We start from the raw sequence: 72,089 nt of genomic DNA on the forward strand, positions 1-72,089 counted from the left end.
GAATGAAAATACACTATAAGCTTATGTTCGAACCGAATTCGTTATAGAGCCAACATATATAATGCCGACGAGATACACTGTACAAATGTGACATTTCTTCACACTAAAATGAAAGTCACCGATTAACAGGCCACGAGTTTTCATTGTTACCTGTTTACGGATATGAATCTTACAATACATGGTTAAAAAGTTACACTAGATGGATGACACAATGTTACCCTATGTGCGATGAATGCACGATGTGCGGTTCTGTCACATATATGTATGATTCTACCGTGGTTCATACAGATTTAGAAGTGACCTATGAATAATTGTGGTATATGATTTATTTACTTTCTAAATATATATGAGAGTATATTTTAATTTCGGCAAATACTTTCAGACACCTGTAAATCTATAAACAGGCAAACAAACGAGCATCAAACATGTAAAGTTTCATATCGCACAAAGGATAAGAATATGTTTTCAATTATATCACTCATTTTCAACCATTAATAAAAAGATGAAGCGAAATTAGGTCATCGTTATTCATCCATGTTACAGGTAAGTGCGTAAGTGTGTACAACATTGTTCAGTATTGTCAGTTTGTCGTCCTTGTGTAAATAAATTACGTGTTGTCGCCGTCACGATTGGTTGCTTGTTATCTTGAGTAATCTGCTTTATGGAGCAAACATTCATATGACACGGAAAAAATGTGATGTAATGAGAATAGGATATTTTTCACCTACATCAGCAAGGAATGGTGTAGACCTTTTGTAAAAAAAGAAAAGTTTGTCTCATTCTAGAGATATATTCAGACTGATTGAGATCAGGCAGACACTATACGCGAAACAGGCAATCATTAAGAGCAAAGATTGAAGATTTGTAGAAAGGCTGAATCATTCTTTCATCTTTAGTGGTCTCTGTTGTCGTAAAATGGCTGCGTTTCGTGGTCATATGCAAGAAGGCATTCGGAATAGTGACCAATTGAGCCTGTGTATTGTGTGGGCAGCGTTATCACTGCAACACAAGTAACAAGTACGGCCATTTCATAGCAAGTTCGTTGCTAAGTTGATTGGCAATATACATATCTACACGGTTAGTGCTGGTGTTACGGATGTAACGTTGAAAATTGACCCCCGTTGAAAACGGACCCGGGATCCATTGCCGTTCCATTTTCTTGAAATTGGACCCAGGATCCACAGCGATACGGTATGTTAGGGGAGGCACTCGCTGCAGTTCAACAGTAGGGTCTAGTAGATAATTATATAGTGGTGTGCGTTTATAGGCCCTTGACAAAATAACACGAAATTAAGTCCTTGTTAAATACTGTTTATATCTGTTCCGAGGGTTCTCCAGTATACATCATTGTATATATCACTGATAACTGAATGAACTAGGGTTGCGCAGTAGTACATAGTATATCCCGGAAGGAACCAAAATTATCGGCGTGATGTCGGTTATTTATTAAATACTTATTTAGACCAATGTCACCAACTTCACGCAGGAATGTTTTGTATGTATTTCTGAAAATTCCTTTACAGATTAAGGACTTCTATAAGTGTTTTGTATATGTAACCAGATTATAACATAAAAGGTGAATTTTCATGAACGTGAGTATTCATGCTTAGAAACAGATCAAATGGCTGCAACTCATTGACGTAATGTTTCATTATAAGATCGTGAAACAACATATAGCAACATCGACAGCCTTTGGAGGTTCAGGTGAGCTTTGCTGTTACCTTCGGTGAGTCATCTGTTGAAAAAAATAGGAAGTAGAGAATTCAATATAGTTAATAAAAGGTAATAACTTTTATAAGTTTCTCATATGTTTTAGGTGGTAGGTATCTTAATGGTTGTAACCGATGTCTGTGAGTAACTAAGTTTGTGTGCGTGTTCATTCTATAATCATGTCTTAACGTTATAGCGTTTTGTTCCTTGTTGGTTATTCTTTCGTGCTATATTTGTTTTCTATAAACGTGCTTACCTCATGACTTAATGCCTGATGCTTTATTGGCTATGACATTGGTCTTATTGGCTATGACCTTGTGTATTATTGGTTGTGACCTTGTGTATTATTGGTTGTGACCTTGTGTATTATTGGTTGTGACCTTGTGTCTTATTGGTTGTGACCTTGTGTCTTATTGGCTATGACATTGTGTCTTATTGGCTATGACCTTGGTCTTATTGGCTATGACCTTGGTCTTATTGGCTATGACCTTGTGTATTATTGGTTGTGACCTTGTGTATTATTGGTTGTGACCTTGTGTATTATTGGTTGTGACCTTGTGTCTTATTGGTTGTGGCTATGACATTGTGTCTTATTGGCTATGACCTTGTGTCTTATTGGCTATGACATTGTGTCTTATTGGCTATGACCTTGGTCTTATTGGCTATGACCTTGGTCTTATTGGCTATGACCTTGTGTATTATTGGTTATGATCTTGTGTCTGATTGACTATTACCTTGTGTCTGATTGGCTATGACCTTGGTCTTATTGGTTATAACCTTGTGTCTTAATGGCTATGACCTTGTGTCTTATTGGCTATGACCTTGGTCTTATTGGCTATGACCTTGGTCTTATTGGGTATGATCTTGTGTCTGATTGACGATTACTTTGTGTCTGATTGGCTATTACCTTGTGTCTGATTGGTTATGACCTTGTGTCGTATTGGCTATGACCTTGTGTTTTATTGGTTACGACTAAAATTTTGTCTTATTGATAATGATTTCGTGTCGTCTGATTGGTTATGGTATTGTGATCGACTAATTGTTATCACTTTGTGCTGGAAATGTCTTTGTATATTACATGTTATGACTTTATCTTATTGGCCATGGAGTGTGTTCCCTGTGGATTAACACTTTGTGTGTTCCTTATTAACTGAGATGTGGTGTGTTCCTTATTCATTAAGAATTCGTGTGTGCCTTACAACCTGTGATTTATATTTGCCTGTTGCTATCGGCAACCTGATATAATATTTTTGATATTAGTGTATAAGTCACTCATAGTGATAAGTCTTGCGGAAGGGTATCTTTTGATATTTTATGTAGAGTGATATTTGATTTCGATTTTTGTGACTGAACCTTTTAAAAGTGTAACTTACCTGTTCCTTTTACTTTCAATTTCAGTTTTCGTTGTTTAAGTAAGTCGAAATCGATGGTTTTGAGAACTTCGTCATTCTTTTTGACTTGGATTGTGTATTTCCCCTTGAAGTACCTCCTGTTCTTGTAGGTTTTTAACTTTGCTGACCAGTTAGTTCTCCAGGCGGTGTTAACAAGATCCATGTACTTTTGGCCTGCTTTATTCACCTAAATAGAAATCGTAATTACCAAACATTTCAACGTCATTTCTTCTATTTGAATATCACAACAATAATAGTTTCACAGCAATTAAGAACATGAACTATGTACAAGGTACACGTGAACGTAACATTTCTGTTTGACACGTTTCTTCGTTACAACGCTGTAGTGGAACGTAATTTCTGATAGTTCATATAGTTCAAAAGTGCCTTAAAAGTTTGGAGGTTACAGTTCGAGCCCAATAAAGGAAACCCTGATCTTTTCTCTCCTGGTCAGGAAGACTTGTTGTTAAACAGTCTGTTGTAAATGGTTATTTATGATCTTTCTGTATTTTGTCCAACTGTAGTAGTAGGTGCGACAACTTGTGTCGTATTCGTTGCGGGATAGAGCTTAAAATACAACAAATACTTTGCCATTTGTGATATCAAAAGTTTGGTGTTTGTGTTGGATTATATTAATGATTCCATAGTGCTTATACAATGGATATCGTACAAAATCTATTAAATTCTATGACTAGGGCACTTCCCCATCTGACCTAGATCTATCTGGTTGCAAAGGACCTAACGCATCAAAAACGATTCCTAGAATGACGAAACAGCTATATACAACTCAGAAATTTAGATAATTAGTTATTTATAGTGTATGTACATTGTAATTATATATAGGTATTAAATATATTATATATCACTTAAACGTCTTAAGTAGAACCATTTGAAGTTAACATGAAACCGTATATATATCATGACATGGCTGAATAATGAATGATATGAAGTAACGATACATACATGTATGTGAATATATCAATAAATAATTAACAGATGCGTGTCTTCCACAATAGTATATGTTGTATTGAAAATATCCATTATCACTGGAACTGACCGACCGATCTATCAATCCTTCACCAAGCGACATTCGGACACATCAGAACCATAATCCAAAAAACACTTTGATAAAATTTGGGCAAAATTAAACAAAAGAACGATTTATACGGGGACTCGTTAGATAGTACAAAGAGAATAAGATCAGGTATTTCGGAAGAGTAAGCGTCTTCTGCTTTATGGACGATACCCGCCATTTGAATCTTTGTCAATCAAAATAAGTCATTACGCGATCGAAAAACAACTTTCAATGCAAAAGGTATTACAAATAGGTAAATATATATCTTTTTACAGGCAGGACACATTTTCCGATCATGGGACGACGAGGTGAAGACTAATGTCAATAGATATGAAGTCATAAATAAATAAATAGAATCGATCATACGATGGAGAAGGGTGGTGAATTATGGTAATTTGTGTTTTCTTGTTGATGTTAATTACAGACCTAGTTTATACATTTGATAATAGGAGATTGTACAAAACATACAAGTTGATATATGAAACACCTTTCCATGCAATTTTAGAGTTAGATACAACAGATCCAAATAATGAAACACACGGCATCATACAATTTCTTCGTAAATTTAGCTCCCCCTTACATACTTACAGCAACCGTTGGTTCCGTGCCACCGTTGGTTGGCCATTTGAGGGAAGCACCCCAGAATCCCCAGAGAATCACGCCTGCCACACTCCTGTGACTGAAGTACATTGTGAGCACATCCTCCAGGGCTTCCGCCTTTGCCGTAAAGTTTGACCCCTGAATGGACATCTCTGTTACCCATATAGGGAGACCAGCCTCGGCCACCTTGTCCAACCGATACTGTGTCGAGAATTAGTTATATCGGGGATATTAGAATAAATTTTAAAACGTATTCTGAGAAAAACATCATGAATAAAAGCTTCCATATATGTTTAACATTAATATTTGTTGTACCTTGAGTTGCGTCATATCTATATCGGTAGATCCAAAATGGCTCTGAACTCCGATACCATGAATAGGTACTTGGTTGTCTATAAAACTCCTGGCCTGGTCCTTTAAGGCCTGGAGAAGGAAATAAATGTTGGTACAAAAAGATGTTGCGGACATATTTCCGTATTGAAATATTTTATTGAATTATTTGTTATTAAATTTATCTGAATCAATGGTAGTGAACTATAGACATAGGCTATGCAATCCCTCTTCCCTGAAATACATAATTTCAAACATCACTCCAAAATCATTCGAATATTAGTTATGATAAAATTTGTTTTTAAATGTCTTTGAATTATTATATGAATTTAAAAATACAAAGTGTTATCATTATGATTTGTGTGTGTGCTTGTATGTATATACGAGTTCATTAATAAATAAACAATTAAAATTACACACCTTAAAAGTATGTGATTTAAATATCAGTTAATATTCACAAATTAGTGTGAAACTTACAATGTATGTATAGTTTACCGTTTTGGATGATGCATAATATATCACTATGTATCTGCCTTCACCGAAGATTGTTGTACTTTAGTATCGATTGTAGAAAAGTCAACAAAGGACAAGTTAAAACCATCTTTCCTTCTAGGACTCGTTAGAGATGCTATAGGCCTAAATTGATAGAACCTAGAAGGCGACTGTGTAAAAGCCAAATTGGTCATAATGAATGTAAAAAAAGTAGTTGAGGAGGTGTACCAGTCTCAAATTTAGTACTTTACTGTGTTGAATGCAAATGATTTCAAAACAATGTGAAGTAAATACGTATTTTCTGAAATTCATTCCCTTAATTTTGCTGATGTTCTTAAACCCAAAGACTACAGTAAACATTGATGATGACAAATGCATATACAGCGAAAATTAATGGAGATTTCCTTACTGACCCAAGATAATCATTCAAATTAATGTTCTGCGTATTTAATATTTAATAGAAACAGATTTAGCAATAAAGAAATTCCTGATAATGGCTGTGTTTAGTCTTAAGAATTATCCCTGTTACCACGATGTTAATATAAAGATATTACATTGTAGATATTCACCGGATATGTCTGTATTCCAATGAATAAGTGTCTTTTATCACTTAAAGTCTTTGGGTTTAAGAACAAAATAAAATGAAATACAATTTATAAAATGACGTATACAAAACATGTAGTGAATGAGACACACTTTATCCTATACAATGGCTTTAATTATTCTTAATTGCTTACCTTCATAAATTTACCTACATAAACAGCTGTTTTCTACTCTGATAAATGGATCAATCTTAATGGGTAGATCTTTCCTATTGTAATGCTTGATTGACTTATTCCTTATGTCTATATGAGTTACAGTCAAGGATAAAATAGAAGCCATCTTGGATGAAGTGTTTCGTAATGAACATAATACAAAATATGTACAATCTTACCGTTGTGTATCTACCTTGATTGACGACACCAAAGTCGTTGAGAAAGAGCTCTGTGTTTGGTTCGGCTGCGTTCATATCCCGGAACATATCCATGGTGATGTTTATATTTCCCGTCGTCCTCTCGTAGAAGTCATCGTGAAGATTCTCATTGTTTACATCCCAATGCGCAAGTCTGAAGGAATACTCAAACATTTGTCTTGGTGGAAACTATACAGTAAACAACCTGTTGGTTAAATTATAAACAAACAGTGCTATCTTTATAAATAATTATCAGTCCCAGCTCAATGGAAATCCAAATAGAAAAGCATTATCATGGCAGATTATTAGTCGTGGAGGTAAGATTTGCAAACATCACAGGTTCAAACATAATTACCTCCCTTTGGTGAGAGTTACAGCCTCACTAATTCTGCCATTAATTTTGGACAACATCTCTGCAGGATCTGTTATACTCTGCACCCAGTCAGGAACCCATTGTTCAACGCTCCAGAACACGTTATGTCCACGAATCGACATCCTAAGAAAACAATACCAGATGTCTCCAAACTGTATACAAGTGTTAAGATTATGTATTTGAAACAGTACTGACAAGGTTTCGGGAGCTTTACTGTTGTATAATTCAATCAATAAAATATAACATCAAATGAAACGACAACAAACTTCTATCAATATAACCCTGTAAACGATACCCAAATACCTTAATTGTTTCCGACCAAATCAGGGGTTATCATGAAAGGTCATTTCAGACCTGATGAAAATAGGTCAAGGAGAAGTCCTACTGTTACTGTATACAGTGAATACATCATACCCGTGATCCTACTGTATACAGTGAATACATCATACCCGTGATCCTACTGTATACAGTGAATACATCATAGTGAATACATACATCATATACTGTTACCAGTGAATACATCATACGTGATCCTACTGTATACAGTGAATACATCATACCCGTGATCATACTGTTACTGTATACAGTGAATACATCATACCCGTGATCCTACTGTATACAGTGAATACATCATACCCGTGATCCTACTGTATACAGTGAATACATCATACCCGTGATCCTACTGTTACTGTATACAGTGAATACTGTTACTGTATACAGTGAATACATCATACCCGTGATCCTACTGTATACAGTGAATACATCATACCCGTGATCCTACTGTTATACAGTGAATACATCATACCCGTGATCCTACTGTTACTGTATACAGTGAATACATCATACCCGTGATCCTACTGTACACAGTGAATACATCATACCCGTGATCCTACTGTTACTGTATACAGTGAATACATCATACCCGTGATCCTACTGTTACTGTATACAGTGAATACATCATACCCGTGATCCTACTGATACTCTATACAGTGAATACATCATACCCGTGATCCTACTGTATACAGTGAATACATCATACCCGTGATCCTACTACTGTACACAGTGAATACGTGATCCTACTGTATACAGTGAATACATCATACCCGTGATCCTACTGTTACTGTATACAGTGAATACATCATACCCGTGATCCTACTGTATACAGTGAATACATCATACCCGTGATCCTACTGTTACTGTATACAGTGAATACATCATACCCGTGATCCTACTGTATACAGTGAATACATCATACCCGTGATCCTACTGTATACAGTGAATACATCATACCCGTGATCCTACTGTATACAGTGAATACATCATATTGTATACAGTGAATACATCATACCCGTGATCCTACTGTATACAGTGAATACATCATACCCGTGATCCAGTGAATACATCATACCCGTGTTACTGTATACAGTGAATACATCATACCCGTGATCCTACTGTTACTGTATACAGTGAATACATCATACCCGTGATCCTACTGTATACAGTGAATACATCATACCCGTGATCCTATTGTATACAGTGAATACATCATACCCGTGATCCTACTGTTACTGTACACAGTGAATACATCATACCCGTGATCCTACTGTATACAGTGAATACATCATACCCGTGATCCTACTGTATACAGTGAATACATCATACCCGTGATCCTACTGTTACTGTATACAGTGAATACATCATACCCGTGATCCTACTGTTACTGTATACAGTGAATACATCATACCCGTGATCCTACTGTACACAGTGAATACATCATACCCGTGATCCTACTGTTACTGTATACAGTGAATACATCATATACTGTTACTGTATACAGTGAATACCTACCCGTGATCCTACTGTATACAGTGAATACATCATACCCGTGATCCTACTGTTACTGTATACAGTGAATACATCATACCCGTGATCCTACTGTACAAAGTGAATACACCATACCCGTTATCCTACTGTTACTGTATACAGTGAATACATCATACCCGTGATCCTATTGTATACAGTGAATACATCATACCCGTGATCCTACTGTATACAGTGAATACATCATACCCGTGATCCTGTTACTGTATACAGTGAATACACATACAGTGAATACATCATACCAGTACATACCCGTGATTACTGTATACAGTGAATACATCATACCCGTGATCCTACTGTATACAGTGAATACATCATACCCGTGATCCTATTGTATACAGTGAATACATCATACCCGTGATCCTACTGTTACTGTATACAGTGAATACATCATACCCGTGATCCTACTGTTACTGTATACAGTGAATACATCATACCCGTGATCCTACTGTATACAGTGAATACATCATACCCGTGATCCTACTGTTATCATACTGTTACTGTATACAGTGAATACATCATACCCGTGATCCTACTGTTATATACAGTGAATACATCATACCCGTGATCCTACTGTATACAGTGAATACATCATACCCGTGATCCTACTGTTACTGTATACAGTGAATACATCATACCCGTGATCCTATTGTATACAGTGAATACATCATACCCGTGATCCTACTGTATACAGTGAATACATCATACCCGTGATCCTACTGTTACTGTATACAGTGAATACATCATCCCCGTGATCCTACTGTACACAGTGAATACATCATACCCGTGATCCTACTGTTACTGTATACAGTGAATACATCATACCCGTGATCCTACTGTTACTGTATACAGTGAATACATCATACCCGTGATCCTACTGTTACTGTACACAGTGAATACATCATACCCGTGATCCTACTGTATACAGTGAATACATCATACCCGTGATCCTATTGTATACAGTGAATACATCATACCCGTGATCCTACTGTTACTGTATACAGTGAATACATCATACCCGTGATCCTACTGTTACTGTATAATATAACATACCCGTGATCCTACTGTTACTGTATAATATAACATACCCGTGATCCAGCAGGTCGTTGAGTGTGGCGTTTGCGTCGTCAAATCTTAAGTTATCCTGTTGATATTTCAAAGTTTTTTAAACCTTCATGTACAATTATGAATTTGACACGGATTTCAATTTCAATTGCATTTAAATATATATAGGAAAACTTCATTCTTATCTGATAACTTCACTGGTCGTATTCTTCCTCTACTTTTTCAGGAGTCTCACTGTAAATCTTTCGTTTGTTCATAATTTGTCCTAGTTTTACTTTGGATTATGGTTTTGTTGACGTGTTTTTTCTGTTGCATTTTACTTATTTTGACTTGAAAACCTATTTGTTAAGAAAGTTTTTGTTCAAGATTTTCTGTAAGATATGACATTCCAGACAGCATCAACACGCGTAAAATCTCGGAAATGTTTTAAAAATAACACAAGCTACTCTAATAATGGTTTAAATTATGATCATCTTTACTTGTTTCTATTCTATCTGTCAAAATCTCAATTAACTTTATATAAGTAAAACCTCACGTTACCTCGGTCCATCTCATACCCCTCCACTTAAGAGCGTTTATCAGGACACCCCACTCCGGTCTGAGAGTATTATGCACGAAATCTTTGAAGACTGAGTAGCTGGAGTTGGTCCACAGCTTTGCCTGGAGTGCTGTACCGTGTCCAAATTCACTCCGTTTTTGCTCAACCGTAAAACAGAACGTTACTATCATATCAGTTGATACTTTCGATAGAAGAACAGCTTAATACAACAAAATAATGACAGGATTATTGCGTTGTAATACAAAGCTGCACAATAAAATGTAAGGGAATCAACATTATATAATTTGTACATGATAGATGACACGAAAACCTGTCTAACATGAACTCTTGATAAATGATAAACATCAGGTTTCCAAGGTGATTTCTAAACTACGACGTGTGACTACAAACAATAAACAATAGGTCTCTAACGGGAAATCTAGACTTTGATGTGAAAATATTACATGGTGTCAAACTTACCTCTATCGTAAATTGTTTAAGCTTGATCCCCTTGACTTTTCGCACACTTAAGATATAATCAGAATAAGATACATAAATGACACAGAGACACACAATTTACATGCGCTGTAACATAAATCATTGTTCTGGATAGTATGTGAATTATGATTACATATACGTGTCTAATGTTAAAATAATTATTTTTTGATCAGTTCACATCATAACCATATCGATATGAAAATGTTCAATATTCCAGTAAATTATTGACATTTTAAAAGGACCACTACTTCAACATATGTTTACAAGTTCTTTAAGTTACAAGAATAGTAGAAATGCTGATTGAAATATATCTGGTAGTAATTAAGAAATGAGACCAGGAAAAATAGTTTTGTGACACTATGATAGAGGTGGAAGACATTTAATTAAGTGACAAGTGTGTAAATAAAAGATGTTAGACTCACATGATATTTAATGTAACCATACGGTTCAAATCAATGTCCGATTCAGCATTAGACTTCCAGTTTGGGTCCGGCACAAGTTCAAGGAGACTTGCGTCATCGAAGAAATAATTCACATCTTTTTCCTCAATCTGGATATAAATTTTGATTTCTTTAACATCTGAAAAAAAAAGATGAATTACAAATATCGAAAGTATAAGTTAATCATTTTATTTAAAATGACAGTTCATTCAGGTAAATTTTCTACTCTGTTTCGACAATTGTGTTGTTATACCATAAACACGCGAACGGGAGTAATTTGCAGACGAGTTTTCGTTGTATACTATTAAAAAAACAGTTTCGTTGAAGTAAAATATCGTGCTTCATCATGAATGAATAGCAATAAGTTTTATCACTCATCTACAGGGTTCTCTGAGAAATGTTTACTTAACGAACAATCCAGGTACCTACTTTCCGGGAGTTTGAAGTCCCCGCCCACTTCATGCCAGGACCCTGGTCGCAGACGAGGATGAATGCTAAGATTGGAGTAACTTTTGCTACCTGTAAACGTGAGACGAGTTGGAAACAAGTTCTTATAACATCAGTATGAAATCATAAGAATCTTTCTATTTTCCAATCCACAGAAGTTTCCAATACTGAATGCTTTGAAGGGATGCGCTGTTATTTAATGTTTTCCCGCTGTTAAATGAATATTTCAGATTTAGAAATTGGCATCCTGATGATATATACAATTTGTAAACTGATATTTACAATTACGATTAAGTCAAGTATTGTTAACAGCACGTACCGTCGAGTGTTTCTACCCGTAACTTCACAAATACATCATGATACAGGAAGCCAGCCGCAAGGTTCTCCAACTTAATGTATCCAACGAAAGCATACAGTTTACCGGAAGTGACGTCAGGTGTTTGGATGAAATAGCCAAGTCCTGCCCAGTTATTGGACCTAAGGAAAGAGAGATAATAACGACATAATCGAATCCTTTAGTTTAATGACGAATCATATGCAGACGCCATGGAGACTTACAAGTATCAGAAATACTGAAATGTTTCACTTAGTTAAATGTTTGTAGTGATGTTGATCAGAAATAAAAAAAAAAAAAAAAAACAAGCTGACGGAACCTTATTCAACTAAAAAACAATGATATTTATGAGCAAAAGAAAGGAGCTCTTGAAAAAAAATCAATGAGCGGTCGACATCCAGCACAAAAATCATGATACTGTAAACAAGCCCTGTAATCGAATCATCAGTGAGGTAGAGAAAGCGATGTTGTTGTTTTATACACAAGATATGTCTCAGTGTCAAGATAGAATTGATGACACCCAAAACAGAACATGAAATAAAGGATTAAAAAAACTACTAAGTAAACAAAGAAAACGAGACATGCAGAATCACAAGAGAATAACAGATTCTAAGCAATAAAAGATGTCATTATGACGATCCATTTATATCCACAACATGTCCACGTTTATTGTATTCTGTAATATATATATATACATGGTATTGTTTAATATATATTCACATTTCCGGTGTGTACCCTCTATATAAACCTACCAACGAAATTGACGTTTACACTTCGGTAAACCTTACGCGTCTGAATACATTGGCCTTCAGTGACTTTACAGCGAGCACACTTGGTGTGATGCCAATAAACACCGGACGGCTATGAATGAAAATGATAACCTACAGACAACTTCTTTTGTGTGTGAAAATACATTACACAACATGAAAGAATTACTTACAAGTTGTTGTTTTTTTATGTTTGTAATTCAAATAAATGATGCTATATTGTGGAACTGTATCTGCTTACGTCTTGTGTATGACAATTGTTCCCGCCAAATTGCAGTCAGCTGTTCGGCTATTCCATCAGATGTCGGGTATTCTCGCCTAAGTGTGTAATGTCCAAACAATTGAAACCGGAATTTTTAATGCGGTATTCTCAAAGAGGAAACCAAAAAAATGTAAATATTTAAGAAATAATTAAAATTTTTTGTTGTTTACTGGTGTGTACACTGCATTTTTTAAACAGATATTTTCTAACGCGCGTCATTGAAAATATATGTTTAAAAAATGCAGTGTACACACCAGTAAACAGCAAAAAATTAAAATTATTTCTTAAATACATGGTATTATATAATATATATACGGCATTATATAATATATACACGTTATTGTATAATATATACACAGTATTGTATAATGTATGTATAATATATATAATTATATACACGGTATTGTATAATATATACACGGTATAATATATACACGGTATTGTATATATATACACGGTATTGTATAATATATACACGGTATTGTATAATATATACACGGTATTGTATAATATATACACAGTATTGTATAATGTATAATATATACACGGTATTGTATAATATATACACGGTATTGTATAATATATACACGGTATTGTATAATATATACACGTATTGTATATATATGTATAATATAATATATACACGGTATTGTATAATATATACACGGTATTGTATAATATATACGGTATTGTATAATATATACACGGTATTGTATAATATATACACGGTATTGTAATATATAATGTATAATATATACACGGTATTGTATAATATATATAATGTATAATATATACACGGTATAATGTATAATATATACACGGTATTGTATAATATATACACGGTATATAATGTTATAATATATACACGGTATTGTATAATATATACACGGTATTGTATAATATATACACAGTATTGTATAATATATATTGTATTGTATAATATATACACGGTATTGTATAATATATACACGGTATTGTATAATATATACACGTATTGTATAATATATATTGTATAATATATACACGGTATTGTACAATATATACACGGTATTGTATAATATATACACGGTATTGTATAATATATACACGGTATTGTATAATATATACACGGTATTGTATAATATATACACGGTATTGTATAATATATACACAGTATTGTATAATATATACACAGTATTGTATAATATATACGGTATTGTATAATATATTGTATAATATATACACGGTATTGTATAATGTGTTATAATATATACACGGTATTGTATAATATATACACGGTATTGTATAATATATACACGGTATTGTATAATATATACACGGTATTGTATAATGTGTTATAATATATACACGGTATTGTATAATATATACACGGTATTGTATAATGTATAATATATACACGGTATTGTATAATATATACACGGTATTGTATAATATAATATATACACGGTATTGTATAATATATACACGTATTGTATAATATATACACGGTATTGTATAATATATGTATAATATATACACGGTATTGTATAATGTATACATGTATACACGGTATTGTATAATATATACACGGTATTGTATAATATATACACGGTATTGTATAATATATACACAGTTGTATAATATATACACAGTATTGGTATATACACGGTATTGTATAATATATACATGTATAATATATACACGGTATTGTATAATGTATATAATATATATACGGTATTGTATAATATATACACGGTATTGTATAATATATACACGGTATTGTATAATATATACACGTTATTGTATAATGTACAATATATACACAGTAATGTATAATATATACGGTATTGTATAATATATACACGGTATTGTAATATATAATATTGTATAATATATACACGGTATTGTATTGTTATAATATACAATATATACACGGTATTGTATAATATATACACAGTATTGTATAATATATACACGGTATTGTATAATGTGTTATAATATATACACGGTATTGTATAATATATACACGGTATTGTATAATATATACACGGTATTGTATAATGTATACACGGTATTGTACAATGTATACACGGTATTGTATAATGTATACACGGTAGTACATTGTATAATATATACACGGTATTGTATAATATATACACGGTATTGTATAATGTATACACGGTATTGTACAATGTATACACGGTATTGTATAATGTATACACAGTATTGTATAATATATACACGGTATTGTATAATATATACACGGTAGTGTATATAATGTATACACGGTATTGTATAATGTATACACGGTATTGTATAATGTGTTATAATATATACACATTATTGTATAATGTATACACGGTAGTGTATAATATATACACGTTATTGTATAATATATACACGGTAGTGTATAATGTATACACGGTATTGTATAATGTATACACGGTATTGTATAATATATACACGGTATTGTATGATATATACACGGTATTGTATAATATATACACGTTATTGTATAATGTATACACGGTATTGTATAATATATACACGGTAGCGTATAATGTATACACGGTATTGTATAATGTATACACGGTATTAATAAATACACGGTAGTGTATAATGTATACACGGTATTGTATAATGTATACACGGTAGTGTATAATATATACACGGTATTGTATAATGTATACACGGTTTTGTATAATGTATACACGGTATTGTATAATATATACATGATAATGTGTAATGTATACGAAGTATTGTCATGTCGGACAATTGGCTAATCCTAAGATATCTATCATTAAAATACAAAATACCTTGAGGTGATGAGAACACTCTGCGCTCCTCCACGTTTCTCTGTCGTACTAATGGCCCAGGAACATCCCGATTTACTCCAGTAGGTACCTAGGGTAGCCGACTCAAAGTCACCATTCCCCAGTAAATTAGTCCCCGCGACAACCAATACACAAGTCCCCACCAGGAGCAGGTGAACAATTAGAGACGCCATCATTCTATCTCTGTTGTAATTAAACATGTATATTTTCTTTTGTTTTACTCCAACATTCCCACTGCTAGTATTTGCTGTCTGATTGGTTGAGAACTAAAATGGCGAGTTATATCACCTTAAGAGATCTCTCCTTCAGAGGTCACGTCTAGACATCATGTCCACAGCTTTTAAGAAACTTTATACTAAACACGTCATCAGTTTATACTGTTGCATGTTACTTTGTTAGTTACAAGTTTAAACAGATAAAATAATAGTTGAATAGTCAGTACGACGCCTACGACATCTTACAGAAGTCAGTCACCATTCGGAAAGTCACTTAGGGTGGTCAAAGCCACTCTCAGTACATGTGTACTTAACTGCACTTTCCATTAGCATTTCCATTTACTAACCTCACACACACCTAAGGCGATATGAACGTTCAACAGGCCATGTGGGGTGGGTGTACTTATAAATAAGGCAGGATCAGAAGTCTACTTTAATGAACACTTCGGTATTTATTATCTATTGTGATTTTCTTTTCTTATATATATTCAATATAGCTAGTGTGTATGTAATGACAATTCTAGTTATGTACGCTCATTTACTATTAAGATAGCTACCTGTTTCTTCAATAATTCGACAATTGTGGGGAGATATATTTGTGTTTCGTTTTACGATATAAAGCTGGACATGTTGGATGCCCGTTAGTTTGCCTGTTGGTTCTGTTGTTATGTACACCTGGCTCTCATTTGAGAACGTGACATTAAGTACTTGGATTGACCAAGATTTACATGGCGGATGTCGTAGATGTAGCCAAATAAGCTTACTATTCTGGCACACCTGGTCTTATTCTCATTGTACTTTTTTAGGAGTCTCCTTGTAAATCTTTCTTTTGTTCATATTTTGCCGTAGTTTTCAAGAATTTGAGTTTGGATTATAATTATGTTGACATGTTGGTATTTTCCTATTGTTATGGTTACATCGGAAGATAAGAGGTTCTGGTCAATACATATCCTGCGCCATGATGTCAAAGAAGGCATGTAGTGTCAAATTTAGAATTACAGATATAGCCGTCAACTCAAAAAAAACATAGTCCAAAATTGTCATCTTAATGTTCTTCATCCGTGTATTTTTGTAAAATCCTTTGTGGATGCGAGGGACAAATTCTGAGGTTAGATTTAAATTCTCGCTGTATGACGTAAACTTGCATGCCACGCTTGTCCGCGCTCAATCAGAATAACAAGGTTCAGGAGATAATTTGCATTTTTCTTAGCCCTCTAGTATTAAAAGCGACAAATATTGTAGAGTAATGTGGTAAACTCAAAACTATTTTGATCGCCAGTCACTGGCACTTTCTCTACACTTGGTAATGCTAATTCACTCTCTTATTCATAAATGATCATTATTGATAATCAACAGTTAACTTTGGTTGAAAAAAATGTTCTAGAGATATTTTACAATGATCGTTTAGATGTCTCTAAAACAGTATTATCATTTTCTAACTCTTCAATTTCTTGAAATATGATAATTTTGCGCGAGCCTTTAAATGGCAGTTTTACCGGTTCTCAAATATTCTTAAATGTTCACTTTATATACTTCAGATAATGAACTAAATAATTTGATCAAAATATTTGGTGCAATGAAAAGCGAAATAGTCTTTTTTTTTTCTTTTTTTTTTTTTTTTTGAAACCATTCTTATTTGAGAAACTTTTGAAAACTGTCATTTATCCAAGTTTCAAATTGTTATTTTTTATCAAAAACATTTTTAAATGTTTTCATTTATTTTTGACCTGAAAACTTGAAGCAGAATATACTTATTCAAAATTGACACCCTCTGACTACGTACACTTTTTTAACATATTTTTATGGGAAATACTGTCTACTGTCAGCGCCCAACAAAATTTACTTAAATTGAAAAAAATAATCTTTTGGCTATCAAATAACACCTTTACCGGTTCTCGATTTTCCTGAAAATTTCAACAAGTGTTCTTAACATAATGGGCCAAAAATGTATAAAGATTTATGGTATAATCAAACTGGAAGTAATTGATTAGTTTTTTTTTTAATTGTCTTAGCTGAAAAAAAAATGTAAAATAAAAATAAATAAATAAATAAAAGAAAGAAAAAACATACTTTTTTCAATTTTGAAACTGTATGATTTTTTTATTTTGCAATATTTTGATACATATTAACCATCATATTGTCACACTGATCCTTGTTAATCAACTAGTACATCAACTGGTAATGTACGCTGTGGTTTTAATACTTTTCCAGTTGACAAAAACTGAATCCTGTCATATTCTTACGGTTACGACACTAAATGGGTCGTAGCACAGGCACTATGGACCTTTTGAAGGTTTTAATCCTATGTTATGGAAAGTCACTCAAGGTGCTACAAATAACTACTTTTATCTAACTTGGTTCGTGGGCAAAATTTCATCCTTCATGAAAGAGATCCTTTATAATTTAACTTTCTATGGGAAATGCGGGGTTGAAGCAATGTGGAATATTTTACATATCTTTGCGTGAAGCACAACTTTTATTCAATACATCATACTACATTCAGGAAGTGTAAACGACTTAATAGAATATAGATTCAAATGACAAATATCCACGTCTTTTTCTGGAAATGATCATCACATCTATTTATATTATTTTACAGAGAAAAAAAACACAATCTCACTTCGATCACATCTATTACAAAATCCGATTACTTTTTTGAAGATAAACGTTCTTCTATCAAAGGAACACAACTATATTCTCAAACTTTGCCTGTGACCTACATATTACTTAGCCTCGATGTGACCGTTGGCGAATCAGCTGTAAAAAGAGAGTAAATGTACAATGACTGATTGTCGGGAAAGGGTTTTAATTCCTGGTCTTAATTATCTGCAGAAATAATTTCTAATGATTTTTTGTATTATTTTTCAGGTTCTCCTTACAGTTTGACTCTAAGTATCAAATATTCATGTGTTCTGTTTTGAAATTGATCAGTTTTATACTGCACTCTATGTGCACCTTGTTTATGGTAAATAATATTGATATAGATCTGTGTATCTACTTATCAATTATATAACTCAAACAGAACTGTTTACAAGCTTACGTATATGTTTTGAACAATTGCATATCTGATAAATGTTACGTTTAAGTCTCACATGTCCTATGTTTATGTGTATATTGAGTGTCAATATGAAACAGATAATACGTACTTGTTCCTTTGATTTTCAATTTCAGCTTCCGGTTCCTCAATAAAGAGAAGTTAATGGTTTTCAAGGTCACCCCATCCTTTTTTACTTTAATGCAGTAGTCTCCCTTAAAATATCTCCGGTTCTTGTACGTTTTCAACTTCGCGGTCCAGTTGGTTCTCCATGCGGTGTTAACTAGATCGACGTACTTTTGGCCGGCTTCGTTCAACTAAGAAATATCAGGAAAATTGACAACATTCAGTATACCTGTGATCAGTTAAAACAGACGAAGGCAAACTTCCTATGGCTATCCTTCATAGACATCATTAATCGAACTGGAAAAATGGTAATTGACATTTCCGAACACCTTGAGTAATATTACTTACAACAATTGGTATCGTATCTGTAGTCAGAGTATCATCTGGCCACTGGATAGATGGACCCCAGAATCCCCAAATGAGGATGCCAGCCACCTTCTCGTGGCTGAAATACATTGTCAAGGCATCCTCCATGGCCAAAGCCTTTGCGGTGTTGTTGGTGCCCCGGATAGACATCTCCGTCACCCAGATTGGAGGACTAGCTTCGGCAACTTTGTCCAGTCGGTACTACGATTAGAATCAAATTAATGTATACATAAGGACTAACATTATCTATTGGTCTACTGGTAATATATATAGGAAAATGTTTTGATCCTGACTGTGCTAATCCTAAACCTATAGACCCGAGGCATCCCTAGGGCGCGACGTTGAAGAATCTTTCCCCGTAGATTCGTTTATTAGGTTCATTAGATTTTGATAACATGTCAGTATTACCTCGTTGTTATTGTCACAGTGTTGATACCATCAGTACTGACGGACATCATATCTGATTCCATTCAAAACGTGATCAAGGTATCTAGATTATACAGGGGCAAAATAAAAATATTTACCACGATGAAAGTAAAGAGTTTCTAGTGATGAAGAACCGGCAAAATTTGAACGTTAAATCAATACGTTTAATTAACAAGAATAGTATTCAGATCTGACAGTCTATAATATCAAGTTTGATATTTGTATATGTTATTCCTGGGCAGTTGTATGTTACTTTGGATGTCCAACTTACTTTGAGTTGAGTCATATCTACATCAGTAGACGGGAAATGGCTTTGAACCCCAATACCATGGATTGGTACCTGGTTGTCCACAAAACTCTTGGCTTGGTTAGTTAGAGCCTGCAATGGGAAAATGTGATAACAGGAACAGCTGTATGTTGAGGCCTTACTAGCTCAGGTACCTGGGAATAACATTAACATAGTTAATGATATCATGGATAGTCTACATATAACAGATAATACGCCAGTCTAACTTTGATGTCCTGACATGATATCATCTACTTCAGTGGGTTAATGGACTAATTAAAAAATAAAAAAAATGACAATTACTTTAAAATAGAAAATATCTGACGAAAGTTTTTTTCGAAGTTCTGATTCGTAATATAAAGACGCCAAGTCCATATTTGAAGAGAATTTCAAAGTTTACACAAAATTTACAACAATTTCTTGTTTACTTAGACAGACTTTAACAGACTTAATGAAACATAAGGAAGCTTTTAGGGGGTACCGTTGTGTAAACACCCTTGTTGAACACAGCAAAGTCATTGAGAAAAAGTCCGGTATTTTGATCTTTCGCAAACATTTCTCGGAACATGTCCATCGTGATATCAACATTTCCGGTTTTACGCTCGTAGAAGTCGTCATGTAGGGCTTCATTGTTGACATCCCAGTTTGCAATTCTGCAAATAAATAGAGGTCGTATGGGTACGTCAACAAAACAATCGAACCGTAAAATCTGGCACCTTCTAGTGACGTGGCACCTTCTAGTGACGTTTTCTAACATATCCTGTGCTGTAGTTCACGTCCGATAAATACTTCCTGTAACATACTAACATCCTCAGAGAGTTTGCTTTTATAATGGTTCAAATCAACACATCTTAAGTCATGCTCTACATTTATCAAGACATTTTACCAATAACAATAAAAGGCTAATGGAATAGATCAGAAATAATTTAGATATTACAGAATTCGGATACTGTAAAATCATTGTCTTTCGTGGTGTTTTTGTCTTCATTCATCGGTTACTTTACCCGTGAATTTTTATGTCCACCAAATAATAAACAGATAAAACTGACATGGATTTTAATACTAACGGATTTTAGTAAGATTTGCACGAAATTAAGTGCAAACAAAAATGCACATTTGGTAAAACTAAAACTTTGGACCCGACGAAAATATTTGTCTACACAGTAAGCAAGTCTAATGTTTCTTTGAGCACTTTTGGGTATATAGAAGAATTATATATCCGATCATCAATATTTTATCGGATTTGTCTAGTAATTTTATCATATCCAATCTAACTGATACACCATCTTACACTTCTATCAGAGAACCGGCGAGAGACAAAGCGATATCTCCATCAATTAACGTCAATGAGAGCACTTTTAACGAGTGATTTGTCACAAACGAGAGTTTATCTTCCTTGTTAAAAATTAGTTTAGACATGATCTAATGCTGACACCTGTGTCAAATCAAGTTACATCATTAAAGTTTCTATTTCACTATAAACACTATTCAACTTTTCTTGCATTTTTTACAAAATTATCGTCGCTTTTTCGGATTCGTGATCGCTGTTAACAAGCCAGTTTGATTGTAATTCCTCTATATAACACACAGGCACCGTCTTGGATTCGCATTCATTGTAATTTCTTATTCATTTTAACGAAATAAAATATTTATCGGTTCTTGCATTACCTCCCTTTGGTGAGTGTAACCACTTCGCTGATCCTTTCTTTGATCTTGGTCAACATCTCTGCAGGATCTGTAATACCTCGTACCCAGTCAGGAACCCATTCTTCGACACCCCAGAACACGTTATGTCCTCGTACAGACAGTCTGAAATGAAAACACTTATTTTATAGTATTTATGAAACCTAAGCGAGCATTGTAAATAAAAAACGCTACTTAATTGTTTGCTATGTTCGATGTCAATCCAAAAACCGTATCAAGATAGCGGTCCAAATTAACCAATCAAATTGTACAATTGTATTTTACTGTCAATAAGACATTCTGTTTTCATTTTTTCTGCTTTTCTTGATTATTAACGTGACATTACGGTAAAACAGTTTTTCCTGTTGTGTTTATCAGTATTGCCTATATATAATAAGCATCACCTGATAAACAAGCTAGATGGTTTCTAAGCACATAAAGATGTTAATAGATAATAATGGAAGGACGATCTCTCGCCGTTGATCAACAGTTTGTACATGTATTTTTGTGTTATATATATAAACCCACAGCACAATACATCAATAAACAGTAGTGGCTTCCCATGTGAATCTGTCACGGTTGTAAAATACTACAATGTCAGCCACAAAGCGAAGGGTAGCCAAATGGGCAGAAGAAGTCCGAAAATTTCATCGGAGAAGCCTACCATGGCAGATGGGAAATTATCAATGATGATTAGTGTATTTTGCAGGTTTGACTGACGGAGTGACCTTGTGGATAAGGTCAAAGCTTGGCTTGCTTACAATACGTGTATGACTGTAGGGAAACTTTTACAGAAACGAGACTTTCATTTTTTTTTTTTTTTTTTATTCTGAATTTAATTTGGGTTATTGAACAACATCTCCTGTCAACAACACATCCGGCTGTCGTAAAACAGGTGTTTGCGTACTATGTCTTTACATTTCATGCCACCATCTCGTGTGTTCGTGAGTACAAATGAAAAGCCACGTTTTCAAAACTATAAGATAATGTTTTCATCTCTAAAATTAAATTGGATTTCCCGAATAAACTGAATCGTCAACCTGGACGTTAAAAATTGATTGTGAATATCGCGACAGCATAGAAACGTAACTGGAAGTGTATAACACACACACAATTAATAAAAATAGCTTTTTTACCGTGATGTGAATAAATGTTGTTTTATACAAAACTTACCCGTTATCCAGCAAGTCATTGATAGTCGCATTGGCATCGTCAAACCGTAATTTATTCTGTTGGGAGAAACAATAAAGAAATACGTCATTTAGATTCTGTAAATATATTTCAAGTTTGGTAAATAAGCATCGATTATATAACAAATGTAGACGTGTAATGATTACTGTATTAGTATGATTAGAAGGAAAGTGTAACAGACATGTCTTCTGAATCTAAAGTCGAACTCAAAGTAAATAAGAATAGGGTAAAATATGAAAGAGAGTACATTGAGATACCTGAAATAAAACATGGAAAATAAGACCAGGTGTTTTGAAAAGGCGAGCGTCTTCTGCTTCATCAATGACATCCTATTTTGAACTTGATCAATTTAAACAAGTAAAGCTACGTTCTCAACGTTTTACTGCGCCAGTACCATGTACCAACAAGCATATCAATTAGCATTAAACAGGTGCAAATATTTACATCTTTTAGGATGAAACTGTAATCGTCAGTACTATATACCAAGTTAAACCACAGATATAAGGAGAGTTAGAACACGAATATACTGATGTAGTACATCTTATGTTTTCCATATTCCATTGCTGCAATGTTTGCCTTCTATGGAAAATCCTGAAGCAATGGCTGTGACGGTGCCTCTACATTTGACATATGGTGAGATGTTAAGTTCAGCTGTTTTCTGGTGAAATATATTTCTGATGTGTCAACATGCATCATTCCCCTAATCAACTAGATTAATAGTACCAATTAGTCGATCATATACATATGTATGTCATGACCATATGGTGACTGTAACCATTCAGGATGTCATCGATACAATAGGTGTAACGAGCCATTTGTAAACACTGGTATTCGTTATTTAACACATGCTATATAAGTTTACTATAGAAGTTTTACCTCGGTCCAACGCATGCCCTTCCATTTGAGAGCATTAGCAAGCACAGCCCATTCTGGTTTGAGAGTGTTGTACACGAAGTCATTGTAGAATGCATAGCTTGAGTTGGTCCACAACTTAGCTTTCACCGCTGTGCCGTGTCCAAACTCGCTTTTTTTCTGTTCAACCTTAAAAGATAAAGTTGGTTGATCTTAAGTCTGTTTCCGTTATTCAATAAACATGTCTCCTCTGATAATACATGATTATGAAATGATTACACTGTGAGGAATCTCCCGGGCCCCAACCCTTGAGACCCTATTGCTGGGATAATAAAATTTTTATTTTTACAAGAAAAAAAAATCTTCTATTTAGCTCGATCGGTTGAGCGTCGGACTAGTAAGCCAACGGTCCCGGGTTCGAATCCTAGCAGAAAAAATTAATTAGATAATGACACGACTGTTATTACATGTACAATTAAACACATTTTAGAGGGGTTTCCGGTGTGATGTGTGAATGGTAGACACGTATTCCGGGTAGTCAGGTAAATCGTGATTCATCCGTTGATTATCGGGGCCTTATAATCTGAATTTGTTGTTTTTGACTTTATTATGAACTAATGTCCTATATGTAATTGTCATTTTATAAACATTTTGCACCTCTAAGGTGTTTTGGTATCGCCGAGATGGCACCCTCGGACGGTACGGCGGTCGGTAAAAATGGTAATGGCGGTCGTGCAAAATTTGAAGAGAAAAGGTCGTTTCTGAAGGACAACACTGTTATCGTTGACGTGAAAGATAATTCTCTTGTGAAGGCTAGTAGCCTTATTAAAGAAATTAGTGAACTGTGTGGCGAGGAAACTATTTTGGCATGTGTTCCTAAATCAGGAAATCTGTATGAGGTGACACTGGACGGACGTGCCCCTATTAACATTCTGGTTGGAGGGGTGTCAGTCGAAGGGAATATGTTTGAATGTTGGGAAGCTGAACAAAAATTTGTGCTTGTCAGCTTTTTACATTTGGCTGCGTACATTTCAGATGATGAAATTATATCGAAACTGGGAAATTTGCAGGTTGAGCTTGTTTCTCCAATTAAAAGGAGATATTACCCCGGTACCAAAATAGCAGATGGAACTCGCTATGTAAAGGTAAAACTTCCGCCGAAAATAACATCGTTGCCATACAGCATGAAATTTGGAACTGGCTACTATCGAGTTATACATGATAACCAATCCAAAGTTTGTTCATTGTGTTATTCGGAGGAACATGTGTTTAAAGAATGTCCTTTGTTCGTTTGTTATAAATGTGGTGGCCAGGGGCATTATGCACGCGCGTGCCGTACACCTCAGTGTCTCAAATGTGGGTCACGAGCCGGGTGTGAATGTATCGAGGAACCTAGAGCGCGTGTTATGTCGCTGTGTGAGGAATGCGGGCAGTTTGGCTGCGCGTGCAACGATATACAGAACAGGTGTACTGACTGTGACAAGGTTGAATGTGTATGTAGTACCCCGATTGTACTGGAGCGTGAGAACGGTGACAACAACCAAGAGGCCCAAGGTAAATGTAGCTACAACGCTAGTGTTAATGTGTCGGGTGAAGGAACAACGGCCGTAACTGATGACGCTGGAGCTGTATGGGATGAAAATATGGAGGAGTATGTTGATGAGGATGGAGCTGAGGATGAGGTGGATATTTCTGTAGACAGTGATGGTTCGGTATCGCAAGAAGGATGTTTAAAAGGAAGGTTGTGGAGTAATGGTGAAGACTTGGAGGAGGAGAAAAGTGAGGATGGCGACAAACTGGATAGAGCGTGTGACTTTTTTAAAAATAAACCTGGGTATGCTAATAAAAGGAGGGGAAAAGAAAAGAGTAGCAAGGAAATTAAAAAATTGAAAAAGGTTGTTGTTGTTTTGAATAAAACATGATTATTTTACTGCTTTTTGGCATGATCAATATTGTTTCTTTTAATGCCAATGGCTTAAAGGATGTTGATAAATTGAAGTGAGTTTTTGAGCATTTTCAAGAATGTCGGTCTGATTTAATTTTTGTACAAGAAACTTTTTGGAGTGATGAGTATGTTGGTCAAATTAACCATTTATGGAATGGGGTTATTGTTAACAATAATTCTAATGATAATAGAAAAGGGGTTGCCTTTCTTGTATCTAATTGTTTTAAAGATAAGATTATTGATTCTGACGGCTATAACTGTCGTGTTTTACGGTTGAAAATTAAGATTGAGGATGAAGTATGGAACTTTGTCAATGTGTATACGCCTAATATAATAAATGAAAGGAAATTGTTCTTTGATAATCTAAAAGGATGGTTAACTAATTATTCTGAAAATTTAGTTGTTGGTGGTGATTTCAACACTACTTTCTCTGATCTTGATCGTACTGGTGCAACTAGACATCAGGTAAATTCAAGTTTAGCTTCCTTAAAGTCATTAATGTTTCATCTTAATTTATATGATGTATGGAGAAGTAGGAACAAAGAAGCTGCTGTTTTTTCTCGCAAACAAGTCCGGGATGGGTCGCTGTCCCAAAGTAGAATTGATTATTCTTTGGTGTGTAAAGATGTAAGTAACTATATTCAAAACATATACTACAATGATACACATTTTAGTGATCATGGTTTTGTAAAAATGAAAATTGATAGTGTAAATATTGAGAAGGGACCTGGTATTTGGATTTTGAATAACTGTTTTTTAATGGAGGAAGATTACAACAATAGAATAAGGTCTATTATAACGGAGGCCAAAGAGTGCCCTTTGTATGAAAGTGAACCAAGTGTTTGGTGGGATAATTTGAAATACGCTATCAAAAATTTTTCAATGGTTTATGGCAAAGATCGTTATAAAAAACGTATGTCTGAATTCTATAAAATACAGAACAAGCTGCGGATATTTTCTGCTAAAATTTCGGCTGGACAGCCATTCAATAGTAACGTGTATGAGGAATTGAAACAAGAGCTCGAGAAATATGAAAAGGTGAAATGTAATGGTGCTGTATTGAGGGCTAAGGCCAAATGGGCTGTAGAAAGTGACAAGAATTCAAGCTCCTGTTTACGCCTTGAAAAGTTCAGGCAAGACAGTAATTCCATTAAAGTATTAAATGATAGTCAAGGTAATGAATTGAAAAGCTTTGATGAAATTTCAAAGGAAATATTCGATTTCTATAATTCGCTGTATAATTGTGCTGATGTAGAAAATGCAGATATTGATCGATTACTAAGTTATGTTCATGCTAAGGTAGGAAAAGAAGATAAGATTATATGTGATGCTCCTATTAGTATGGAAGAGGTTAAATGTGCACTTTTTGGTATGGCAAAGAATAAAAGTCCGGGACTTGACGGATTAACAGTCGAATTTTATTGCCATTTCTTTGATATTCTTCATAATATATTTTGTCGAGTCATTGAGAGTGTGAGGAAAGAAAAAGAATTGTCTAGGACGATGCGTCAAGGAGTTATTAATTTAGTTTATAAAAAGAAGGGAGATAAAATGTTTTTAAAAAACTGGAGACCAATAAGTCTCCTCAATGTTGATTATAAAATTATTGCGCGTATTATGTCATATCGTCTAAAACATGTTTTGCCTTCTATAATTTCGCCTGCTCAAACTTGTTGTGTTATAGGTAGAGATATATCTGACACAATTTACAGTGTCCGTGATATTGTTGATTTGGTTGATAAAGAACAGATTGAGGGTTATGTTTTAAAAATTGACCAACAAAAAGCTTTCGATCGGGTAAATCATGCATATCTTTTTAAAACACTTGAGAAATTTGGTTTTGGTGAGGAATTTATTAATTGGATTAAAGTTTTTTATACGAATATATCTAGCTCTGTAAAATTTAATGGAAACCTTACTAAGTTTTTCAAGATTACGAATTCTATAAGGCAAGGGTGTCCGATAAGCGCTATGTTGTATGTTATTGCAGCTGAGCCTTTGGGTCAAATGATACTTCAGTGTAATGATATTTCTGGTATTAAAATTCCGCTTACTTCTGAGGAAATCAAGCTATTTCAACACGCGGATGATACGACTCTTACACTCTCCAATAAATATTCAGTCCGTAAAGTTTTTGATCTGTTGGAAGTATATAGTAATGGATCTGGGCAAAAATTAATAAGGAAAAATCATAATTGTTATATTGTGGAACTGGTTCCTTTTCTGAAAACGAAATGAATGAGTTAGGGGTAAAATTGTGCAAAGAAGTTATATGTGTTCTTGGTGTGTATATAGGTGAAAACGACAAAGTATGTAATGAATTAAATTGGAATGTAAAGGTAAAGTCAATGAAGTCTATATTGAATATGTGGTTACAAAGAAAGTTAACCATGCAAGGCAGAGCAACTGTTGTTGAAAGTTTGTTACTGTCAAGGTGTTGGTATACATTGATGTCCCAGACTATACCTGATGATACTATTAATGAAGTTAAAAATATGTGTGTTAAGTTTTTATGGATGGTGCTCATCTGATTAAATATGACACGGTAATTGGTAAAAAACAAGATGGTGGCTTAAATATGCCTGATATTATCTTAAAGCGCCAATCATTTCGGTTGAAGTTTTTAATGAGATGGCTTGATTCGGAATGTAAGGCGATATGGAAGAGTACATGTTTGTATTTTTTCAATTCTATAGAAGGAATGAATTTGGGCTTTGGAACCATATATTGTGATTTTAGGGATAAGCAATTGAAAAGCTTACCTTGTGTATATCGAGAAATGTTGATGGCGTGGTCAGAATTTCGAAAATGCTATCATGTTAAATTTGATAATAATCGCCCATCATTTGTTTATGAGCAGCCATTGTTCTTTAATCCTAATATTACAAATGGTGAAAAAACGGTATTTTCTCCTGCATTTGCTAAGGCTGGAATAACTAAAGTCAAAGATTTGACATATGAAGTCTTGCCTAATTTTCTTCCCTTCCGCGCAATTGTAGATATTATTCATGAAATTGATCCTGACATATCAACCCGTGTAATCTTATCAAATTATAATCTCGTTATGAAAGCTATTTCGCGAGAGTATAAAGTTATTGTTTTATCTAATGTTTATACACCTGCTAGGGCGCAAAGTGCTATCGGAGCCTTTGTTGAAATACCAACTAAAACTGGTGGTAGACGTAAAATTGTTCCTATAAATACTCGAGACTTTTATAACCTTTTTATTAAATCGAAATTTAAGTGTCCAACATCAACAGAATTTTGGTCAGAATTTTGCCCCAATGTGGCGTTAAAAGACGTTTTTTTCAATTATGTATATGCCATGCTTCCCACCAGATTGTATAGAACTGCATTTCAAAGTTGCCCATAATTCTATTTTTTCAATGGATAAATTATTGAAAATTGGTAAAGTTACAAGTGATGTTTGTCCTGTGTGTAATGTAGATACTGAAACGCTTCAGCATTTATTTCTTAACTGTCGAGACCTTGGTGAATTATTTATTTTTCTTGAAGGAGTTCTTGTTAAATTATTATCTTGTGCTGATCCGTCAGATACCAGAGATATATCAGTTAACACAGTTTTATTGTTAGGATTTACTAGAAAAATTAAAAAATGTAATTGTTATTTCATTAATTTCTTTTTCGGCATTGTTCGGTTTTGCATATTTAAAAGGCGGAATTTATACAATAATAATCTGCGCAATGTTGATATTTTAAAGTTTGTAAAATATACTATTACAAGATATTTTGAGTATGCAAAATTTTACTATCAGCGTAAAGATCGTAGAAAGCTACTTATGAAATATTTCCTTTCGGATAATCCCTCAATCAAAGGTGATCAAAGCTTTATTTACATTGTATCAGATTTATCACGTTTTTTACTCCGTATTTAGTATAATGTGTCATTGGTGAATGTTATGCAATATGTGGTTTGTGTATGTTTTACTGTAATGTAAATGTTTAGCGTGTGTATGTAATTAGTGAAGTTGATTTTAATAAAAGATAAAAAAAAAAAAAAAAAGCGTCGGACTAGTAAGCCAGCGGTCCCGGGTTCGAATCCTAGCAGAAACAATTAATTAGATAATGACACGACTGTTATTACATGTACAATTAAACACATTTTAGTTGTTGATTATGGTGTACCTATTAAGTCGTCTCTTACTTAACAGACCTTTTGCTGTGGTGAATCACCGTAAGTAAGGGCACTTACCTCTATCGTGAAAGCCTTCAGCTTTATTCCCTTGACTTTTCTCACTCTAAAAGCAGTAAACAAATATGTCATTAATGATTTAGGAAGATTTATTTTCACTTGATCGTGATAAGACATTTGATCTAAGCTATAATGAGGTATATTAGATAATACGAATTTTAATCTAATATTCATTTAAAATACTGATTTCTTATCTATGTTCTGAAAAGAGCGTATAACTGATTCCGTTTACAATCATATGACTGAATCATCAGAATGACCTTGACTCCATTCAAATGTCGGGCCAGGAGAGGGTTTGGAGGAGGGAGATTAACGTTGGATATCAATATAATAGAAATATCGTCATTGATCATGCAATTGAAAGGTCAAGATTATGTTGAATATCAGATAATAAAAGTGAAAAAGGCCTCAATTCGATAATCAAAAAGATGTCTGGAATATGTAACAATAATAATCTTACATAATATTTAATGTGGCTTTCCGAAAGAGGTCAATGTTGGATTCTGCCTTTAACCTCCAATTTGGGTCCGGAACGAGCTCCACGAGACTTCCATCATCAAAGAAATAATTCACATCCGATTCTTCAATTTGAATGTATATTTTGATCTCTTTAACATCTGAAGACGGAGAAAAATCAATAGCAGCTGTGCACGAATAATTGAGAAAATATGGCACTTGATGTAAATTGACAAAAAAAAAACCATTGATTTATCTCCCTTGTAAGAAACACGATATTCTTACTTTGAGACGTTTTCAATCTTTCACTACATCATACGTCTTTCCGGTAAATAATTTAGTTCCTTATGAGATATGTGTTTCGATGTGATCGGCGTTTGTTTGTAAGTATGCTTGTTAGTTGTCATGAAGCTAGATATTACTTGATGACGTAACATTACTTACTTAGATTGACAATTATTAACATGACGGTTGTTGTCCGTATAAATCTTTCTTTTGCTCATATTATCATTTTTCAGTTTGACTTTTCAATGTGGGTATTTACTAGTTGTTTCTCTATCCTACATGTATACAACCACGTCCTTATTATCTATAAATGTTTAACCACCCGAACATCTCTCCACCTACAGGCGATGACCACATGTTTATTTTCTGAGAGTTTTAGGTCCATGTCCCCTCCTTGCCTACGAGGTTCGAACGGACTAGTGTATTTCGGGAGTTAAAAGTTCCCGCAAACTTCCCACTCTACGAAACACCATTAATTGCTGATTTCAGGGGGTTTGAAGTCCCTGCTCATCTTCCACTCTTCGAGAGACGAACACTTAGTTACGTCCTGGAGTTTTGAAATCAAGCATCTGAGTACCTATCATCTTTCTGTAGGAGAGTCATACCCGTACTTACTTTCCGGGAGTTTGAAGTCCCCGCCCACTTCTTGCCAGGATCCTGGTCGAAGACGAGGATGTATGGCTATGTTGGTGTAACTTTTACTACCTGTCAATAATTCAAATTATCTTCAAATTAAACATCTTTATGATATCTAATCAAACCGATGAAGAATTGATTTACGTTAATTATCAATGACCAGAACACTTCCTAAGAAAAAAATTCTTAACACTCAGAGAATTTCTGTTTAGAAAAGAATTTTCTTGACAATAATGAAAATAATATAATTGCTTTGATGTTATAGAACACATTCATATGATATTAAATCCGTGTGATAATTATTAGTCCTCTAGAACAAACCATGTGATGGACGGCCAGTGAAAGAATATTTAGAACAACTTAGACTAAGAACCAGCAAGTATAGGAACTGGAAGTGATGACAGTGTATATAGATCGTCACCTAGGAATGGGAAAAGATTGAGTACTAAGGGAAATACCATACCAGCCTGTAGCTGACTAATAATTAAATATTTATCGACATTTCGCATTATGATTATTTTGTACGACAGTGACCGGTCGTAACTTGTATTTTCTGTAAATACGCCATTTCTCTGAACGGTTCATGAATGTAATTTCAAATATGCAAAGACACATCAAAATGTTACACAAAGTTGATAAAAACATTTTCGGGACGAAATGGCTATTTAATCTGATTCCCCGATAAGTGTAAATAAATCTTATTTGAAAGTTTTATGAACTTTGATGGTTTATCAGTTGATATGATCTCACCGAGATCTTCAGTCAAAAGTTCACGTACCGTCAAGTGTTTCTACCCGTAACTTCACAAATACATCATGATACAAGAAGCCAGCCGCAAGGTTCTCCAACTTAATATATCCGACAAAAGCATACAGTTTACCGGAAGTGACGTCAGGTGGCGAGATTAGGTAGCCGAGTCCGGCCCAACTAGCTGATCTTAAAATAAAATAAAAAAGACGAAAAATATCGTAATGATTTCATTGACAAATATTATACTTGTTAGCACGATAAGGGCGTGTTTGATCTCATTAGTAACATTGACGTGACATTTACTTACTTGCATTGACTAAACTTTACATGGTGAATATGTAGGTAAAGTCTTTGTCGATATAAAAGAATAAAACAGTTTGGTTTTTAAACATGTTTTAATCCACATCCGAGCACGAGTATTCATTTTATTTGATACTTTCCAATTGTATATATTTTCAGTAAAATTATCACACTTAGAACGATGTAGACTGCTTAAAATAGGGAAATAAACAAAACATCGATATGTGTACCGTATTTGACATATAGTTTTACATAAATGTATACAGTAATCGCATTGAAAACACGAAGTTCATTTACTCTTACCAGTTAAATCAAATGATGACTAGCAAGATGTAGCTCACATTCACAGTGAAGTTCAAATGACACTGAATGATTGTAAATTTACTACGTCATGGATGTCCTAAAAGGACATTACAATAAAATATCTGATGTGAACTCTACAAATGAACCATTCAATGGATTTCCCTTAAAAACATTACAAAAAAAATATCCGAACTGCATGAACTCCACAAATTATCTATTCAATGGACGTCCCTTAAAACATTACAAAAACATCCGAAGTCCACAGATAAAACATTTTATTGATTTCCTTCAAGAACATTACAAAGCAAAACGAGAACTGTGATTTATCTGGATATAAATAAAAACCAACATCGTGTTTATTCAGGCCAGAGAATATATATATATCCTAGATCAACCTATATCATGACTAGTGTTGGCACCTGTTACAAAACATCATCAATATTCAATGCGAGACCTTTGTATCAGTTTGAATCATGTTTTGTTTTTTACTGACCAGTAACCTGTGAATATTTGCTGCATAAAAAACTACAAAATGAAAATGATAAAGAGTGACATTCTCCAAAACTTTATAGAGATTCAATACACATTTTTTAATCATACCTTTCAATGCGTTATTCTCTCCGAAAACAGCTTGCGTTGATACCATTCGATTAGGACAAAGAAATTTAATGAAATACAAAATTATTCCGTTTTTTCTCCTACATTGCTATTCCGACTCTAATTAAGATGCATTTACAAATAATGGTTATCTAGCACATCTTTTCATTGGATGATTTTCATGATGTAATCCCCGATGTACTGATGATTTCTTGTCCAAATATAGCGGTCATCTTTCCGATCAAGGCAAATTTTCGACATCGACATTTGAGAAATTTATAATAATATTATAATGATATGCGAAAATGTTTTATCGAACTGAGAAGTGAAGAAAATGATAATGGTAATCTTTGTGAAATATTTCAATCAACCTTTTCTCCACTTCAAGTGAGTTTGTCGGTAATTTCAGAATGAACACGATAACCGTTATAGAAGGTAATATTCTCCATTCAGGGATCCACTTCAATTAATGATACTTCAACTAAATGAAATCATATCCCTTGGTATTGTTTTCTACCTTCACGTGATAATTATATCAAGAATGATACATAAATCCCAATCACCATTTAAAAGAATCATACTGACAACTTGGGATTAGTTTCCCCTAACGATCTCTTGTCGATGCCTCTCCCTTATGTCTGTGGTTTTATCGATATCCTATAGTGAATAAATACCTTCTGGGAAAGACATGACGAAATTGGGTATGTACACAAGGATCAATATATACAACATTGTATACAGATAATCTACACACAGAAACACTTTTAATTTTTTTCAAATGCTTCGACCTACATCCTGACCCAAATCTATCGACAACATCTACATCATAAATTGAATTGGAGCTGAACGTGGATAATATGATTGTTTTTATGGATATACGTGAGATTAGATCATGGATTTTGTCGTTCGAACACTCGACTGTATCTCCTGTTAAAACCTAGATTCAGGATATCCAGTATATGCATAACAACAAACAGACTATCCTCTAATCAGCGAATACTGCTGACGAGTTATAAAGTTGATATCATTATATTTGCAGATCAGATTTTGACAACAACGCGCACTTTACGCAGTCTCGTTTAAACATTTTATTGCCGTTAAGCAAAAGGATGGGGCACAAGTTACAATAACATTGTTAACGCTCTTTCCTTTAGAAGAAAAACAATTGCATATGTACATTACAAGATGGCTCAAAAATTATATACATATTTTAATTAAGGGAAAGAGAGAGAGACAGGCTTAATCGAATTTCATGGCTAAATAAATACATAGTAGTTATGAGTGACACAATGTCATGTATCAGACATTCAAGTTGCCTGTTTTTTGTTTATTTATTTTTTCTGTCATAGTTTTTTATCATTTTTTTGTCCAAGTAACAAACGCTGGAGTAAACCGCCGAACCCTTATATTGATTAAAGTTTGTATATTTATAACATCTGAAGACTAGAATGAAGACGACGAATCATGTCACACTTAGAATTACCTTCCCGTGATGTGAACACTCTGCGCTCCTCCACGTTTCTCCGTCGTACTAATGGCCCAGGAACATCCCGATTTACTCCAGTAGGTACCTAGGGTAGCCGACTCAAAATCACTGTTCCCCAGTAAATTAGTCCCCGCGACAACCAATACACAAGTCTCCACCAGGAGCAGGTGAACAATTAGAGACGCCATCATTCTATCTCTATTGTAATTAAACATGTATATTTCCTTTTATTTGACCTCAACATTCCTACGGCTAGGATCTGTTGTTTGATTGGTCAACATTTAGTATGGTAAGTTATCGCCCGAAGAGGTCGTTCTGGCTAACTTTGGGCCTTAACGTGATGTGTATACACTGAACAAATTAATTGAATTCGATGTTTCTCTCGAGGGTAAATGTTTAATTACCTGATATACCATAAAGGCGTCGTCATACAAAATCAGCTATTAAATATAATACCAGGATAGATGTTCTTTGTGATGCAATGTTGTAAAACTGAGAAACCTCACTTGAGTATAATGTCACTTGTAAATGAAGTTGAACAAAAGATGAAACCGACCAGTTATCAAAATCTTTATCTGAAATTTAAGTCGATAAAATGAAGATTTACATGGACACCAATGAAAAACAAAGTACAAAGAAAATAAGACCATATATTCTGGATGAGTAAGCGTCTTCTGCTTCATCGACGACTCCCGTCATATAAATATTGGTCAACCCAAGAACGCTATTCAGTTCTCAAAGGATAACAACGAAACCATTAGTAATTATACTAACGAGCATCGCAGTCCTCTACTTAAGTACCACACAAGGAAATCATGGCGTGGACGATAAAGTTTTTCAATCGTAAGAACCGTGTGTCGTTAGTTTACATGTCGGCATGGATATTGAGAACAAATCTGAAATATCGAATCAATTACAACATGTAAACATGAATATTGCTATCCAGAAATGGAAAATTCATAATAAAACCTAAATCATTCTGCTTATCATACAGCTTGGTGGAAATCTATCCCTGTAGCGATTTTGCAGTAGGACAAGATGGAGATATTATAGAAGTGTCTGTCGTTTCCTTAATTTCCAATTCGGATGGTACTTAATGTACTGATTAAAACATGGTTAACAAATATCTTGTTATTTAGAGACGAGGCACCATTAACAATGATTTCAGGAAATATGGAGGGTATTTACTGATTAAAAGAATATTCCTCAATATTTATGTTGAATTTGATTCGTACCGCTCATTATCCATATTTCCTGAAGATTGTGAAAATAACCCAGCTGTTTGTATCTAAAGATAACATGAATTTATCGGTACATGCAGTACATCACAGACAGTTAGATGAGACGTACGAAACTGTGACATCCCGACAATAACATCTTACTTACACTAAGAGTAAGAGGTATAAATGTATATGATATCAGTGACACATAATATATCAAAAAATGTGTAAAGATGACTTAGAATCACACGGTTGTGTCAGCATCATTATTACCATTTCAAATTCTTTCGTCTTGTGGCATTAGATCGTTATACCAATTCCGATCTGATTGTCATTTATTGCATTATTAGTTAAGAGAAGTATTTATATGTGCATTCCACATCTATACATTTTAATCTAAATGACATAACACAAACATGTTTATACATTCGTAGCTGAAACATAAACACAAAACACATTGAGATTACATCATCTGTAAACACATCATGTTCTCTACGTGGTGTATTTTTCTTATTGTGGAATTAGATAAGAATTTTATTCCTTTCAAGCATAAGTATAAATCTTATATTCACTAATACGATATAGAAAAAGTGTTTTTGATGGTTATACAACAACAAGTCCATTATAACGACAAAGACGATAATGATCAGAAATATGAATACATTCTAGATATGACCAGTCCTGGGGTACATTCCTCCGGGTGCTAACATCACAAAACACCAATCAGCCCTGACAAACACATCATAGGTTTACTGGCAATAAGTATTCGATTTTGCGCACTTCCGACTTTGCGACGAAAAGAATACTATTTAAAGACATGCAGCCTGGCAGGTTCTAGTTGATATAGAGATTGATTACGAAGAATGTTGGTGACAATATTGATCATTACTTTTAGAGTTGATCTCTTAACTGTCTCCTGTACACTGACCTATTGGCTTCAAGAAATGGAGATCTGGAGGACAACCCTATTACCTTCTGGATATCCCTCGGAAGTACAATGGATTCAAGTACTGTTCATGTGCACAGCGGAGCACCTACATCAGCAAGAGGTTAGTGATATCTACTCTGGTAATTTAGATAAAAATATTTGAATCATCATAATTATCGATAGTAAATGCAGCTCTAACAGGTAAAGATAATTTCAAAAGTCATTGAAAAAGTAAATGAAATAATACTTATTTTTGATAAAACCTGCTTTGATTATATTGATCCAAAATGGCATGAAATTAAATGTTTATTGATGGTCGTTTCCATCAATAATTGTAGAATGAGCAGTATTGCATAATTACAGGATAGAGGTATCAAAAATCTGAAAAAAGCTCGAACATCATAAAAATCTGGAAATATAACAACATGCTCCGAAAAGTGTACAAAAGACACACAAGTGAAAGGCACATTTCAACACACATTTTTATACAGTAAAGTCTGATGTATCAAACTTCATCTTACAGCTGTTCGCCCTTCTAAGACTCGTCAGTGATGTTAGGGCCTTAAATTTGAAAGTTTTGGGGCAAATGAGGAAAATCCAAAATGATGGGAAGAATGTCAAAGTATAGATCGGGGTGTGCACTAGCATCATAATTAAAGAATTTTGCAATTTTCATACAGCCGATAAGAATGGCAGATGCATATGTATGAATTAATTAATATGCTGGTGATGGCAATTCGTGGGGACTACAACTCGTGGAGGAATAGATTTTCTTATTTTTTTCTTACCTTTGATTAATAAATTAATCCAACGTATGTATACATCTTTATCAATTAATGTAAGCTTACATAGAGTGCTTTATGACATTTTGATGACATTTCTTTTTTGAATTTTTGTCGTCTGTAAGGTAAATTCTGTTGAGCATAACTATGAAAGTTTTGAGTGATTTCAACAAAATTCTATAAAGCATAATATATAAATGCACAATCCATTTGAAAAAAACGCGCTGACAACTTAGGATAAGTAAATTGTCGAAGCCACTTTACGATGTTAGTTTATCAAACTCATTAACTGAAGAAACACACTGTCATTCAGAGACAGACAGACGAATTTCTACACTAGGGAACAATATACACAACAATGTAGATAGATAATCCACACAGAAAGGTATTTCAAGCCTTTTCATATGCCTCAGTCATGACCCGACTCTTGAGCTGAAAGTGAGTAGGTTCACTTTTAGATTAAATAATTTTAGAAGTGGTATAGTATGCTGCTTGTTATTATTGAAGCGAAAATGAATCATGAAATAATTTCCAGCATATACTTAAAAAATAACCCATTATTATACCCACGACAATGCCATGTATTTAGACTAGGTCTGGTGCTGAAATATTTAAATAATGCTAAGCATGAACATTTTTCATTCACAGCTAATGTAAATTCCTAGACGTAAGAATTAACTGTAAGAAGTATTTGTATAGAACATCTACGTAATCTGCTTCTAAATCTGTATTGGTGTGTTTTATGGGCATTGTATCATTTATACAATTTATAGTTTCCTGAAATTAAAGAGAATAGTATGAAGGAATTAAATGGAAAGGAAATCCATTTATTTTAATTTCCTGCCATTTTCTAACTTTTCCTACTCATATTTCACTTTCCTCTTCATCCATTGAACTCAACTTTTCCATTATAAACTCTTAATAGGCTAGTCTTGAAGTTATACATTTCTTCCATTTCACTCGAACAAACGCGCATACATCACATAATACTCACAAGAGGTTAATGCAGTATGAATAGATAGATACAATTAATGGAATGGTAATTGTAAAACGAAACATCATTAAATTGTGGGCGTCGTCACCTTTTTATCATGTTATATTTATATATTTTATAAGTCTAATGTGTCTAGATTTATTCCGACAGTCAAACGACGATACTTGTATTAAAATATTCATTTTCAACAACAGATTTCCGCCTCATGTAACTGATTCAATCCAAACTTTTATCAGTAATGATACTGATCATTATCTTCGTCGACACCTTAGACTCATTGACGTACCCCTAGCAAGACCTCGTCTATATGAAACCAGATTTCCCCCAAATCATCATGTCTGAATTGAATAATCCATCTTGTCAGTTTTCCCGCAATGACATTCTTTAATGATATAAGAACTATATTTGACACAGTTAATGATGTTCATTAACATTACACTGACATTAATTAACGATAATTCTATGCCAACTGAGAGACTGTGCTAGTAATCTGAATTAGGATTTATTAACTTCTCACCTCATCTGTTGCCCTGCCTGTGGTCATCCTGTATAGAGTTGCACTCACTTCCTCCCCTATTATCCTCTTTTCACTTTTCAAACACAACTCCTCCTTTACTCCCTCTCTACTCTAAATGATTCTTTATCTTCATACTACAACATTTCATAAAGGTCCTTATATATTTGATGCAGATATGAAAACAACAGTTTTTATATTAATGCAGGGGTTCATTACCGATACCGTAGGTATCTTTTAAATTCATCTCATTTTTAATTCATTCAATTTGTCTCGGAATTGAGTCTTCTTGTTAACTTAATGTACCAGAACCAGGATTATGAAAATATATTGACATTTTAAGTATGTGTTTCGCTCCACTTAAGGGGAAATTTGAATTTCTTCTTGACACAATTATAAAATATTTGTTTTACTCAATAATGATCACTAATGCTAATGTTTTCTTTTCATTCACCTCTTTATCTTAAACTATATACTAGATTCTAATGTTCGTGGCTCAGTATTCTGAAATGATATATTATAAATTGATTATTTGATTGATATGTCTGTATTCTTGTTGGTGTTTAATTATATAGAGGGTTTTTTTTATAGGATATTCTATTGCCCAATTCCTTTTGTCATCAAGGTAGTGACAATAAAATATTCTGAAATAAAAGTATATTTCAAAATATTGATCAGTTTGATATTTTATTAAAATACATTAAAATACAAACGAAAAATAAATGAATGTAAATTATACCTGCGTGTCTGAAATACAACAAGGTATTGGTCAGATTTTTACAAACAGCACGATGGATTTGACTTTGGATAAGATGTACGCTTTCGTTGGTCATGTATGGCTAGAGACCATTCCTTCCACGGCACTATATGTGGAGATTCAGGTGGTAATGGAGCAGACATTTGTTGACGGTAAACATTTTAACTATAAATAATAATTTGACTGGATTCTTGGAGTCATAATTTTCAATATTTTCAAGGACCGACATTAACAGCATTTGTTGAAACCTGTTGATTATAAGCTTGTAACTATGAACGTCGTTATTTATACACGGTATGATATCAATATCTTTATCAGCGGTAAAGGAGATTGGCTGAACATTTGTTAACGTTATACCTTTTTTCAGAACATTGGAAGATAATGAATTGATATCAATGGATCGACACGTTAAGCAGATTGACACGTGAATATTGTATGCTTCATCATAAAACTGTTTTTTCGTGCGTCAAGGACCTTAAGTGATGAAACCGTAAAGACGACATTGGACAAAGGAAATCCGAGATTCAATGTCTGTGCAAAAACAACATGAAAAATTGAATGTAATCGAAATTCAACTTCTTCAATAATACTAGGACAAAACACGAACAAAGATTTACACGGCGACTCTTAATACGTCCCCTGTGACTGCACGGTTTTACTCGGTAGAGTTTATATAAAAACGGATTTCCATTGTTTTTATCTTCTTTGTAACAACTTGTTCAGGTTAAAGGACAGTTCGGCCAAGGAACGTCAATAAACACCAGCCTGTGGAATAGCCTCAGCTACTCTTACTACAAGGAGTTTGTTTATAATAATTTGAAAGCTGAGTGGGTCACAGTGGAAAATGGTCTAAGCTGGAAAAATATGGAAGCTGAAGAGGTATTTAATCCATTTTTACGTCATGGGCAGAACTGGATGATTTGGATCCATATTTTTTCTTTCTATCTGTCTTAAACTTATGTGCTGAAATGCACAGAATATTAAAATTATCCCCTTTTTTACGTTTTTTTAATTGATTCTTTGCTTTTTCCCAGGGCACAATTGTTTTCGATAAAGTGGACATCGCGCTTACAGAACTGGAAAACAAAGGGTAAGACTATACTAACAATACATTGCGTTCAGTTGGTATTCACAATATCATTGTCAACACGACTCTTCCAAAACCATGAAAAACAAGATACAATTTGTTTGTTCTACGTTATATGCTGAATAGGGAATCGGAACTTGCAACCTTTTATGAATTTCGAAAACGAGAAATAACCATCCTAAATAACAATAAGTAAAAAGACAGAAGAAATTTGATGTATTCCATTGAACATTTGTAGTTGCGCTTGCTATATTTTGGTTATAATTTGAGACATAATGTAAAAAATTCCATACTCCATCACAGGAACTTGTACTTTAATGCAAAAGGGTATTGTTACATATATATATATACATAGAATCTAGTAAGTAATATCGATGGTATGGTCGAATATTCGTGCTGGACCCTAACAAACAAATGTTCGTTGGATGCGTATTACTGGAATAGATGTCTGTTCAATGAAGTAATAGCAACAGTACGAAACCCAAGTTGTCGTAAGGAAGATGGTGATTACCATCTGACATACAACTTCTGATGGTATTTTGTCCTCTAAAAGGTCCGCTATAAAGGATGATTCTAATATATTCTAATCTATATATATATGAAAAAACGATATCAGTCCATTTGTCTACTACTGATAACGTTAAATTGATTTTATATTACCCAACTCGACATTAAAACATTTTACAAAAACTGGTTATAACGTTTTTGATTCGTAGATAACTGCCGTTCGTGTTGACTAAACTTAGTGTTTTGTTATGTAGTCTAGTTTAAAGCCTACTTTTATTGCTTCGTCACGGCTCATATATAAACGTATTATAAATCAACCAAGTAATGCTTAGGAATTAATACATACTAAACAAAAAAATCCATTATTTGGCAATTAAATATAGAAATAATGTTGTGTACTGCTTAATAAGATAATGGTTAGATTAACAGCGTGACAGGATTGAGGACATCTTAACCAGAACAATTCAAATAGCAGTAAATATTGTCAACATCTCTCCTCGAACTCTAGGAGTTCATTCAGATGTTTCTCCATCGATGGTGTCTCTAAAGTTGACGCCGACGTTGACACATACCATTCAGTTGTTTTAATTTTGAGGTTTTAACTAACCACACACTTTCGATGCAAGTCATTGTTTTGTCATACAGAACATCAAAATCAATGTAATTTTTATTTATTAAAGATTATTATTAAGATTAAAATTCATTTACCTAAAATGTTGGTGATTTTAAGAGACAATTATGATGTCTACAGAAAAAAACCAAGATAGACTGATTTCATGAATGAACTAATAAGTCGCCAAGTAATAGTGAAATTGTTAAGGATTTCAAGACCAGCCAATATGATGTCTATTGCTATATTATATATTCTACCTTCTCATCTGCATGGATACCTAACACTGTTTAATGTATCCAAACCCCAAATAAAAAATCATGATGAATCAAAATTGAATTTTCAATCGATCTTTGCAAAAAAAATATGGTAAAAAGAAATATTTACATAGATACAATAAGGAGATGACCAGGTGTGCAGGATTGGTAAGTGTCTTCAATTACATTGACGAAATCGGCCTGGTAAATCTTGGTCACTAGAAGTAAGTTATGCCACTTTTCTAAATATGAACAAGGTTTCCTCAGCCAAACATACAGATACTAACGAACATTAAACATGTAGAACTTCATATCGCCAAAGGAAATAGATTTAACACATTTCGCATTGTAAAAATTAATGACATGACCATAGGGACATCGAACATTACCAAAGGTACATCAAACAATACCATAAGGACATCAAACATTACTTTAGGGACATCAAACATTACCATAAGGACATCAAGCATTACCTTAAGGGCATCACACATTACCATAAGGACATCATATATTACCTTAAGGGCATCAAACATTACCATAAGGACATCAAACATTACCATCAGAAAATCAAAGATAACCATAAGGACATCAAACATTGCCGTAAGGACATCAAACATTACCATAAAGACATCAAACATTACCATAAGGACATCAAACATTACCATAAGGACATCAAACATTTATCAAACATTAAGGACATCAACCATAAGGACATCAAACATTATCTTAAGGGCATCAAATATTACCATAAGTACATCAAACATTATGATAATGACATCAAACGTTACCATAAGTACATCAAACATTATGATAATGACATCAAACATTACCATAAGGACATCAAATATAACCATAAGGGAATCAAACTACAACTTGTGGGAAACATATGGGAAAATTTATAGTAATAATCAATGGAATATAACAATCTGCTTAAAATATTTTCTTGTATTTTTCAGAATAAGAGTAAGTGGAAACAACATGATTTCGTCAGTAAAACAAGACAAGCACACATGAATACAGAACACTATGAACGGACCAACTGTGGAAGAAAAACTTAGCAATCGAATCGAAAAAACATGCAGTTCAAAATGGATAGGTGAATAAGAAATAAAACAAACACAACGTTATTGTTAAATCCTAATGATTTTGCAATTACACATTACAGTCTCTTTAACAACATTTTAGTTTGCTTAGATGACTTTTTAAAATGAACTTCAGATCGGACTTCGATGTACTTGGAAAATTTGTTTGGTAACGCACATTATGATGAAACTTGCCCTCCAAGTTTAAGATTTTCACTCTAACTATAGAAAGAAATATTGAATAGTTTACGGAAACGATTACTGTCAGTGAGAAAGAAGTTCTGTCTATGTATGAACAACATGCCATTTAACTGTCGTAAAGAAAGGGAAGTATCTTACATTTCCTTGTTCCGTTTATTTAATCAATCTTTGTCAGGATCGACCAATAGAATGTACTAAGCGAAGAACTAAACAACGACTTTCTAAACACTATCACCAACGATGCCAATCTGATTAGAAAGCTGTTTTGGAAAATGCACTCTGAGGACGACTCGCCAGCTCGCTTCGTCAATGAATTAGATGTTTTGACTGCAACACGGTTTACAACGGTATGTGTGGTTTATTCACATACAAACCGAATAGTGTTTCTATATCATGTATGATAGTATAATGCACTACTAAATTATTAAAATGTCTGAAAGCTAGGCAATATTTTGGATTGTACAATGCCACAGACAAAATGATCTGTTATAATGATATTACGTAAAAATCATAACCACGTGGTTGTTACGTCGAATGGACCAAGCTTCTAATAATGGATGATTTCTCATGTTTTAATGTACACAATTTGCCTTGATTTGTATCATTCTCAACCAATGATATTTACATAGTAGATTAGTCTAAAGGATGGAATAACTGGAAAGGGTATATAAATTCTTAATACAAAATAAGAAGAATACATTTTATAAAGCTTTAGAAATGAAATTATATAACTATTCAAGGGAGGTAACTTACAATTGATTACAAACATCAGCTGAAATATTCCTACAACTCAAAACTCACACGGTCAATTTCTGAAACAAAGCACATTATAAATGAACCAACTATGTACATAAACACAAGACAACTGGCTAATTAGCTAAGTGTTCAAAATTGGCACATTTTTATGATTCAGTCTTTTATGAACATAATTATATGTACAGTACCAAATTATTTTTACTTACAATTTTATTAAAAGATCAAGTAATATTTTATAAACAATCAAAAGACTTCAATACATATATCGATGTACACGTTGTTCATTGAAGTGATATTACTTTCAATGAAGGAACGAGCAAAGACTCTGAAAGATGTTGGTGTACCAATCTCTGGGATTGGAGTCCAGGGTCATTTTAGTTCGGCTAGTGTCATTGATTTCACTCAAATAAAGGTTTGTTGGCTTTGATTTTTTATTTATTTGTTTAGAATGTCAAGATAAATATTTGATTTCATACAGCAAATTTTTTTAAGTCGAAGTTTACTTTAGATAAAAAGGGTGTGGCAAAAACAAAAAAGACAATACCAACAAGTCAACAGAATCATAATCCAAACTCAGATGCAATAAAAATAGGACAAATAAGACGGAAAGAGATATATGCGCGGGAACTACGCGTCTTTATCACTTACACATGTAAAACATCGTTCGATGCAAATAAGTACCGTCACGTTCCCAAAATGAGAACGCGGTTAACGACGAAACCAACAAGTTAAACACTAATAAGCATCACATACGTCCAGCTGATTATCTCACAAGGTAATAGTGTATCTCCCGATTACATCATTATGATGACTACAAAACTTTGTATTTCATTTATTCATGTCGTTTATATTTCATATTTAGATGTATATCTGATTTTACTGCGAGTTTATCATGACTGGTAAGTTGGAGTAACGAGTTAAAATATGAACCTTTTAAAATTTAAATATGATTTTTCCTTATAGTATCGCCTTGATAAGCTTAGTGAGGCGTAACTCCCGATATGGATTATCCATTACCGAGACAAACGATACAGCAAAGGCTGTTGCCTTAGAGGAAGCTCTTACGATGTTCTTTAGTCATGAGAAGGTCAAGGGAGTCATTCTGTGGGGATTTTGGACAGGAGCAATTAGCAATAGCAACAACGCTTTGGCCACTGGATCTAATTCAATAAGTGTAAGTATGTGATGGCTAGCTCACCTTCATTTTATATAATTCTGATTATGCGCAGTGTTATCCTATAAAATAATTGATTTTAAAAACATATATATTTTATGTGTAAAAAGTCTAAAACAAGGTTTGAATCCTGCAAATTAGACCAATTATTTGACCTTCAGGCTTCCATAGGTTACAAATCATTCACCTTTTAGGCTTCCATTGGTTACAAGTCATTTGGCCTTAAGGCTTCCATAGGTTACAAATCATGCGATCATTGAGGCTTCCATTGGTTACAAATCATTTGGCCTTAAGGCTTCCATAGGTTACACATCATGCGATCTTTGAGGCTTCCATAGGTTACAAATCATTCGACCTTTTGGCTTCCATTGGTTACATATCATTCGACCTTCAGGCTTCCATAGGTCACAAATCATTCGACCGTTAGGCTTCCATAGGTTAGAAATCATTTGATCTTTGAGGCTTCCATTTGTTATAAATCATTCAACTTTTAGACTTCCATAGATTACAAATCATTCGACCGTTAGGCTTCCATAAGTTACACATCATTCGATCTTTGAGGCTTCAATAGGCTAGTCATTACTAGGATCATAATCAAAGTAGTCAATGTGTAAATACAAATAATGTAGGAACATCTTTGTCTACGGAATGAGGCGTTGATCAAAACGGATAAAAATGGCATGCAATAACTCTTGATGTCAACATTTAGGTAAATCATTTTTTGCACAATACAGAAATGAAATCATACAAAAGATATACAAACTTTTATTTACCAAAATACAATTTGAGAGTTGACAACTGTGGCATCTGCCCTTCAGGTCTCGTGGAATTAGGACCATATCATTAACCTTTGTCGCCTCTGCTTCCCGCCAAACTTTAATGGCATGTATTTCAATGGATTACGTCGAATGTTTTTTTTATTATTAAAAATCGAATATAATGACCACGTTCTATATATTGCAATCAATGTTTAAGAACTGAATTATACCACATTTTCAAATGTATTTCCTTTAAATGTAAATACTAAAAACTACATCAGTGACGAATTTATGCGAGAGAGCAATAAAGCTTAACAAATTATTAAAAAACTGAATTTGAATGAATGAAAATATGAATGTATCTTTTAAAATTGTTTCAGGATCGAAAATGTTAAAGTAATATTTAGAATAATATTTCTGGAAAAAAGATAATCATAACATTTTTGTAAAAATATAATCCTTTTTATCTTGACGTATGTTTAACAGCTATTATCAGCTGTCTTGTTTCCTTAGTTGAATGCCGCAGGTGAAAAGTACGCGGACCTCGTCAATATGAAATGAAGTACCAACTGGTCCAAGCCTCTGGTGTCTAGTTCAGAAATCCTGTTTCAAGGGAGACTACTCTATGTTTGTGAAGGAAAATGGTGTGGCTGTGGCAACTCAAAACTTACAGGTAACGCAGGATGGAACAGTCGCGATAACAGTTACATCGTCAGGTAAATGGACATCAGTCATTAGTTACGCACGTGCTGTTACAACTCAGTTACCTTTGTATTTATTTGGTTCTTGATATTCATTTATCTTTTGAGATTCATGATGTACTGAATTTATGTCTAACAAAACTATATTCATAATTGATTAATAACTTTTTCTTCGGATCAATAATATCAATCCAATAGAAGTTCCTCCAACACAACTAGTAGAGGATTTGCGGGTGACGTTTCGATAGCTATGCGATCACTCATCAGAAAAAATAGCTAGTGCGGATCATACTAGCTCTGACGCACAGCTTTTCAGAGGGCTGGTCAAGGAAGTCCTCTGGATACGCCGCAGCGGACCAGTACTAAACAGGGACGAGTGGGACCACAGACTCTCGCTCATCTTAAAATCAACCAAATTGATGACAGCACATTGTTACCATCTAATTCATGTTTAGGTCTATAATCTCTTTACTGTCTCGTCACTCTATTTTCTACCTTGGTTTAAATATTATGGTAGTAGAGCCGAAAAAGTTGGTAGATTCCTTTCCATCTCGTACACTACGCAAGTCAGTGCTCGATCACTCCACACTGGTCGTTTGACTGATGAAGGTGATCGTGTAGTCATTGAAACGTCACAATCTAATCTTCTACTGGTTGTGTTATAAGATGAAGGTGACCGTGTAGTCATCGAAACGTCACATTCTAATCTTCTACTGGTTGTGTTATACGATGAAGGCGCAACCATATTTTTATACTTTCATTGAGAACACTTCGACATCCTGTTCTCCGCCATCAGTGATGATCCTGTTGATAATGATTATCTACATAATGTACATGCAATAATGACATCTACGTGTACCCGTATTTGATGTAGAGACAGACAGAATTATATACAATAAAGATATCGCCCTACACGTGATGTAGAGACAGACAGAATTATATACAATAAAGATATCGACCTGCACGTGATGTAGACACAGACGTAATTATATACAATAAAGATATCGACCTGCACGTGATGTAGACACAAACGTAATTATACACAATAAAGATATCGCCCTACACGTGATGTAAACACAGACATAATTATATACAATAAAGATATCGACCTACACGTGAAGTAGAGACAGACATAATTATATACAATAAAGATATCGACCTACACGTGAAGTAGAGACAGACATAATTATATACAATAAAGATATCGCCCTACACGTGATGTAGAGACAGACATAATTATATACAATAAAGATATCGACCTACACGTGAAGTAGAGACAGACAGAATTAGATACAATAAAGATATCGACCTACACGTGATGTAGAGACAGACAGAATTATATACAATAAAGATATCGACCTACACGTGATGTAAACACAGACATAATTATATACAATTAAGATATCGACCTGCACGTGATGTAGACACTGACAGATATATACAATAAAGATATCGTCCTACACGTGATGTAGAGACAGACATAATAATATGCAATAAAGATATCGACCTGCACGTGATGTAGAGACAGACATAATTATATACAATAAAGATATCGACCTGCACGTGATGTAGAGACAGACATAATTGTATACAATAAAGATATCGACCTACACGTTAAGTAGAGACAGACAGAATTATATGCAATAAAGATATCGACTTACACGTGAAGTAGAGACAGACAGAATTATATACAATAAAGATATCGACCTACACGTGATGTAAACACAGACATAATTATATACAATTAAGATATCGCCCTACACGTGAAGTAGAGACAGACAGAATTATATGCAATAAAGATATCGACCTACACGTGATGTAGAGACAGACATAATTATATACAATTAAGATATCGCCCTACACGTGATGTAGATACTAACAGATATATACAATAAAGATATCGTCCTACACGTGAAGTAGAGACAGACATAATTATATACAATAAAGATATCGACCTGCACGTGATGTAGAGACAGACATAATTATATACAATTAAGATATCGCCCTACACGTGATGTAGAGACAGACAGAATTATATACATAAAGATATCGCCCTACACGTGATGTAAACACAGACATAATTAGATACAATAAAGATATCGTCCTACACGTGATGTAGCGGAGACAGAATTAAATACAATAAAGATATCGTCCTACACGTGATGTAGAGACAGACAGAATTATATACAATAAAGATATCGTCCTACACGTGATGTAGCGGAGACAGAATTATATACAATAAAGATATCGCCCTACACGTGATGTAGAGACAGACATAATTATATACAATAAAGATATCGCCCTACACGTGAAGTAGAGACAGACAGAATTATATACATAAAGATATCGCCCTACACGTGATGTAGACACAGACATAATTATATACAATAAAGATATCGCCCTACACGTGATGTAGAGACAGACAGAATTATATACAATAAAGATATCGACCTGCACGTGATGTAGAGACAGACATAATTATATACAATTAAGATATCGACCTACACGTGATGTAGACACTAACAGATATATACAATAAAGATATCGACCTGCACGTGATGTAGAGACAGACATAATTATATACAATAAAGATATCGACCTGCACGTGATGTAGACACTGACATAATTATATACAATAAAGATATCGCCCTACACGTGATGTAGACACTGACATAATTACATACAATAAAGGTATCGTCCTACACGTGATGTAGAGACAGACAGAATTATATACAATAAAGATATCGACCTACACGTGATGTAGACACTGACATAGTTATATACATTAAAGATATCGCTCTACACGTGAAGTAGAGACAGACACAATTATATACAATAAATATATCGACCTACACGTGATGTAGAGACAGACATAATTATATACAATAAAGATATCGCCCTACATGTGATGTAGACACAAACAGTGTATACTGACAATGATGATGTTAACAAATAAAAACAAATAGAATTATATTTTAATATATCTGAGCAAATTTCAGACCATCAGGTCACCTATGGGAGAGGCAGAACACAGAGAAAATAATTTCAGACCATCAGGTCACCTATGGGAGAGGCAGAACACAGAGAAAATAATTTCAGACCATCAGGTCACCTATGGGAGAGGCAGAACACAGAGAAAATAATTTCAGACCATCAGGTCACCTATGGGAGAGGCAGAACACAGAGAAAATAATTTCAGACCATCAGGTCACCTATGGGAGAGGCAGAACACAGAGAAAATAATTTCAGACCATCAGGTCACCTATGGGAGAGGCAGAACACAGAGAAAATAATTTCAGACCATCAGGTCACCTATGGGAGAGGCAGAACACAGAGAAAACAATTTCAGACCATCAGGTCACCTATGGGAGAGGCAGAACACAGAGAAAATAATTTCAGACCATCAGGTCACCTATGGGAGAGGCAGAACACAGAGAAAATAATTTCAGACCATCAGGTCACCTATGGGAGAGGCAGAACACAGAGAAACAAATTTCAGACCATCAGGTCACCTATGGGAGAGGCAGAACACAGAGAAAATAATTTCAGACCATCAGGTCACCTATGGGAGAGGCAGAACACAGAGAAAATAATTTCAGACCATCAGGTCACCTATGGGAGAGGCAGAACACAGAGAAAATAATTTCAGACCATCAGGTCACCTATGGGAGAGGCAGAACACAGAGAAAATAATTTCAGACCATCAGGTCACCTATGGGAGAGGCAGAACACAGAGAAAATAATTTCAGACCATCAGGTCACCTATGGGAGAGGCAGAACACAGAGAAAATAATTTCAGACCATCAGGTCACCTATGGGAGAGGCAGAACACAGAGAAAATAATTTCAGACCATCAGGTCACCTATGGGAGAGGCAGAACACAGAGAAAATAATTTCAGACCATCAGGTCACCTATGGGAGAGGCAGAACACAGAGAAAATAATTTCATAAAAAGTCCAGCTGTCTAGTAGTGTTGGTGATTTCGATATAATAACAAGAAGTATTTCTCTTTTCATTTCTATGAATACTATAAAATGAAATATATATTTTTACTTTGATGTATTTGTCAACTCCATTCGTTTTTTCTCTAAGATATGTATTACATTTAAATAGTGAAAACTATGTAAACTATAGTGCTCCTTTTTAGAATGTTTATAGAGATTTTCATTTTTTAAGTCCTGCAAGTGGGGAACTTATCGTGTTTACTCCGTTTTTTTCTCATTATTATTATAAGTTAACTGGTAGTAAGCATTTATGTATAACCATATATCATTGGAGTCATCTGACACATCACACAGTGGTAGGACTGAAACATTTCATAAAAATAAAAATGGATAATACTATGTGGTAGGACGCGATAATACGTACATGATTTATATATTCATCTGTCCATATATTAAAATATCAGAGAAAAACAAAATGAAAAATGTTCCAGCTGAGCGTCGAACCTTGAAGTCATAACCGGTCATATCGTTTAAACTATTTCATGTTCGATACCTCTATGTGAATTGTGCCTCCATTTGGCGATCTGTTGCCAAATAACTATTGCACATGGACGCCACCATCTTGTGTATGAATGACCTAGGCCGCAAGCTACGATGCAGACGACATTTTGACATGATTTCGAACTAAAATAGTATTATCTCAAATATGTGATAAATATAAAAAAAAACAAACAGTAAAAACTCTATATTAAATTTATGATTAAAGAGTTTATATTTTGAGCATGATCTCTGAGAAGCTTTGCAATATTGACTCTTTCAAAGGCACATCGGATGCTGACCGATTTTGTAAACATGTTGGCGTTGAATGGATTGATGGGTGTCTTACTTTTACTAATATTTCGGCAAGTAAACCTTGCACCTTGTCCCGTGTAGATAGCTCGTCTTACTTAGTCATGATGTTCTCAGATCACCTGTTTTCATTCACTACGGTCATTAACATAAAATTTAGTATCTTTCTTCTTATTATTCTTCCGCCGTTTTTGTCCGCGGCTATTCTCAGAAATTACCCAATGGATTCTCATCAAAAATGATCACTATGCTGTGTAGTTGTGCACCTAACTTCAATGATTGCCGGTGAAGGACGAGGAATGGTTGGAGATTGGGATGACTTCCGCTGTTGCTCGTAATTGCATTTCTAATAATTATTTTCATTGTTGCGTCGCGCTCTGTCCGACACAATTCTCGAAAACCGAAGGAGCGCTGATAACTGTACTTAGTTGTGCGTTCGTCTGTTCTTTTTTCGACCGAACATCATATAATGCAAGAGGCTCTGACTGGTTAAAATATAACAGGTTATAACTCAACAACCGTTGGTCAGATTGAAACGAAATTTGGTGTTGATAGTGATAATCTTGTCAACATATATTTGAGACATTTTGCCTTAGATCCAAGATGGTCGCTGCAGCAACTGAAATTTAAATGCCCAATTTTGATGAAAATTAAGACATAGTTGTGATGTAATATAAAGTACACAAAGGTATTTTTGATCGAACAATAAACATGGCCGCCACAAGCGTTTAAACTTTGAAAGTTCAATAATGTTCATTATGTATGCAAAAGGCTCTCCCTTGTCTATGTTGGTAGAGTCTGCTGACTGGCCATGGTTTACCTGAGTCAAGGATGACTGCATCTCTGCTCTAGAGTATGTATACTAGAGGTCTACTAGTGAAGATAGGTTTAGCAGTTGAGCAGAATTGAGCTAGTTTCTTCTTCTAAGTTAGCATTGCTTTTGCGATAGCAGGGATAGTGTGAATAACGGTATCTGTTACAACTTGTTGTTAATGCTCATTATAGGTGTTTATGAGGTATAACTGAATGCTGTAAAAGAACATACCGCTTTGTTATGATAACATGTAATATCAAACATAGTTTGTTTTGATTTGCTACATGTATACATATCATATCTAACTATATCTTATTATATACTTAACACTTTAACCGTTTCCTTTCCGATCAATAAAATATATATTTAATCAAACAACTTCTGTTTGAGTTTTAATATAAAAGCTTATGCTTTTTGAAATAACAAAACGATCATGTCTATGAGATACAAAATCAAACGACGGTAGAAATGGACATCAACAAAAAAAGAGGGAGATAGAAAGCCAACATACTAATACATCTATCACTCGAAAAGTTACAAATTGTTTTTGCCAAGACGTTTACGACTACGATAATTTATAATTTAACTGAGAATGGCCAGGCAAGTTCGTTCTGTGATAGAAGCAATAAGTTCCTTTCAAAACAAAATCAGTATTAAATACAATATGGAAATATTTCAGCTGCATCTATCCACTGTTTCGTACTTCTACTACTCGTCAGTGATGCTATATCACACCGCTGTTTCATCCCCTCTCTCTCTCTCTCTCTCTCTCTCTCTCTCTCTCTCTCTCTCTCTCTCTCTCTCTCTCTCTCTCTCTCTCTCTCTCTCTCTCTACAAGATATCTTTGTGAGCGTATTATATTTTATCTAGTCTTGATAGCTAGTTTCAGTTCAGAAGGAACTATATAAGATATTGAATCTAGAAACTCCAGTCTTAAACACATGTTATACTTCGGTAAGATATATCATATCACGTTAACCACCATTTCTTTTCGGCACAAAACACATATATTGGATGTTTACAGGTATTTCATACATACAATTTCAACAAGAGGTCATTTGATATTGCCTCAGGGGTTCGCGTGATCAGTTCATGTGCGTCATTAACCTTATCACAGGTCAAGGGTCCCCTCAAGCTTGAATGTAGTCTAAGCATGCTGTATGGAATTATGTACTGAATCAACGTACCCTCAAGACGAAGTCTTGCGATGACAATAGTCTTATTCAAGCGACGTATTTCAACCCTTTATATGAATCGCGTAACTGTCATACTCACATTCACAGTTGTTTGTTGCACCAAACAAGACGGATGACTTCATCAATTTCCCAGTTCCTCCTGTTGGGGACTTTTGTATTGGATGTGGCTGGTACTAACTTACTGGGGAATGGTGACTTTGAGTCGGCTACCCTAGGTACCCACTGGAGTAAATCGGGATGTTCCTGGGCCATTAGTACGACGGAGAAACGTGGAGGAGCGCAGAGTGTTCACATCACCTCAAGGTATTTTGTATTTTAATGATAGATATCGTTTACAGTAGAACAATGATATAAATTTATAAGTAAAATATGTTTAGCGATACAGATGTAACAATTCCTCCTAACAATAAGTAACACTGATTAAAGTAATTAACAACTATGTCTGTACTTTTTTCTTCATTTCTGGGATAAGAGCGGCGAAATGGGCTGGTCTTGGATACATTTTAAGTGATGGTATTGCCTCAGGGTTAATTTATGTCTTTTCGGGATACATCAAATTGGAGAACCTGGCTCCAGGGTTCTCAAGCCACACTGTTCAAGTGATTGTGAGACAAACGTTTAATAACGGTAAGTATTAAAAACTAGATTTACATCAATGATAGATACTGATCTGCGCCAAAAAAAAAAAAAACGGCTGTCGCAGTATCCGAAGGTAGTTCATAGTGCTAAAAGTGCGAAAAAATAGGACTTTCTCCATGGACATTACTTATAAAGAACATGTTATAAATTCATATGATTGACATTTGAAACATATCACACGCTTCAACACTCTACTTTAATAAAATATTTTATTTGTATCTTTAGACACATCGAAGTATCACAGTTTGAGTATGCAACCCAGTGTCGTGCCTGGATCCTGGGTAGAAATAGGAGGGGACTTCAAACTTCCTAGCGGTAAGTTAAGTCGTGTTGGGATCCTGGGTAGAAATAGGAGGGGACTTCAAACTTCATAGCGGTAAGTTCAGCCGTGCCGGGATCCTGGGTAGAAATAGGAGGGGACTTCAAACTTCCTAGCGGTAAGTTCAGCCGTGCCGGGATCCTGGGTAGAAAAAGGAGGGGACTTCAAACTTCATAGCGGTAAGTTAAGTCGTGTCGGAATCCTGGTTAGAATAGGAGGGGACTTCAAACTTCCTAGCGGTAAGTTAAGTCGTGTCGGGATCCTGGGTAGAAATAGTAGGGGACTTCAAACTTCCTAGCGGTAAGTTAAGTCGTGTCGGGATCCTGGGTAGAAATAGTAGGGGACTTCAAACTTCCTAGCGGTAAGTTAAGTCGTGTCGGGATCCTGGGTAGAAATAGTAGGGGACTTCAAACTTCCTAGCGGTAAGTTAAGTCGTGTCGGGATCCTGGGTAGAAATAGTAGGGGACTTCAAACTTCATAGCGGTAAGTTAAGCCGTGCCGGGATCCTGGGTAGAAATAGGAGGGGACTTCAAACTTCATAGCGGTAAGTTAAGCCGTGCCGGGATCCTGGGTAGAAATAGGAGGGGACTTCAAACTTCATAGCGGTAAGTTCAGCCGTGCCGGGATCCTGGGTAGAAATAGGAGGGGACTTCAAACTTCATAGCGGTAAGTTCAGCCGTGCCGGGATCCTGGGTAGAAAAAGGAGGGGACTTCAAACTTCATAGCGGTAAGTTCAGCCGTGCCGGGATCCTGGGTAGAAAAAGGAGGGGACTTCAAACTTCATAGCGGTAAGTTCAGCCGTGCCGGGATCCTCGGAAGGAATAGAAGGGGACTTCAAACATCCTAGCGGTAAGTTCTGCCGTGTCGGGATCCTGGGTAGAAATAGGAGGGGACTTCAAACTTCCTAACGGTAAGTTCAACCGTGTCGGGATCCTGGTTAGAAATAGGAGGGGACTTCAAACTTCCTAGCGGTAAGTTCAGCCGTGTCGGGATCCTGGGTAGAAATAGGAGGGGACTTCAAACTTCCTAGCGGTAAGTTCAGCCGTGTCGGGATCCTGGTTAGAAATAGGAGGGGACTTCAAACTTCCTAACGGTAAGTTCAGCCGTGTTGGGATCCTGGTTAGAAATAGGAGGGGACTTCAAACTTCCTAACGGTAAGTTCAGCCGTGTCGGGATCCTGGTTAGAAATAGGAGGGGACTTCAATCTTCCTAGCGGTAAGTTCAGGCGTGTCGGGATCCTGGTTAGAAATAGGAGGGGACTTCAAACTTCCTAACGGTAAGTTCAGCCGTGTTGGGATCCTGGGTAGAAATAGGAGGGGACTTCAAACTTCCTAGCGGTAAGTTCAGCCGTGTTGGGATCCTGGTTAGAAATAGGAGGGGACTTCAATCTTCCTAACGGTAAGTTCAGCCGTGTTGGGATCCTGGTTAGAAATAGGAGGGGACTTCAAACTTCCTGGCGGTAAGTTCAGCCGTGTCGGGATCCTGGTTAGAAATAGGAGGGGACTTCAAACTTCCTAACGGTAAGTTCAGCCGTGTTGGGATCCTGGTTAGAAATAGGAGGGGACTTCAAACTTCCTAACGGTAAGTTAAGTCGTGTCGGGATCCTGGTTAGAATAGGAGGGGACTTCAAACTTCCTAGCGGTAAGTTAAGTCGTGTCGGGATCCTGGGTAGAAATAGTAGGGGACTTCAAACTTCCTAGCGGTAAGTTCAGCCGTGTTGGGATCCTGGTTAGAAATAGGAGGGGACTTCAAACTTCCTAACGGTAAGTTAAGTCGTGTCGGGATCCTGGTTAGAATAGGAGGGGACTTCAAACTTCCTAGCGGTAAGTTAAGTCGTGTCGGGATCCTGGTTAGAAATAGTAGGGGACTTCAAACTTCCTAGCGGTAAGTTAAGTCGTGTCGGGATCCTGGGTAGAAATAGTAGGGGACTTCAAACTTCATAGCGGTAAGTTCAGCCGTGCCGGGATCCTGGGTAGAAATAGGAGGGGACTTCAAACTTCATAGCGGTAAGTTCAGCCGTGCCGGGATCCTGGGTAGAAATAGGAGGGGACTTCAAACTTCCTAGCGGTAAGTTCAGCCGTGCCGGGATCCTGGGTAGAAATAGGAGGGGACTTCAAACTTCCTAACGGTAAGTTAAGTCGTGTCGGGATCCTGGTTAGAATAGGAGGGGACTTCAAACTTCCTAGCGGTAAGTTAAGTCGTGTCGGGATCCTGGGTAGAAATAGTAGGGGACTTCAAACTTCCTAGCGGTAAGTTCAGCCGTGTTGGGATCCTGGTTAGAAATAGGAGGGGACTTCAAACTTCCTAACGGTAAGTTAAGTCGTGTCGGGATCCTGGTTAGAATAGGAGGGGACTTCAAACTTCCTAGCGGTAAGTTAAGTCGTGTCGGGATCCTGGTTAGAAATAGTAGGGGACTTCAAACTTCCTAGCGGTAAGTTAAGTCGTGTCGGGATCCTGGGTAGAAATAGTAGGGGACTTCAAACTTCATAGCGGTAAGTTCAGCCGTGCCGGGATCCTGGGTAGAAATAGGAGGGGACTTCAAACTTCATAGCGGTAAGTTCAGCCGTGCCGGGATCCTGGGTAGAAATAGGAGGGGACTTCAAACTTCATAGCGGTAAGTTCAGCCGTGCCGGGATCCTGGGTAGAAAAAGGAGGGGACTTCAAACTTCATAGCGGTAAGTTCAGCCGTGCCGGGATCCTGGGTAGAAAAAGGAGGGGACTTCAAACTTCCTAACGGTAAGTTCAACCGTGTCGGGATCCTGGGTAGAAATAGGAGGGGACTTCAAACTTCCTAGCGGTAAGTTCAGCCGTGTCGGGATCCTGGGTAGAAATAGGAGGGGACTTCAATCTTCCTAGCGGTAAGTTCAGCCGTGTTGGGATCCTGGTTAGAAATAGGAGGGGACTTCAAACTTCATAGCGGTTAGGTTTATTCTTTCATTAATATTTTAGATCTAAAAGAAATAAGGATATATGTGCAGATAGAAGAAAGTGGGGTCAACTACTTCTTTGATGATGGAAGCCTTGAAGAGCTAACACCAGATCCCAACTGGAAAACAACGGTCAGCAACACCATTGATAACAATCGAAAGGTCAAAATGGATATTTTGTAAGTCATTATAGATCTGGCACCAATCACAGGGGAAAATGTTGAGAATTGTCGTTACACAAGTTAATGTGACATTTGGATACAAATTAGAACAAGAAACAGCTAAATAATGAATCCATACATGTAAATATCAAGTACTAGGTAAAGCAGTGGACTAACCCTAAATTTCAATGACTTTCATGCTTTTCAACATGGAATGAAAGAATATTAAACCGGTATGATGGTATCATAACTATAGTGCAGGAAGGTTACAGAGAATCCCCAACCTATCCTGAAGCTATCTCAATCTGCGAGCATATTTTTCCTCGTGTTATTCTATATTCTAATTATATTACAATTAAATTATATTTACGCCAAATATTGATTTTGTGATAAAGTTTTTGTTTGTAACAATCTAATTTACTCTCCGAATTCACATAAAATTATTGAATTAATCATTAAAGAAGTCTTCACTTTAGGACCCGTAACCCCGGAGGCATTTCTCTTCAGGATTTCACTATAGAGGTACGTTCGTGAACTTACAAAGACAGGGGTTATGTCTTAGGTCCATTATCTGAAGGTTGATTAATAATGTAGGTCAGCTATCGCTTATAACATATCAACAATGTACAGGTTTATATATGTTTCTTGAAGTGCGTGTGTCATAACCAATTATCAATACCCAGTGCTTACATTTGTAAATCATTGAATATTTCTATGGTAGGTTGAACAAAAACGAAGTGAGTTTGGACATGGCACTGCAGTCAAAGCTAGCCTGTGGACAGACGCATCTTACCAATTTTATCGAGACTTTGTAAACAACACATTGAAATCGGAATGGGCTGTCATAGAGAATGCCCTAAAGTGGAGGGGCATGGAGTGGACAAAGGTGAATATATCACGTGTCTTCATTGTTGCTGTACGTCGTTCAGATATACATATATCGAAAGTAAAAGTAGTTTCATGTTCCTAATCACCAACTGCATGCTGAATATCGATATTTGCAAATATTGGTTCGGTAGGGTTTTTTTTTTGAGGGCATTTGTAAATATTTCTTTATTACGGGAGTAAAACAAGAGCAACAAATTCAAACTCATTTGTCATTATTCAAAGAAACTTTCAATGACACAATATTGACGTACGTGACGTATAAATACATATGTGGGCATATGTCATACTATGACAGGGGCAGATAATTCATTATTTCAGGTATCATTAAAAACAAGTCACAAAATGTTTAATTAATGCACGTCGTTGTTTACGCCAACATCACGTATTTATAGAATGTAATTTAATATTACTGATGTACATGATTTACATGTATTGTGTATTGGTTCTTAAATGTTTTGACTATTTACAGGGAAATTTAAAATTCGACGAAGCGAATGCTACTATAGATGATCTGCTAAGTAATGGGTAAGTGGCCAATTTTAATTTTTGCTTTGCCATACAAGACGAGCTTGAGTTTCATTCCGACTGAAATGGTCCTTTTGACATATTTTAGAAAGTGTTCGCGAATGTCAATGCAGCAAAAGCATACAATGTTTTGTTAAAGAAGGTTGCAAATAACACAAAATGTTTCTTTACTGCAGATTTTTAGTTCGTGGTCACAACATGTTTTGGGCTGTGGAGAAAAGGGTGCCGAACTGGGTACAGGGTATTACAGACATAGATGTAATGCAGAAAACCATAGACGACCGAATCTCTCAAACTATCAACCTAACTAAAGGAAGGTACTTACAAAACTACAGTGGTAAAAGACTACATAATCGTTGTTAATATATTTCTTTATTTCACGCTTGGAATTCGTCAGGATTCTGTGTACAAATATCATGATCATGTTGTATAAAGTGCATTACTTGATATGTGACAATGAAACCCTCATATCTGACTCTAATATTATGATATATATATATATCATTTGTTCAATTTCAAATTGTTCTTATCCATATTTTAGACTTGTCCACTGGGATGTAAACAACGAAGCCCTTCACGGCGACTTTTTCGAGAGGAAGACCGAAAGCTTAGACATCACCATGGATATGTTCCGGAAGATGCACAAGGCGGAACCGGACACAAAGCTCTTTCTCAACGACTTTGCCGTGGTCAACAAAGCGGCGTATACAACGGTAGGATAAACAGGCTTGTTTATTGTGATTTTCTCAATACCTGTTCCATACATTTTAGCTCACCACACCAACGCTTCCTCCCAATACCATCATTTAAGTGAAATAATGATTATTCATTGTCAATAAAAGATAAAATCACATCTTTTAGACTGAAAGTTACTTACTGGAAAAGCTGGGGAAATAACAGTCATGTATATGATTTATGTTAGAATAAAATGTGGGTGATCTGATGCCAAGGGCAAATATTGTACATTACATATGTGAACAGGCACCAAAATAACGTCGTATCATTGCCTTGCTTTATAGAATGGATCTATACTCCTGTGAATGATTATCTAATAACATTTTATCCCCTGCACAACAACGGTGGCGGGCGGCGGTGGAGTGGGGGGAGGGGTATTCAAATGGATCCCGTCCGTCCCGATGCTGTTTTTCGCATATCTTTTGAAGGACTGGTCGAATTTTTATGAAACTTGGTCGGTGCACTTGTTACCTTAATCCCTCACCCCAGTTTGTTTAACGGCGAATGCCGCACATATCTAATTAGGCTGCTGTGACCTGATTGGCCGATTTCTTTAATCACTATGGGAAATCTTTTTTACATTATCCTACGGTGGAATGATGATAAGATTTTTTAGGAAACTGGCTTATCTCTTGTTGCTGAGGTTTCTGTGACCTGATCGGCTGATATATTTTAGCATCCTTACTGAATGTTTTCCGCATGTTATCTTTTGAAGGAATAAATGGATTTTGAGGAGACTTGCTTGGTAAACTCATTACATACTCTTCTCAGTCAAGTTCGATCAACCGTAAATTCCATGCATATCTAATCATAGTGTTCTTACCCGACTTGCTGATTTCTTGAAACAGTCTTGAGGGTAGCTTAACACACTTCTGGCATATGATTTTTTATGAAACTTGCTTAGCAGACTATGTACCTTAACCACTCTCTTAAGTTTGTTTATCAGCTGATTCCACCAATATCTAATGAGGCAGCTGTGACATGAATAACGGATTGTTTTTCACCGAATAACTTCTGAAATAATAATAATAGGCTATACACATATCTCTTACTGATTCGAAAGTTTAGACGCCACAAAACCATGGAGGAATAAGTTAATAATGATAAGAAACAGAACAATAAAAAAGATCCATGATAGTGATGACCAATGATGATGAATCTCCAAAACATTTTTTAGAAGTCTAATGTTCAAAGTGATGCTGCACTCACACTGGTTGTGATTTGTTTTACTGATAGTAACTTTCTTGCAATTTTACATATCTGACGATTGGATGCTGTATTGTATTTTTTTTAATGTGTATAAACCATTTCCGTCTCTTGTCATACTTGAGCGGTAATAGAATCATTTATTGGTCCAGCATCACTGAAATTAAGTGACAAATATGTTATAATTACCATTGGGTTAAAGAAGGGAATATGAAGGTATGATAAGCTGATTTTACTATTCACAGTATTATGCTACTACATTGTTATTATATTGGTCACTTCCAACAGAACTTCAAACTTAACATAAACAGTAAATGGTTTCAATTCTACAGTTTTCCATGTTTCTCCCTTTAACTGTATATGTTTTACAAATGAACATGGGCGGGGCATCTTGATGAATATGTCCTTGTTTTATTTCCTCTTTTGATTTTAATATTTGATATAACCATAAGCCTGTTATGATTTTCGTCATCGTAACCCAATTTCCCTTTTCTAAGCATGATAATAATCATTAATCAAAGTGAACCAACGTGTTTTATCTTTCCTTTTCTGTTTTTGATGGCATCTATCTTGTATCCTGTATCAGAAATATAACCTCAATGTTTGGGTTTTCTCAAATTAGAAAATAACATTTTTTTCCATCATGCTTTCTGTAAGAGTTATCTACATTGCAGTCCTTGTGAAGACATATCAGTGTAATTTGTCGTACTAAAAGAATTTTCATCATGAAGGCTATAACCAATCAGGCGAAGAGATTCCTGGACGCCCAAGTGCCACTCCATGGAATTGGGGTACAGAGCCACCTACCGTCAAGCGACATCGACATCACACAACTCAAGGTGGGCTGATTGGTATTAAGGAAGATTTAAATCTGACTCCTGAATGGATATCCACCCCAAAACTCCGTTCTATGTATCTATTGTTCAGATATAAGATTGAAATTGATCATCTATATGTAAATACCTAATATTCTATTATACTATGCAGTTTTACCAAACACTTAAACCGATAAGGTTGTAGTTTCACGGAAGTTATGGAATTGATTGCGTTTATTTCAAGGTAGGTAACTATCTAACGCCTTTTCTATCTATCCTCGAAAATAGCTAAAAATGCACCTTTCTGAATAATGATCTTTGCATTATTTTGATCGACATTGATTAAAACCAGAGCATTGTCATGAACATGTGTTCCATGTATTAAATTCACTATACTTATTTCTTCAGTATCGCTTGGATAAGATTGCAGAAGCAGGTCTTCCTATCTGGGTCACGGAGATGTCTGTTACAGACGCTAACGATACCGCTAAAGCCCAGGCGATCGAAGTTGCTCTTAGTCTTTACTTCAGCCACAAGATGGTGAAGGGTGTGTTGCTGTGGGGTTTCTGGTCAGGGGCTATTTACAACGTCGACAATTCCTTGGCAACAGGCGAAAATTCTATAACGGTAAGGTTGTCAACGTTATACTGACAACGAGGAACTCTATAACTGTAAGATTTTTCAACTGTACACTTTCAACGGTCTCAACGGTGTCCTGGTGAGGATATCACTGTTACACTAGCTTCTGGCGAAATCTCTAACAGACGAAAATTTATATCGGTAATGTTCTCAACAATATTCTAGCAACACGCCAAAATTTCTATAACAGCAAAGATTTTTAACAGTATACGGCAGAATTGTCACAATCAACTGACATGGAGCGAAATTGTCATTCAAAAGTAATGTTACAGACGTGCGAATTAAAAGTTAGCAACAATCAACCAAGATTTTTACGGTAACGCATGAAATACTACATCAGCAAGATTCTCAAAAATGCGCTTGAAACGGGCTAAAGCTCAATGCAGTTCGATTACACTGGCAACAGGCGAAACATTTATCACAGTAACTTTACCAAAATAACTTGGTAATGTGGAAATTATTTTTCAGTAACGGATGAACACTTTATAACAGTAAGGGTTTCTTTCATGGCAACCGTACACAGTTAAGTAAGGCGGGAGTTATAGACAGGAACTCATTTAAGTGTCCACGGGTTATAACTCCATAACTCCATTCTTCAAGGTCTGATATCTTAAACGGGTAGATCATCATTTATAATCACGCATAAAACAGTAACCAAATAATGTTATTGTAAGTAACAGTGATACTGGTGGAAAACTGGTGGAAACTTATTCTACTGCGATTGGTGTTAAACTGGTCTTTTCTAGTATCATAAGCCTTACACAAAATGTATACCACGTAGTCAGTCCTGTAACATGTGCATTTAAAGGTTTATCAGATATTCAATATTGACGTCGACTTTCGAGGTTCGACAATGACATATTGATATTAAATATTCAATTATATACTTAAAAAACATGATAGTATGATACACTGTGTAAATGTTCGACATTTGTCTTCAAATCATTTCAATTAAATGTTTTTCAGTCTGTAGAATTAGACATATGATAGAAATGAATTGCTATGCTGAAAAATATTTATCAATATAATTAATTCATCGCTATCAAAATATCATCGTTGTAGCTGAACAAGGCCGGAGAGAAGTACGTAGACCTTGTGAACAACGTTTGGAGAACTAACTGGACAGCTGAGTTGAAAACCTACAAGAACCAGATGTATTTCAAGGGAGACTACATCATCACAGTAAAGAAAAGTGGACAAACCCTGAAGACTGTTGAACTAAACCTTACATCTTATACAAAGCTGATAATACGAGTTAAAGGAAAATGTATGTACTATGTTTACAGTGTACAACCACATGCATCCGACCTACACACATACTCAAATGAAACCAGATGTATATGGTTATCTGTAGAACATATACATACACACTATCACATATACCTCTCACACATTCCATTCAAATATTAATCTCACGCGTTATAAGCACGCCTAAAATACAAGTCTGACATGGTATACAACCATGATAATAACACAATTTAGGATATATGTTTAATTTTTTTATGAAACATTTCGTCTTTTGAAAAAAATATTATACTTCTGGCCGACAGATAATGTAACTTCCACACAATAAGGATTATGTAGAAGAAACACAAGTGAATTTCGTTTTTTAATACAGATTTACATTAGAGTCAAATTTAAAACATGTCTTCTTTGTTACAGCTGCGTCACCTAAAATAAAAATAAGGATCCGCTGAGGAATCACTGACCACTGCCGCAATGTGACAACTAGATACTTAATAAACTGCCGCAATGTGACAACTAGATACTTAATCAACTGCCGCAATGTGACAACTAGATACTTAATCAACTGTCGCAATGTGACAACTAGATACTTAATCAACTGCCGCAATGTGACAACTAGATACTTAATAAACTGCCGCAATGTGACAACTAAATACTTAATAAACTGTCGCAATGTGACAACTAGATACTTAATAAACTGCCGCAATGTGACAACTAGATACTTTATCAATGCCGCAATGTGACAACTAGATACTTAATCAACTGCCGCAATGTGACAACTAGATACTTAATAAACTGCCGCAATGTGACAACTAGATACTTTATCAATGCCGCAATGTGACAACTAGATACTTTATCAGCTGCCGCAATGTGACAACAAGATATTTAATAAACTGCCGCAATGTGACAACTAGATACTTTATCAATGCCGCAATGTGACAACTAAATACTTAATCAACTGCCGCAATGTGACAACTAAATACTTAATCAACTGCCGCAATGTGACTTAATCAACTGCCGCAATGTGACAATCAACTTAGCAATAAACTGCCGCAATGTGACAACTAGATACTTAATCAACTGCCGCAATGTGACAACTAGATACTTAATCAACTGCCGCAATGTGACAACTAGATACTTAATCAACTGCCGCAATGTGACAACTAGATACTTAATCAACTGCCGCAATGTGACAACTAGATACTTTATCAGCTGCCGCAATGTGACAACAAGATATTTAATAAACTGCCGCAATGTGACAACTAGATACTTTATCAATGCCGCAATGTGACAACTAAATACTTAATCAACTGCCGCAATGTGACAACTAAATACTTAATCAACTGCCGCAATGTGACAACTAGATACTTAATAAACTGCCGCAATGTGACAACTAGATACTTTATCAATGCCGCAATGTGACAACTAGATACTTTATCAGCTGCCGCAATGTGACAACAAGATATTTAATCAACTGCCGCAATGTGACAACTAGATGCTTAATCAACTGCCGCAATGTGACAACTAGATACTTAATCAACTGTAGCAATGTGACAACTAGATACTTAATCAACTGCCGCAATGTGACAACTAGATACTTAATCAACTGTAGCAATGTGACAACTAGATACTTAATCAACTGCCGCAATGTGACAACTAAATACTTAATCAACTGCCGCAATGTGACAACTAGATACTTAATCAACTGTAGCAATGTGACAACTAGATACTTAATCAACTGTCGCAATGTGACAACTAGATACTTAATCAACTGCCGCAATGTGACAACTAGATACTTAATCAACTGCCGCAATGTGATGTGACAACTAGTTACTTAATCAACTGCCGCAATGTGACAACTAGATACTTAATCAACTGCCGCAATGTGACAACTAGATACTTAATCAACTGCCGCAATGTGACAACTAGATACTTTATCAGCTGCCGCAATGTGACAACTAGATACTTAATCAACTGCCGCAATGTGACAACTAGATACTTAATCAACTGCCGCAATGTGACAACTAGATACTTAATCAACTGCCGCAATGTGACAACTAGATACTTAATCAACTGCCGCAATGTGACAACTAGATACTTAATCAACTGCCGCAATGTGACAACTAGATACTTAATCAACTGCCGCAATGTGACAACTAGATACTTAATCAACTGCCGCAATGTGATAATTAAATATTTAATCATCATCTTTATTTTATGCGTGTGATTTACTCCCGTTTCTTTAGAAGATTCTTCTATCTAGAAGTAATTTCTCGTCAATCGATATAACAGAACAGGACGTTATTGATCAACTTAATCTTCTAAATACTAACAAACTTGCTGGTCCCGACACTTTTTAACCCAACTTCATTAAAGGGGTTGCTCATTCTCTTGTGACGCCACTATTTATCTTTGAAAATCTTTCTCTCTACGAAAATCCCCTTCCTTATGTAACACCAACATTCAAAAGGAAGTGTGAAATAGGGGACCATCCAACTATAGACCTATCTCTGTCACTCCCATTTAGCAAGATTAAAGAAATCATTTATGGCGAAATTCGTTAACATATGGACAAAGGTAAAGATTCTGTGGTATTAGTAAAGCTTTTGATAGGACTTGGCATGATGGTCTGATCAGTAAATTGAAAAAACCTGGCATTGGTAACAACATGTTGAAGTAATTGTCATCTTACCTAATTGATAGGAGACAGCAAATGGTCATAGATGAATTCAGATCTTAACTGGCAAACTTACAGGCAAAGGTAATACGTATAATTACCGGCTTGGGACGGGGAACAAGTCATCACATCTCATACAGAAAATCTGGTTAACTTCCACTTGTAAAAAGTCATCACCTTCATCAAAATATTTTATCTTTTAGATTTTTTAACAATATATGGCCTGCTCATGTTTGTGATTCGATTCAAATTTACATCAATAATAATACTGATCAATATCCTCTCCGTCATAATAGACTTCTGATCTTCCTCTAGCAAGAACTCAAATATATATTACCAGTTTCTTCTCACAATTAAAGTCTGAATGGAATAACCCATCTTGTCTGTTTCCCACAATGTCGTCCATTAGTGCAATAAAGAAGTTTTATTTCAACTTGTTGCAGATGCCGAACACCAGTGTGCTTATTTTTTTAAAGTTAATGGAGATAGGAAAATTAATATAACTTTATGTCAGTTAGGAAATTCAGTTTGTTGCATGAACGCCGATTTAATCAATAGCCTTGTCCGTACCTGTGATCATCCTGTTAAAGATTGTTCTCACTTCTCCATTGTCCTCTTATCACTAACCAAAGATTCCTTTTTACTTCTCTCTAGGACCTGAGCGATCGTATTCCTCTAAACATATAAACGTTTCTAAATGGTTGCCATGAGCTAGGTACAGTTACAAATAATTCTATTCTTGAATCTATTCAGAGATTCATTACTGATGCCTGACGTCTTCTAAGCATACATTCTCTTCATACATTGTTGTGTCAGATTTTTGTCTGCTTGTTATCTGTGTGGATTTAGTACAATGATATGAATATGTATGGATAATATACCTGTAATGCATTCCATTCGAGTTGACTTTCGGGCTGTACCTTGTCCCAATCATGGAGTGATATTATTTCCACTAAAACTGTTAGTATTTATTACTGTCGTTATTTGTTTATAATAGCAAGGAAAGGACTTTCTGGCTATGTCTGTTACCCAATTTCTTTTGTCAGGAAAGCTATGACAATAAGATATTTTGAAATGAAAAATTTACTCTCGCTAATTTCTCGGTCGAAACAAAATCGGAAAAGTTTATCTTTGCTAAAACAAGAGAACAATACCAACATGTCAATACAATCCTAATCCAAATTCTAATTCACTAAAACTAAGACAGAACAAGAACAAAAGAAAGATTTACACGGAGACTCCTGAAAAGGTATAAGGAGAATAAGACTACATGTTCCGGAAGAGTAAGCGTCTTCTACTTCATCAACCACACCCGCCATGTAAACATTGGCCAATCCAAGTAAGTAATGTCACCATTCTCGAATAGGAACAACGTACACCAGACAAACTAACGAGCATCAAACACGTCCAGCTTCATATCGCACAAAGAAATAAATATTTCTCAATCAGACCATTATGAAGACCGTCAAAGACGGGCGGATAACACGATCGGAGTAGATTATATTAACGGAGATTCGCCGAAGGAAATTGCTGAAAACTTCATGTGAAAAAATTCGCCGCGAAAGAGAGCGTCTATAATATGCAAGTATAGTAATATAAAGACACACCTCATTTCGTGTCCCGCTACCGTTATATAGAATCGTTAATTAATTGCACGGTATCGGTCTTACATCTCTACAACACTTTTATTTATATGCATACTAACCATGATACATAGACATTCATGAATATAGGCACATAAAAAGGTATCCATAATATATGATATCAAGCAATCTAACGATATCTAAGCTATAAAAGGGTTTAGATATTGCAATTGTCGCTCTGCTTGTTTTTGTAGTATTAACCAGATTCTGTCCACTTCAGTGTACACTTGAAAACCCATACAGATGTGAATAGTTAAGTAATAAGTATAACATCATTTCTATACTGTACCAAAAACTTTGTTTTAACTCAACAAAATCGCATCTTTTCAAACATATTCAATGGTTAGATACAATAGAGCCAAAACTGCATCATACAGCAGTTTGAAGTCGAGTTTTAAGGTGCACTTATCTAAAGTTTAACAAGTTAGGTAAAACTCGAAATCATTTCATGTTTTCGTATTTCCAATAATCGGCATTAAAACTACATATGAAATCACAGTTACCATTTTCATCATGAAAACACCTTTACAAAACGCTCCATCAACATACACACAGGAGACGTTCCATGGTTTCGTCCAATACATCCTAACAAACCTGGTTGGCCTGATTACTTCCATCCGAAAACTTTAAAACAGACAGTAACTAATACTGATATATTTTAAGGAATTGTACAACAAATATGTACATAATTATAAATTATAATATAGAATAAACTTTATTGCATTATATGAATACATTGTCCCTCTGTGACTTGTCAGTAATGCTAAGGAATTATCGAAGTCTACGACAACGGAGAAATATAATGCATTATTATTTGATTGAATAAAATTCGTAGTTTTCACTGTTTAACCATTTTAATTTTTTTAAATACCGCAAGCTGCAATTAAATTACTGGTATGAAACCATGGTAATCCCTGTTTTCAATGAAGGATATGTAGAATCTTAAATGGGTATCATTTCATGAAGAGTATTTTTTCAAAAAAATCAGAAGTTTTTACTTTTACTAGCCACGGCGAGATAATTTAAACGTTAAGGCGAGTTTAATTTAATTTTGTTATCAAATGCAAACAAATATAAGACGTTTTTTATCACATAAATCTGAAAATTTAAATGTTGTTATATTTCCCATATAGTGACATCACAATCGATTTCTGACTAGCGCAGCCAATGAGAAATGTTCTAGGGGATATTACACTTATGAACAATTCACTGGATATAAGGGGGATCAAGGAATACACATTTTATGCCAGTAAACACCTGTTCAATCTATATCATCTACCATCTATATCAGTTACCTGGATACAGGTGATAAATTATGGCATAAGTGATTAGGCCTTTAGAGAATTCGACATAAACGAGTCGAACATTTGTTCTGGTCGCCATCCACAAGACAATGAGATGAGATGGAACGGTCAGTATGTGACCACTGAGGATGAAACACCTCCCCTACAAGAAAAAAATTCAAGAAACTGATGTAGCATATACTTACACGTCGACTCATCAGAAATATTTAAGTATACAATATGGGAGAAGGGAATAGAAGCAATTCAGTTTTTATCTAGTCATATATTTTTTTCATTAAATGAAAGGCATAAACATTTAGAAAATATCGATATGTTTGAAAAGAAAACCTAAAAATAAAGAAAATGAGAGAAACATGTGGCCGAAACCGTTGATTAACACAGAGTCCATTGAAAAATACAAGAAGTCCCTATGAAGGGTAAGTGTTATCTGTCTGTTATTCTGAATATAAGATAACAACAAAGACATACCAACATGTAAACAGTATCTTAATGGCTGGCGTAGTCAATGAAGGTAATTCAATTAACAAGACACGTTAAATATAAATAAATAAGATAGCATATGTAATAAGTTAGACATATTTACTATTAACTAAATAGAATATCTTACTCAATATATTAGATATCTTATACACTAAATTAAACCTAATTTCTTATTTATTTGTTTACGTAAAGAACGAAATATGAATTTGAGATGATAAACCCCCTGTTAGCCTGGCAATCGTTAACAGGTCCATTGACCTTTCATGGATTGCATCAACTCCTGTGAAGACGTGATAGTGACGTTGATGGCGACAGCTATTGTATCCGCCTCTATCTTATCTTCTATTTCTAAATTCAGGTATAAAACCACGCAGTATAAAAATGAATGTCACATATCTTTTTAAAACATTTTCTTTTTGTCGGTCTGACGAGAGTCTCGTTATTTATGAGATATCATTCTAAATAATCATAATAAGATAACATCTAATTAACTAAATCAGATTTCTTATTCAATGAATTAAATATCTATTTTTTGTGTAACTATATATCTTATTTATTAACTATGGTTATTTAGTAAAATTGATATCTTTGAAATTAAATATCTCTTTTTTATAAAATATATCTAATTAGATGGCTGACATCGAAAATAAGATTGTAAATTGTATAGTAAGTAAGATATTTTACCAAATTTAATGATTCAGCAAAATTTGATACCTCATAAACTTTAGATACAATATGCTATAAATAAATATGTACAAATAGGGTATCTTATCTTATTCATAAATCTGAATTATAAATCATATTTGATAAATTGTATATCATATTTCATAAATTATATATCATATATATTCATAAATTATATATCATATTTCATAAATTATATATATATGATCATATTTCATAAATTATATATCATATTTCATAAATTATATATCATATTTGATAAATTGTATATCATATTTCATATATAATTATTGTATATCATATTTCATAAATTATATAAATTGTATATCATATTTCATAAATTAGATGTCATATTTGTCATATTTCATAAATTATATATCATATTTCATAAATTATATAATTCATATATCATATTTCATAAATTGTATATCATATTTCATAAATTATATATCATATTTCATAAATTAGATGTCATATTTGATAAATTGTATATCATATTTCATAAATTAGATGTCATATTTCATAAATTGTATATCATATTTCATAAATTAGATGTCATATTTGATAAGTTAGATGTCATATTTGATAAATTAGATGTCATATTTCCTAAATTAGATGTCATATTTGATAAATTGTATATCATATTTCATAAATTAGATGTCATATTTGATAAATTGTATATCATATTTCATAAATTATATATCATATTTCATAAATTAGATGTCATATTTCATAAATTGTATATCATATTTCATAAATTATATATATATTTCATAAATTAGATGTCATATTTGATAAATTGTATATCATATTTCATAAATTAGATGTCAATTTGATAAATTGTATATCATATTTCATAAATTATATATCATATTTCATAAATTAGATGTCATATTTCATAAATTAGATGTCATATTTGATAAATTAGATGTCATATTTCATAAATTATATAT

At 34.7% G+C, this 72,089-nt stretch overlaps 3 protein-coding genes across 3 annotated transcripts; 1 reads left to right on the top strand and 2 right to left on the bottom strand.

Moving 5' to 3' along the window:
* Positions 1–1,700: 1,700 nt before the first annotated feature.
* On the bottom strand, positions 1,701–16,141 carry LOC132555553 (uncharacterized). Its single transcript, XM_060219902.1, has 13 exons — positions 15,951–16,141; positions 12,112–12,269; positions 11,775–11,864; positions 11,328–11,484; positions 10,884–10,933; positions 10,410–10,591; positions 9,893–9,948; positions 6,906–7,046; positions 6,533–6,704; positions 5,092–5,199; positions 4,765–4,977; positions 3,084–3,288; positions 1,701–1,735 (listed from the first exon to the last, which is right to left on the bottom strand). Exons 1-13 carry the CDS (start codon positions 16,139–16,141, stop codon positions 1,701–1,703), a joined length of 1,758 nt encoding a protein of 585 aa, XP_060075885.1.
* Positions 16,142–18,055: 1,914 nt separating this feature from the next.
* Positions 18,056–35,306, bottom strand: LOC132555554 (uncharacterized). The gene is made up of 13 exons (XM_060219904.1): positions 35,116–35,306; positions 32,461–32,618; positions 31,662–31,751; positions 30,766–30,922; positions 30,306–30,351; positions 24,172–24,336; positions 23,278–23,333; positions 22,090–22,230; positions 20,903–21,074; positions 20,407–20,514; positions 19,692–19,910; positions 19,330–19,534; positions 18,056–18,087 (listed from the first exon to the last, which is right to left on the bottom strand). The coding sequence occupies exons 1-13, from the start codon at positions 35,304–35,306 to the stop codon at positions 18,056–18,058; spliced, it is 1,740 nt and encodes a 579-aa protein (XP_060075887.1).
* Positions 35,307–54,361: 19,055 nt separating this feature from the next.
* LOC132555528 (uncharacterized) lies at positions 54,362–64,800 on the top strand. Its single transcript, XM_060219875.1, has 13 exons — positions 54,362–54,552; positions 54,722–54,876; positions 55,114–55,203; positions 58,157–58,313; positions 58,772–58,817; positions 59,017–59,181; positions 59,653–59,708; positions 59,885–60,025; positions 60,250–60,421; positions 62,381–62,488; positions 62,873–63,091; positions 64,166–64,370; positions 64,766–64,800. The coding sequence occupies exons 1-13, from the start codon at positions 54,362–54,364 to the stop codon at positions 64,798–64,800; spliced, it is 1,740 nt and encodes a 579-aa protein (XP_060075858.1).
* The last annotated feature ends 7,289 nt before the right edge of the window (positions 64,801–72,089 follow it).

The sequence above is a fragment of the Ylistrum balloti genome, unplaced genomic scaffold, assembly GCF_031769215.1.
Source record: "Ylistrum balloti isolate Yb309-2 unplaced genomic scaffold, AGI_CSIRO_Ybal_v1 Utg370504, whole genome shotgun sequence".
Lineage (NCBI taxonomy): Eukaryota > Metazoa > Mollusca > Bivalvia > Pectinida > Pectinidae > Ylistrum > Ylistrum balloti.

Coding starts and splice junctions, on each gene's coding strand:
- LOC132555553 (XM_060219902.1), bottom strand. CDS start 16,141: ATGGCGTCTCTAATTGTTCACCTGCTCCTGGTGGGGACTTGTGTATTG. Junction 10,934..11,327: donor ATGGTTACATTAAATATCAT/GTGAGTCTAACA, acceptor TTATATCTTAAG/TGTGCGAAAAGTCAAGGGGA. Junction 4,978..5,091: donor TAGATATGACGCAACTCAAG/GTACAACAAATA, acceptor TTCTCGACACAG/TATCGGTTGGACAAGGTGGC.
- LOC132555554 (XM_060219904.1), bottom strand. CDS start 35,306: ATGGCGTCTCTAATTGTTCACCTGCTCCTGGTGGAGACTTGTGTATTG. Junction 24,337..30,305: donor TGAAGGCTTTCACGATAGAG/GTAAGTGCCCTT, acceptor TTATCTTTTAAG/GTTGAACAGAAAAAAAGCGA. Junction 19,911..20,406: donor TAGATATGACTCAACTCAAA/GTAAGTTGGACA, acceptor TTCTAATCGTAG/TACCGACTGGACAAAGTTGC.
- LOC132555528 (XM_060219875.1), top strand. CDS start 54,362: ATGACTTCATCAATTTCCCAGTTCCTCCTGTTGGGGACTTTTGTATTG. Junction 54,553..54,721: donor AGTGTTCACATCACCTCAAG/GTATTTTGTATT, acceptor TTCTGGGATAAG/AGCGGCGAAATGGGCTGGTC. Junction 63,092..64,165: donor CAGGCGAAAATTCTATAACG/GTAAGGTTGTCA, acceptor TCATCGTTGTAG/CTGAACAAGGCCGGAGAGAA.